This window comes from Vicia villosa, linkage group LG4 (genome assembly GCF_029867415.1).
Source record: "Vicia villosa cultivar HV-30 ecotype Madison, WI linkage group LG4, Vvil1.0, whole genome shotgun sequence".
NCBI lineage: Eukaryota > Viridiplantae > Streptophyta > Magnoliopsida > Fabales > Fabaceae > Vicia > Vicia villosa.
In genome coordinates this window covers 44,501,714-44,573,802 of record NC_081183.1, presented here as the reverse complement: position 1 = coordinate 44,573,802, position 72,089 = coordinate 44,501,714, and the positions used below count along the sequence as shown (strand labels likewise).

The 72,089-nt window shown below is 38.3% G+C and overlaps 6 protein-coding genes across 7 annotated transcripts; 3 read left to right on the top strand and 3 right to left on the bottom strand.

Moving 5' to 3' along the window:
- Positions 1 to 22,228: 22,228 nt before the first annotated feature.
- LOC131597145 (uncharacterized) lies at positions 22,229 to 23,538 on the bottom strand. Its single transcript, XM_058869856.1, has 3 exons — positions 23,006 to 23,538; positions 22,605 to 22,838; positions 22,229 to 22,493 (listed from the first exon to the last, which is right to left on the bottom strand). Exons 1-3 carry the CDS (start codon positions 23,536 to 23,538, stop codon positions 22,229 to 22,231), a joined length of 1,032 nt encoding a protein of 343 aa, XP_058725839.1.
- Positions 23,539 to 30,208: 6,670 nt separating this feature from the next.
- On the top strand, positions 30,209 to 34,628 carry LOC131594763 (GDP-L-galactose phosphorylase 1-like). Of its 2 annotated transcripts, none has more exons than XR_009281507.1 (4): positions 30,209 to 30,455; positions 31,185 to 31,621; positions 32,231 to 33,031; positions 33,202 to 33,337. XR_009281507.1 is itself a non-coding variant. In XM_058866966.1 (4 exons), exons 1-4 carry the CDS (start codon positions 32,176 to 32,178, stop codon positions 33,993 to 33,995), a joined length of 594 nt encoding a protein of 197 aa, XP_058722949.1. In that variant the 5' UTR covers positions 31,641 to 32,175; the 3' UTR covers positions 33,996 to 34,628. The 2 variants fall into 2 exon arrangements, 1 of the variants encoding a protein (XP_058722949.1); XM_058866966.1 differs by lacking the exons at positions 30,209 to 30,455; positions 31,185 to 31,621 and adding exons at positions 33,616 to 33,766; positions 33,949 to 34,628 and having other exon boundaries at positions 31,641 to 32,328; positions 33,202 to 33,444.
- On the top strand, positions 34,058 to 48,533 carry LOC131594762 (uncharacterized). The gene is made up of 2 exons (XM_058866965.1): positions 34,058 to 34,194; positions 42,510 to 48,533. The coding sequence occupies exon 2, from the start codon at positions 42,662 to 42,664 to the stop codon at positions 48,530 to 48,532; it is 5,871 nt and encodes a 1,956-aa protein (XP_058722948.1). The 5' UTR covers positions 34,058 to 34,194; positions 42,510 to 42,661; the 3' UTR covers position 48,533.
- Positions 37,474 to 38,415, bottom strand: LOC131597144 (GDP-L-galactose phosphorylase 1-like). The gene is made up of 4 exons (XM_058869855.1): positions 38,404 to 38,415; positions 38,115 to 38,357; positions 37,833 to 38,018; positions 37,474 to 37,678 (listed from the first exon to the last, which is right to left on the bottom strand). The coding sequence occupies exons 1-4, from the start codon at positions 38,413 to 38,415 to the stop codon at positions 37,616 to 37,618; spliced, it is 504 nt and encodes a 167-aa protein (XP_058725838.1). The 3' UTR covers positions 37,474 to 37,615.
- LOC131597143 (glycogen synthase kinase-3 homolog MsK-3-like) lies at positions 38,418 to 39,368 on the bottom strand. The gene is made up of 3 exons (XM_058869854.1): positions 39,233 to 39,368; positions 38,694 to 38,753; positions 38,418 to 38,588 (listed from the first exon to the last, which is right to left on the bottom strand). The coding sequence occupies exons 1-3, from the start codon at positions 39,323 to 39,325 to the stop codon at positions 38,418 to 38,420; spliced, it is 324 nt and encodes a 107-aa protein (XP_058725837.1). The 5' UTR covers positions 39,326 to 39,368.
- Positions 48,534 to 59,823: 11,290 nt separating the features above from the next.
- LOC131597142 (uncharacterized) lies at positions 59,824 to 61,132 on the top strand. Its single transcript, XM_058869853.1, has 3 exons — positions 59,824 to 60,356; positions 60,524 to 60,757; positions 60,868 to 61,132. Exons 1-3 carry the CDS (start codon positions 59,824 to 59,826, stop codon positions 61,130 to 61,132), a joined length of 1,032 nt encoding a protein of 343 aa, XP_058725836.1.
- The last annotated feature ends 10,957 nt before the right edge of the window (positions 61,133 to 72,089 follow it).

Here is a 72,089-nt window from a genome sequence, read left to right as displayed (position 1 = left end):
TATCAAGCGTTGAACTTTGACTTCCCAGATGAAGATATTAGGCTAGTTACTGACTACGAACAACCAGGACCGGAGGAAGGACCCGAGCCAGGATCCCGGTGGACTATGGTTTTTGATGGAGCTTCTAATGCACTTGGACATGGCATCGGAGTTGTGATCATTTCTCCTGCAGGAGGTTATACACCATTCACTGCCAGATTATGCTTCAACTTCACTAACAATATAACCGAGTATGAAGCATGTATTCTGGGTCTCAAAGTTGCAATCGATCTAAGAATCAAGTTCCTGGAGGTCTACGGAGACTCGGCCCTTGTAATTTATCAAGTCAAATAGGAATGGGACACAAAGCACCCGAATCTAATTCCATACAAAGAATATGTGATGAGTTTGATTCCTTATTTTGAAGAAATCACTTTTGAACATATCCCGCGCGAAGAAAATTAACTGGCTGACGCCTTAGCTACCATGTCGTCTATGTTCAAAGTCAGGTGGGAAAATGAGGCGCCAATGATCACCATTTATAGACAGGATGAACCAGCCTATTGCAATGAGATTAACACCGAAGGAATGGAAGAAAAACCATGGTTCCATGAAGTAAAAAGAAATCTTGAAGCTCAGGAGTATCCTGAAAGGGCATTCATTAACGATAGAAAGTTTCTAAGATGATTTGCTGCCAAATTCTTTCTAAGTAATGGAATCTTGTACAAACGTAACCGAGACTTGACTTTGCTTCGTTGTGTAAACATGAAGGAAGCAGAACAGATTATGGAAGACATACACGATGGTGCCTTTGGTACTCATTCAAGTGGACATACAATGGCTAAAAAGATCTTAAGAGCAGGTTATTACTGGTCTACCATGGAGACAGACTGCCATCGTCACTCCAGAACATGTCACAAATTCCAGATATATGCCGACAAAGTACATGTACCTCCAGTCCAATTAAACGTCCTGACGGCTCCTTGGCCTTTTGCAATGTGGGGTATTGATATGATTGGAGAAATCAAGCCTACTGCCTCTAACGGACATCGTTTTATCCTAGTCGCTATTGATTACTTCACAAAGTGGGTAGAAAGCCTCGTTTGCTTCTGTCACCAAGAATGTTGTGGCCCGGTTTATCAAGCACAATCTCATTTGTCGGTATGGCATCCCTGAAAGGATCATCACAGACAATGGCACAAATTTAAACAACAGAATGATTACTGAACTCTGCACACAGTTCAAGATCAAACATCATAATTCCTCTTCATATCGACCAAAGATGAATGGCGCCGTGGAAGCTGCCAACAAGAACATCAAGAAAATCATACAAAAGATGACAGTAACCTACAAAGACTGGCATGAGATGTTACCTTTTGCTCTTCATGGTTATCCAACATCAGCGCGTATTTCAACAGGGGCAACTCCATTCTCCTTAGTCTATGGTATGGAGGCCGTTCTTCCAATTGAAATTCACATTCCTTCCCTAAGGATTATGAAAGAAGCCGATCTAGATGAAGACGATTGGATTCAGACTCGGTTGGACCAGATAAACTTGATTGATGAGAAGAGGCTCGCAGCTATTTGTCATGGTCAGTTGTACCAGAAACGTATGATCAAAGCCTTCAACAAGAAAGTCAAAAGTCAGGCATATCAAACCGGTGATTTGGTTGTAAAACGCATCATCTTACCACAAGGTGACCCCAGGGGCAAGTGGACTCCCACTTATGAGGGACCGTTTGTAATCAAGAAAGTATTCTCCGGTGGAACCATGCTGCTTACCACTATGGATGGCGAGGATTTCCCACACCCTGTAAATGCGGACATAGTCAAAAAGTATTTTGCTTAAAGAAAAACTCGCTAAGTTGAAAACCTGAATGGGCGACTTAGGCAAAAATGAGCATCTCGGTGGATTGAAAACCTGAAAGGGCGATCCAGGCAAAAGTTAGAGACTAAAAAATAAATATTATCCCGGTAGGCTGAAAACCTGAAAAGGCAGCCTAGGCAAAAGTTAGGGAATAAAGCGTACGACTATGCCCCGTTTGGCTGCCTACTCACCTTCAAGGTTCAACACATCAAAGGCACCAATCAGTCCAATTACTTTCTTCCAACAAGTGAGGGATGAGATGCTCGAAGACAGATTGGCAATAGCAGAATTGAAACTTAACTAGATTGTTTCCACATAGCTATTTCTCTTTATAAGTACTTTTCAAAGTTTTATGACAATTTCCTACTACTAGGATTTTTGTCTCCTTGTACTAATCAGCCTATTATGGCTCTCTTTCAAAATCAATACAGCTCATGCTCAAAATCAATGTTTTCACTTTTTCTGTTTTGAATACATAAACGTCCCAATGATAATTTTGAATGAACATATGCATTTGAATATGACTGATGTTTATAAGAAAAACAGGAATAGCATTCAGGTAATGTCCCAATCATTTGGACATCATCCCGAAACCAGCATCTGAATAAAAGTTCCCCAACAGAGACGCATTTCTCAGCAATTTCCTCAATGAGATTTTTTTTCTCTAACAAAGTGAATCGAGAAATCTTATTCCCCAGCAGGGCTACTCAAGGTCACTATCCCCAGAAGGTGTGATCCTCCACACCAAGGCTTGGTCAAATAGTTCATCGGAGGGTTACGCATCATTCTTATTCCCATTCAAAGGGCATCAAAATCAGAACTTTCAAATTACCTTCATCCCAAGCTGTAGTCAAATATCCCTCAACAGAACACCCTGGTTCGTAAGGAAATTCCCCAGCTGAGTGTACTCGAACAAGATGGAAAAGATCATCAACAATCATAATGCCTTCGTTTCCAAATAGCAAGCAGGGATTTATTTTCCCAACCAGAAGTTTGATACGCTCTAAATTGCATAAGTCATACATCATACGCATATTCATACACAGCATATAATGTTTCATGACAAACGCATACATAACATGCACATTTCTCATTTAGTTTGAGAATCTCAACATATACATTACATGCATCATAACATTGCATGTCACTAACTTGATTTTTTCAGGTGGACGAATATTCTCAGAAAAGTTGTTCTCAATCACACACTGTGTTCCCCTAGATTCTATTCAGACGAACATTCCTCTCAGACATAATCAAACCAAAGATTCATTCTGAAGGGATCTCTCTTTTCAAATCACCTATCAACTCAAAAACAAGCAACACAGATCTAATTCAATACCTCGGACGGTTCCTAGATGATCTACCTTCAGATCTAAGTCGATACCTTGGACGGTTCCTTAAGACGATCAATCTTCAGATCTAAGTCGATACCTTGAACGGTTCCGTAAGACGGTCAATCTTCAAAGATCTAAGTTGATACCTCAGACGGTTCCTTAAGACGATCAAACTTCAAAGATCCAAAGCGGATACCTCAGACGATTCCTTAAATGATCTACCTTCAGATCTAAGTCGATACCTTGGACGGTTCCACAACGATCAATCTTCAAGATCCAAAACTGATACCTCAGACGGTTCCTCATAGATCAACTTTCAAAATCTAAAGCGGAAAAACTTTGGACAATTCCGTAACGATCAGCCTCCCAGACTTAAAGCGATAACCTCGGACGGTTCCGAAACGGTCAACATAGAGGTTTTCAAATCCTTCATCAAGATATAATCAATGGTTTCGTTCTGATGAACAAACCATCAACATATTTGCCAGATGGCATCTGAAAGCCCATCTCAGGTAATGTTTCGATCTGCCAACAACATTTCTCAGACAACACTCAAATGCAATTTCCAACATCACTTCTGGTGGAGGTAGGTGCAAATTTTTTCAAAGTTATTATCGGTAATTTCGTTCGCGTACAGTATATTTTATTTATTTATTATGTTTGTGTTTTTCTAACAACTCATGTAAATAAATTTTCACCATTAACACAACAAAAACAAAAAGAAAAAATTAACTTTAACTGTTGAATTTTCACTTTAACTGTTACGTTAATGTCCGGACAGTCAGTTGATAGTCAAACCTGTAACAGCCCGAGCCTTCGGCGTTCCCGGCACTGTCACCTCACGATCTTCTCTACCCCCCTCACTAGTAGAGTTTTTGCCTTTCGTGGGAATTGAACCCTGTACCGTGGGGTTCAAGTACATGTTCATTCTATTCCCACTACCAATTGAGCTAGTAGCTCAATTGGTAGTGGGAATGGAATGAACATGTACTTGAACCCCAGGGTACAGGGTTCGATTCCCACGAAAGGCAAAAACTCTACTAGTGAGGGGGGTAGAGAAGATCGTGAGGTGATCAATTGGTAGTGGGAATGGATTGAACATGTACTTGAACCCCAGGGTACCGGGTTCGATTCCCACGAAAGGAAAAAACTCTACTAGTGAGGGGGTAGAGAAGATCGTGAGGTGACAGTGCCGGGAACGCCGAAGGCTCGGGCTGTTACATAAAAAAGTAGCTCAATTGGTAGTGGGAATGGAATGAACATGTACTTAAACCCCAGGGTACAGGGTTCGATTCCCACGAAAGGCAAAAACTCTACTAGTGAGGGGGGTAGAGAAGATCGTGAGGTGACAGTGCCGGGAACGCCGAAGGCTCGGGCTGTTACATAAAAAGGCGCCTTTTTAATGTAACACCCCGATATCCGCTGCACGCATCAACCGTGTCGGCCAACCGAGCATGTTACCCGGCTTAATCAATAATCCCCCCTAGGTCCGCTTATCGGCTGCCCAGAAAATATTGTTTTTGCCTTCCGCAGGAATCGAACCATGTACCTAGGGGTTAAGTACATATTCATAGCAATTCCTGCTACCACTTGACCATATGGTCAATTGGTAGCAGGAATTGCTATGAATATGTACTTAACCCCTAGGTACATGGTTCGATTCCTGCGGAAGGCAAAAATAATATTTCCTGGGCAACCGATAAGCGGACCTAGGGGGATTATTGATTAAGCCAGTAACATGCTCGGTTGGCCGACACGGTTGATGCGTGCAGCGGATATCGGGGTGTTACAAAACCCGCTGACAGCACGATTCTCCGTGTTTTGTACCATCAATCAAATCAATCTTTTACATTTCAAAATTTCAAGATTTTTGTTCTAGAAGTCTTCTGATAATCACACGATCAGCAGAGACTCAGCACTGCACAAAAATCAGGTACGCTTAACTGTCTCCTACACAAACAGTCCCTAACTAGGGTTTTTGTTTTTTTTTCAGGAGAACAAGTTTTTTGAGACCTCAAATGGATTTCATGGACCTCCATATATCTCAAAGTACCACCATACAAATTTTCAAACTTCAATTCGCTCAGACGCACAGTCAGCAGCTCAAACAGTCAACAGACGACCAGTTTGACCGAAAAGTCAACAGACAGTCAAAAATGAAATTTTTTGTCAACATCCATATTTTGTCAAAAGATTCATCATTTGATCAATGGTTGATCATAATTCATCAAGAAAAGATCAAAAATCAACAAAACCCTAAGTTTCAAAATTAGGGTTTTCTCCTAAAAAGTCAACTGAACTTTGACCGGCCATAACTGTCTCCTCGTTCATTCAAAAAATTCCAACCAAAGCTTGTTTTAAAGGAAATTCAATTATATTTCAAATGCAATTGATCCCATGGTCATTGGATTCACCATTTGAAAAATATGAGCTCAGACATTACAGGTCATTTTCAAAGTCAACAAAAAGTGGTTTTTTGTCAAAGGCCATAACATCAAGATAACTTCTCCAAATGAAAAAAAGTTTCCAAAGTAGCTTGTAGAGGACATCTTGAGGTTTCTAAAAAGTACCAAAACTCCTTCATATGATCAAAATTGAGGGATTTATGCCTTGTTGAAGTTGGCTATTTTTTGGGAAAATGCATGAAACCAACATTGATCAAAACATGATTCAAACATGATTCTAATGATGCTAAGGGCCTCCCACAACCATCCTAAGGCCCATAACATTTTTATTTATTTTTGGTTTAATTTTATTACATTTCAAGTTAAATTGAAAAAGAAATGGTGAAGGATAATGATACATAGCTTTGATCTTAATAAATTTCCAAAACAACTTCAAAAAATCCAAAAAAATTAGTTTTATTTTTAAATTAATTAATAAGAAATATGAACATATTTTAGACTTAATTTTTAGGTTTAATTTTTATTTCTACCTTTTTCTCATTTAATTAAATTAATTGTGCATTAATTCTAATTAAAATCAACCATCTAAAAAATCCAAAAATATTTCCTTTTATCTTATTGCAATTTAAATTCCTAGATAAAGTGTATAGGTTGTCAAAATCATGTAAATAGCGTAGTTTACATTTCCCGCATAATTGATGTAATAGCGTAGATTTACTTTCCGCATTTTACATTCCCGCACTTTAAATTTCTATACATATAAAACTGCATGTATGTCAAGGATAAAAACTGAAGCGTTAGGTCACTAACTTCAAAGATAAAAATATCTGAATCAGAACACGATCACACATACATCTCTTAGGGTAATCCCTTTGTTACTCTTTTCAAAAATCAAATTCTACTATTTCAAATACAAAATCCAAACTTTTGTTTACATCCGGTCAAAGGAGAATTTTCTAAAAGAAATAGGAAGGGACCTTATAAACTTAGGGTAGATCTCCTAAATTGCTTGCTCAAATCAAAACAACAAATGTCTCACATATTCATTGTTTTTTTCAAAACAAAACTTTCAAAAAAGACAACACTTGGTATATATCCAAACAAGGATCATTACGAAGTTAAAGTTTTTTTTAAAACATCTTTCGAAAGATTAAATACTTTGTATACATCCGCACAAGGATCATTACAAAGCCAATTTACAAAGGTATTTTAAAACCACATACAAGCATTTCAAGGCAAGACAAATGATTCAAAACAAGTGAGCTAAGCAATTAAGAGCCCATGGATAACCATGGATACAAAGGGGTGCTAATACCTTCCCTTTGTATAACCTACCCCTGAACCCAAAATCTCTTAAAGGTCTTTTTCTGTTTCTTTTATAAACCTTTCCTTAATTGGATAAAATAAAAGTCGGTGGTGACTCTCTGATTTTCAAAACTCACAAACAAAAGAAGAGTCAGTTCGTATCTCACGAGAGATAAGAAACCGAAGGCGGCACCATGATTGTGTAGAAATTGAATAGAGATTGTTAGGAATTATATTATACTCCTAGGAAATTGTGAATTTAAGTATGATTGATGATGTTATGATGTTAGAAGACCCATAATAGGTGTTATAATTGTGTCTATAACATGTATTCTATTGTTATTCGTGATGCTTGGTGTTTTCCAACTTGATTGAGTTGAGTTTAGGGGTTTTGGGATGGGTTTCTGTTAGGTGCCAAATTGTGTTAATATTTAGTTTAATTAGTGGCACCTTTCGACCGATTTTATCGAGTATGCTTTTAATTGTGTGAAGTTTTAGATAATTATTTATAGTTTATAACTTTTAACTTTCATTTTATGTTAATATGTGTTTTAGTTATGATTGTGTAGGTTTTAGCCAATTTTGGGAAGTTTGGAGCTTGTTTTGGCCCTGATTGAAGAGTGATGGGCAGAAGTTTGCGCGCGTCGCGCGCTGATGTGGGCGCGTCGCGCCCTGGGCAAGATATTTTGTGAAGCTTCAAGCAGAGATTTGCGCGCGTCGTGCGTCTGGGTGTAACACCCTTCTAAACCCCGCGGAAATTTAAATAAATAATCGGAGTAAAAACATATACACAAGGGTGCCACAATTATTTAAAAACAAATAAACCAATTATGGTTGAAGTCATGCTTCATTAGGAAACAATTTACCAAAACATAATCATATTTATCACAGCGGAATACAAAACATCATCAATACAACAATGAAGATGCAATTCAACATCAAATGAAATAGAGTAATCTCTTAAAACTCTAAAACTATCGTTCCCCAGTGTTACAAGATCAGAGCACGACCGACACGACTCAATATAAACGGATAAACTCTACGAGTCATCCTCGCCAAGCACTAATGCCGCTACTTCTCAAATCTGAAAAATGTCAACAAGTAAGGGTGAGTCTCATTCTCAATTAATCAATATTATGCATTCATAAGCAACAAAACATCATAATATATCATTCACCCAATTTGTCATATATTCAGATATTCAATTATCATTCATCAATCACAACAAATACCACAATCATAACAAATACAACACCAAACATAACACTGAAATTCATTCAATCATGTTATGACAAAGATGCATATGACCAACTGACACTATGCATGTGGTACCAATAAACCGTGGAATCAATCCACCTAACCGATTGATCGGAAAAATAGCAAGTGTACTATTTTTACCGATGTAGTAATAATGGGTTTTACCCCAAGTATCAATCACGAGGATTGCGTAGGAAATACAAGTGATTGGACTCAGTAAATTAAACAAAAGTTCATAAGAGTGTTGTTTCAAATAAGTAACAAAAGAGATTAAACTACTAAGAAATAAAGGAAATTAAAACTGAACTTTTGAATATGAGAAAATAATGCTAAGGTAGGGTGTGTGATTTTCTCTCTAATTCCTCTGGATGAAGATCTCGTTAACCCGTTCATATGGTTCAATTATTCATTCTCAAGTATGATTATCCTAAGTCCTTAGTGACAATCTTATTTAATTTAAACTCCGATTACTTAAGTCCTTAGAGAAATCAGACAAAACCAAATCATTAATTTATCAAGAATTTCCGAATAACCATATTATATCCCTAGTCCTAGGTGATGATCATAAGGTTCAATTGTATACAAACCCTAACAATTGTAGTCCTACGAATTGTTAACCACAGAACAATCCTTATTGGTCCGATAAAGAAAGCATTATAAACATTATACAATTGAATTGAACAACACAAACTTTAAATTAACGAAATACCAAATCCAGAGTTATTACAGATCGAATCAGGGACACCCCCTAGCATTGGGGGGTTTAGCCTATCATAGTATTCAAAAAGCACAAATGAAAAAGTTTAGACATTACAATCAATTGGGAGAACTAGGATCTTCAATGGTGTCCACCGTTGAATCTCTTCGCCTTCCAAAGTCTCGCTTCCGTCTCTTTTCTTCTCTGCAATTCTCTATTACGATCTATCCAAAAGTGTCCTTCTCTTTGCCCTAAGGTTGTTCTTATAACTCACTTCCATTCAGGTTGAAACTGAAGTATCAAAAATACCCTTACTGGTCCCCTTCAGGTGAGAAAAATAATGAAAATAAAATCAGCACGCCTCAACAACACGGGCCGTGTTGCTGCACACGGGCGCCCGTGTTGTTTCTCTGCTCCTGGGCCAAAAACACACGTTCTCTGCATCTTTTCACACGGACCGTGTGCCTGCACACGGGTGCCCGTGTGAAACCTCTGTCTTTGCTTCAAACTTGCTTTTCTAGCCACTTTTGGACACGGACCGTGTGCATGCACACGGGTGCCCGTGTTAGCCTCAGACTTGGCTTTTTCGGCTTCTTTTTCGGCTCGTGCGCGCCATAAGTTCCTATCTCTCCCGTGCATCAACCTGGCCAAAAACAAACTAATAACCAGCGCATAAAACGACACTTTTGTAATACTCAAAACGCATTAAAATGCAACAAAGGCACACAACCAAAAAACACGAAACTTACTTTAAAAACATATGCCAATGCCACTTAGTATTACCAAGATTACGAATTTTGGTCGGAAAAAGGTGCGGAAACTTACTAGAAATGGTGACCGGTCACCGATCTACGCCTCATCGAGATACGGCCCACCGACACAATTTTCGCACAATGGGAAATATGTCCACCAACGATCCAAACATCATCGGGATCCATCATCAAATGCATATGAATGAATGTACACATATACCATACTTAAAACATCACCGATCCGATGCACCGCATCGTCTCATCATAACTCACCATTTTCATCACCGAATAAGTATGTACACGCTGCACAATCATTCAATTATTCACATATATTTACATCAAATATATCATTCAATCATCACCGTCATATTATCACAACAATCATGATAATAGTCCCAACAAATCTATCACCGCATCAACACATTGTCACATTCAAAATATATGCACACAATGTTACACTCAATCATACATGTCCACATATAACATATAATCATCACATTAATAATAATAACGGTTCATTCACCATCACACTAAAACGTTGTCATGTTTACACAATTCCACATGCGCACAATGTATATCACCAAAGCAATTAAATAATCTTTTAAAAATAATTCGGGGTCACCGCCCATCTCACAAATTCTTCATATAAAATATTTAATTTGCTTCACAATGCCCCAAACGGCACTAAGAAAGGATACACGGATCAAAATATACACTATTTCTAAGTTTGGAAAATGTTCTGCCCAGCAAGGTCCGCTCAGCGGAGCACCAGCGGGACTAGGCATAAACGAACTATGTTGGGACCTCCGCTCAGCGGACCTGCGATTTCAGCAATTCTCAGATTTGCGACAGACATGCGATTTCGCATTCCTTTCACCCAAAATACATTCTGAACATCATATAAAGGTATAAAAACACAGTAGACATCATCACACATCATCAAACATCATTAAAACACATTTTCCAATCATAATTTCATGCAATATCATCAATCTCCCCAAACCCAACAATCCAAATCCCAATATACTCAATCGAATCGAATCACATATCAATATATTCTATTACCTACAATCACATAATAGAAATTAACCAGAAGAGTCCCCCCTTACCTTAATTCACGATTGGATTCTATTTCTCTTCGCGTTCTCTCTACGTATTCCTCCATGTTCTTCGTGCCCTAGCTCTCTCTTTCTTCCTCTTCTCAAAACTTTGATCGTACAGAATGAATCCTCTCTTTTCTTCTTTCTCTTTTTACCCCTAGGACCCCTAATATGGTCTTCCCATATTGCCCTCACTTACTCTTCACAAATGACCACTCTTACCCTTAATATCTCTAACACTGATATTAATTTATTTTACTAATTAAAATAATTCTACTTACTATTCTAATTATTCTAAAATACACCAAAATTCATCAATACACCTAAGCATCACGCAATTCATCACGACATCAGATGAATCACCAAGACATCACATAAGTCATCATAATCTCAAACATCACAGATCATCAAAAATCATAATAAGGACTCAACATATCATCACATTTTCAATACTTCACAATGACTCATAGATTCACGCTAAAATAATTAAATAAATAATTAGTCTAGAATTTGGGAGATTGAAGTAGAAAAAAATAGGGAGATTGAAGTAGGGAGATTGAATAATTAAATAATGTTGAGGAAGAAATTAGTAGAGGGAGATTGAAGTATAATTAGTAGAGGAAGAAATTGTAGAAGTTGAAAAAGATAGGGAGATTGAAGTAGAAAAAAATGTTGAGGGTGATTTAGTTGAAAATGAGAAAGAGAAAGAATTAGTGGAAAAAGAAACTCTTGAGAAAGTAGTAGAAAAAGAGAGAAAAAATTGAGTGTGAGCGAAAAGGGGAAGATGAAAGAGAACTCAATTCATGTGAAGAAACTACTTTACCCTCCCGGTCCGTCAAAGAAAGAAGATGCAAAGCACTATACTCGGTTTTTGGACATATTTAGCAAGTTGCAAATCAATGTTCCTTTTTCCGAGGCATTAGAGCAAATGCCGATGTACTCTAAACTTATCACAGACATCATCACTAAGAAGAGAATATTCTTGGATCCGGAGGTAGTAACGGTGAGCTCTTGTTGTAATGCGTTAATTCAACGCACTACTCCGATAAAATCAAATGATCCTGGATGGGTAACCTTGCCGGTGTCTATTGGAAATGTTCACATAGGCAAAGGTTTGGTGGATACCGGTTCTAGCATTAATTTGATCCCATTGTCTATGGTGAGAAGATTAGGAATCAATGACTTGAAGCCGACTAGAATGACGTTATCATTAGCGGATAAATCCACAGCTCATCCTCATGGAGTTGCAGAAGACTTGCTTGTCAAGGTTGACAAATTTTGGTTTCCTGTTGATTTTGTCGTCATAGACATGGAAGAAGATCCTGATATACCATTGATCTTAGGAAGGCCTTTTATGAAGACGGCCCGAATGATGATAGATATTGATGATGGCTTAATGAAATTAAGGTACCAAGATGAAGAATTATGTCTTGACCTCTTTGAAGCCATCAAGCATCTGAGTGATGATGACGATTGCTTTAGAATCGATGCTACAGAAAAAGCTATAATTAAAGTGGAGAATCAAATACACTTGTCGAATCCTCTTGAGAAAACTTTAATGGAAGCTCTTGAAGTGCTCACCAAAGATCAAGAGAAAGAAATTGAAGATTGCTTGAGAAATCTAGAGGCTTGTGATGAGATAAATCCATTTGAAACTCAAATTGAAGAATTGATAGATGAGCCTAAAGTTGAAGAGCAAAAGGTGGAGTTGAATGTGTTACCGTCTCACTTGAAATATGTGTTTCTTGGTGACAATTCTACTAAGCCGGTTATCATTAATAACGGTTTGTCTAGCAAGGAAGAGCATCGATTGAAGGAAGTATTGATAAAGAATCAAGAAGCAATAGGATGGGTTTTATCCGACTTCAAGGGTAATAGTCCGGCCTATTGTATGCATAAGATTATGTTAGAAGATGATTTTCGGCCTGTGGCACAACCTCAAAGGCGATTGAATCCAACCATGAAAGAAGTTGTTAGAAAAGAGGTTGTGAAGTTATTAGAGGCGGGGATGATTTATCCCATCTCTGATAGCGAATGGGTGAGTCCGGTGCATGTAGTTCCTAAGAAGGGTGGATTGACGGTTGTGAGAAATGAAAAGAATGAGTTGATTCCTTCGAGAGCGGTTACCGGGTGGCGTATGTGTATTGATTATAGGAGGTTGAACCAAGCAACAAGAAAAGACCACTTTCCATTACCTTTTATGGATCAAATGTTAGAGAGGTTAGCCGGAAGAAATTTTTATTGTTTCTTGGATGGTTATTCGGGATACAATCAAATATCAGTGAATCCGGCGGACCACGAGAAAACTGCTTTTACATGTCCCTTTGGTGTTTTTGCTTACCGAAGAATGCCATTTGGGCTATGTAATGCTCCTGCAATGGTTCAAAGGTGCATGCAAGATATCTTCTCAGCTTTGATCGAGAAAAGCATCGAGGTATTCATGGATGACTTTTCTGTGTACGGGTCGTCGTTTGACTTGTGCTTGAAAAACCTTGATGTGGTGATGGAAAGATGTATTGAAACAAATTTGGTTCTCAACTGGGATAAGTGCACTTTCATGGTAACGGATGGGATTGTTCTTGGCCACAAGGTATCTTCAAAAGGGCTTGAGGTCGATCCAGCAAAAATAGAAGTTATTAAAATGCTTCCCCCTCCGGTGAATGTGAAAGGCATAAGGAGCTTCTTGGGACATGCTGGGTTCTATAGAAGATTCATCAAGGATTTCTCGAAAGTAGCAAAGCCTTTGAGTAATTTGCTCAACAAAGGTATGGAATTTCTCTTTGATGAATCATGTTTAAAAGCTTTCCTAGAACTCAAAGAAAAATTGACCACCACACCCATAATTGTCGCTCCTAATTGGTCGCTTGAGTTTGAACTCATGTGTGATGCTAGTGACTATGCGGTTGGTGCGGTCTTAGGCCAAAGGAAGAACAAAAATTTCCATGCTATACATTATGCGAGCAAAGTTTTAAATGAGACACAGGTTAACTATGCCACTACTGAAAAAGAGTTGCTTGCAATTGTATTTGCATTGGAAAAGTTTCGTTCTTACCTCATTGGTTCTAAAGTGGTGTGTTATACTGATCATGCTGCAATCAAATATCTTCTCACCAAGCCTGATTCAAAACAGAGGCTTATTCGGTGGATTCTTTTGCTTCAAGAATTTGATCTTGAAGTGAGAGATAAGAAAGGTACAGAATATGTGATTGCGGATCATTTATCTCAGTTAGTGAATACCGAGGTGACTAACAATGAAAAAGAAGTGAGGGAAGAATTCCCGGATGAGAAACTGTACATGGTACAAGAGGTTAGACCCTGGTTCGCGGATATGGCTAACCACAAAGCATCCGGCTGGATACCGGAGGATCTAACTTGGAATCAAAGAAAAAAGTTTTTAAATGATGCTAATTTTTATGTCTGGGATGAGCCTCACTTGTTTAAGTTGAGTAGTGACAATCTTTTGAGAAGATGTGTCGCGGATGAGGAAACAAAAAGCATTTTGTGGCATTGCCATAATTCGCCGTATGGTGGTCATTTTAATGGTTTGCGTACGGCCACAAAAGTCCTTCAATCGGGAAAAGTTGCTTACCACCATGTTGCCTCATGCGACAGTTGTCAAAGAACTGTGGAATAGGGAAAAGAGAGGAAATGCCCCTCCAAAGTATTTTAGAAGTAGAAGTATTTGATTGTTGAGGCATTGACTTTGTTGGACCATTCCCTTCCTCAATGTCAAATGAATACATCTTGGTAGCTGTGGATTACGTGTCTAAGTGGGTTGAAGCGATTGCTTCACCCAAAGCGGATGGTAAGACCGTGATCAAATTTTTGAAGAAAATATATTTTTGCGGTTTGGCACGCCAAGAGTGTTAATTAGTGATGGCGGATCTCATTTTTGTAATGCCCCGCTTGAGAAAGTGTTGGAGCAATATGGAGTAAAGCACAAGGTGGCTACTCCATGTCATCCACAAACTAATGGGCAAGTTGAGAGGACCAATAGAGAGATAAAGAGAATTCTTGAAAAAACTGTGTCTAGCTCTAGGAAGGATTGGTCGATGAAACTGGATGAAACCTTGTGGGCGTATCGGACTGCTTTCAAAGCACCGATCGGTCTTACGCCATTCCAAATGGTGTATGGTAAAAGTTGTCACCTCCCCGTAGAATTAGAACTTAAGGCATATTGGGCCTTGAAACTTTTAAATTTTGACCATAAGTTGTGTGGTGACCAAAGAAAAATCCAACTTCATAAGTTGGAAGAGATGAGATTGCATGCCTACAAGTCTAACTCTATCTACAAAGAAAATACCAAATTCTATCATGATAGTAAGATTAGAATGAAATACTTTAAGGTAGGTCAATTGGTGTTACTCTTCAATTCTCGGTTAAGACTTTTTCCGAGAAAGTTGAAGTCAAAATGGTCTGGACCGTTTTTGGTCAAAGAGGTTAGAAGCCATGGGGCTATTGTGATAGAGGACCAAAAATCTAAGCAAGAGTGGGTTGTTAACGGTCAGAGGTTGAAGGTTTATCGAGGAAGCAATTTTAATCGTGAAACAAGTGTTTTATCGTTTGGTGATCCTTGATTGCCTTTGACCGTCGAGCTGACCGACGTTAAACAAAGCGCTCTTGGGAGGCAACCCAAGTTGTATATATTCACTTGTATTTGTGTTATTTTTGCATGAGGGATTTTTGAGTTGTCGTCGAGCCAGAAACGATCTACCGGTATTTTTGGATGTGCTGAGCAAATGCAGTTTTTCTACTGTTTCTGGTGTAGCGCGCGCCGCACCCATATGCGTGCGTCGCGCGCTAGGTGATTTCAAACACCCCTTCCTGGCAGAGATAAGGGCGCGTCGCGCCGGTTCTGCGCGCGTGGCGCGTTGTGCGTATTTTTGAAAAAAAATAATTTTGTTTGGGCCCACCCATGCTGGGCCCGACCCGGTTGTGCATTCTGAAGAGAGATTTAGGGTTTTGGAGGACTTTGCCTCCATTCCACCCTTTTTCCTCTTTGTGCCAAGAAACCAAACACACACACTCTCCAAAAAATTTCAATTCTTGCATTTATCCTCACTATTCTTGTCTCTCCACTATCATCAATCATCTAAGGTATGTTCTTCTTCTCCTTTCTTTCTGTTAATTTAGTTTTAGAAGTTTAGGTTTTTAGATTTAGGATTTTTTGATAAATTTTGAAAAACTAGGGTAGAAAACATGTTATTGATGTATATATTGCGTGCTGGAACCTTTAGAAGGGAGGAGAAGCTTGTCTCCTCTTCTGTTTTGTTGTTTTTGAAGAAAATTACTGGGTTTCGCAGAGCGCGCGCCGCGCCCTGTTCAGCGCGCGTCGCGCCCTGGGTTAATTTTTGAAATTTTTTTATGCATTCTGAGCAGTTGTATATAGTCTGTTTTGTGATTGATGATGAATGTGGTTTGATATGTGATGTTAATTGAGAAGATATGCTAACTTTGTTTCAATTTTTATGTGTTTCGTTTGATTTTAATTGTGCAGGAATGGCACCGTTTTTGAAAAGAAAGAAAGCCGGTTCTGGTGAGGGTTCTTCCTCACAGCCTGTTAGGTTTGATAGGACACGATTTCAAGGACCGGAGCAAGAGGCTAGGTACCATGAGCTAGAAAGACGAATTGTGTGGAGCGAACGCACGGTGGTTCCTATTGACCACGGTAACTTCCAAAGGGCGTGGAACGCTTTGAGTGATACTTGTTGGGACAAGTTGTTCACTCCAGGACAATTCTATCAGGTAGAGATTGTCAAAGAGTTCTATGCGAATGCCTTGCCTCCTAGCAATTGGACAGGCACTGAAGCTTACCCGTTTAAAACATGGGTGAGAGGTAAGGCCATTGACTTTAGCAAAGATGCAATTTTTGATTTTCTTGACAATCCACTTGCTTTAGTGGAAGAATGTGAGTACCATCCCAGGTTGAATAGAGGAAATTGGGATGCGGAGAATATTAAGGAAAAATTTGTCGTGCTGGTTTCACATACACTTTGACTAGGGCTGGGCTTCCAAAGACCTTCATTCGTAGTCAGTTGACAGAGGATGCTCAATTGGTGACTTTGGTGGTCCTTTACAACATAAGGCCACGAAGCCACACTTCCTCCATCACCATTGATACTGTAGGCCTGGTCCAGTGTATTTTGAATGGTAATGATGTGGATGTATCTCGGATCGTGGCAAATGAGCTGAAAAGAGTTGCCCTGAATGGGACTCTTCATGGAGATGGGGTAAAATGTAGATTAATTTTTCCTGGTTTGATAATGGGTTTATGCAGGAAGGCTGGTGTCCGGTTTCCACCTGGGGGTATGATTCCTATGGATGGTGTTATCGATGATGTTTTTGCTAACAGGTAGTGTTTGCCTGGAGGCCGCCCTTTTGGTGTTGCTACTCATGCACCTGACCTTCCCGATGCTGCTCAAGCAGTTCCTGTTGCTGCTGCACCGCCTGCTGGTTCTCAGTATGGGGATGCAAGTGACTGGAACTATCAGATGAATATGGCGCATCAGAGAGCATTTATGTTTTTGCAGGATTCTATCTGGCAGCTATCTCTGCAGCAGCCTGTTGGTTCCAGGGATGATTTGTCTGCTTATGCTTCATGGCCTGAGGGCAGGCCAAATCCTGAGGAAGGGATGGAGCAGGATGATGAGGAGACTTCCGATGCGGAGTAGTTGTTATGCTTTATTGCTTTATGTTTATTGTTTTTAAGTTTTATGTTAGAACAATTTTTACTTTGTTTTTAATTTTGTTCCATCCTGTTGGATGAGGTATTTTGAAAGGCTAAGTTTACGCCTTTGGATAGTTAACACCGTTTGGTGTGGTTTTTATGTTATATAAGTTCAGTTTATTTTATTTTTGCATTTATTTATTTTTAAGAAGTTTTATTTTAGTTTGGTGTTTATATTTTAGAAATAATGATTTTGATAAGTTGTCCTGATGATTAATTAGCTGGAACACGACTTTTTGTTGTCACGATGAATTTGGGTGATGCAACACAATTTGAGTGGTGATAATATAAGTTGAAAACTATACGCGCAAGGTACATCATTTATCGTTTTATTTATCAAGTACCTTTGATTTTGATGCTTTTAATTGTACAAATTAGTTGTCATTAATTTCGGTTGATAAAATTAGTTCAATTGGGAATCACTTTAGCCTAGCTGTAGTTGTGAGGAGACTTTCCACTGTCTAGATATATAATAATTGTGCTGGATACCAGCAATGTGTGTTTTAACTCGTTTTTCTTATGATTAATCTTGCATTGTTATTAAATTGTGTTAAGCATGAAAGTGATCAAGGCATTTTGTTCCGCACTATGAGAAAAACTTCCTATCCATATGTAACCTACCCGGTGAGTGTGTGAGTATTTGCTAACCACTTTGAGCCGTTTGCCAAGATTCTTATCGGTTAAGCTTATGTTGTATATAGATCTCTATACCGATTTTTGATAGAATCTTGATGACTTTCTTTTTACCTTGAACTGTTGCTATTAGATATGGTAAGGATTGATTCCTTTTTGCCTTAGAATAGGGAGCATTCTTATTGATGTCTTGGTGATATACAAGTTGGGGAGAATGACATTAAGGTGTGCATTGATGGGGATAAATCAAAAGATATTGCTCAAGGGGTATATATATATATATATATATATATATATATATATTTATGTATATATATATATATATATATATATATATATATATATATATATATATTTATGTATATAAAAAAAAAAAAAAGAAAAAAAAAAGAGAATTTTTTTTATTTGTAACCCTTGAGCAAGTAATGAATAATGTGGTGAACTTGGTTGTTTAGGTTGTGATACTTGAATTTGAATGCTCTCTTAGGTTTTGACACTTTCGTTTCAATGGCCGTGAGATATGCCACTTCCTTGTTAACCAAGCCATGCTACAACCTGAATGTCCTTAGTGATTCATGCTTATACACTTTTTTATATAACTTATGTTTAGATGAGTTCATAATTAATTCTGGATGTTAGCGTCATTGTCTGGTGAGTGTTAGGATCCTCCATTTTCGTTCTCTCAGTAGAGAAGTGCGTAGGTGTGATTCATTCTTGAACTTCTTTTTCTTGTGGAATTTCTGACATAGAATTTGTATATAGGATTAGCATTGTTATCAAAGTACTTTAATGGAAATTGGTAAGGATTGATCTTTGTGTACTTTTGGAATTTGAACCACTCAATTGTTCTTGTTTCTCCCTGGTTGTTTCTTTTGTGATATTTTGTGTTCCCGGTAATTTATCATTGTTTTGTTTGAGGACAAACAAGAGTTTAAGTTGGGGAGAGTTGTTAGGTGCCAAATTGTGTTAATATTTAGTTTAATTAGTGGCACCTTTCGACCGATTTTATCGAGTATGCTTTTAATTGTGTGAAGTTTTAGATAATTATTTATAGTTTATAACTTTTAACTTTCATTTTATGTTAATATGTGTTTTAGTTATGATTGTGTAGGTTTTAGCCAATTTTGGGAAGTTTGGAGCTTGTTTTGGCCCTGATTGAAGAGTGACGGGCAGAAGTTTGCGCGCGTCGCGCGCTGATGTGGGCGCGTCGCGCCCTGGGCAAGATATTTTGTGAAGCTTCAAGCAGAGATTTGTGCGCGTCGCGCGTCTGGGCGGTTTAACTTTTAAGTGTAATGGCGCGTAGCGCGCTGGAGGGCGCGACGCGCCCTGGGCAGAATTCAAAATTACTATAAAAGGAGCATTCAGATATTTTCATCCTACTTCTTGACATTCTTAAGAGCTAAAGGAGCACAAAACACTGTAGCAAAATAAGAGTTGAAGATTCGAAGCCTTGATCGCCGATTAATCGCCGTAGATGCTTGTTGATCTTCATCCTTTCCTTTTTGAGCAAGCTACCATTCTCATGGATAGCTAAATCTCCTTTGTATCAAGATAAGATGTAACCTTTCTAGCCTTTTGTATGTATTTCTTGTGAATATATTGTGTATGAACAAGTGATGATTAATATAGATGGTTTAGTTTGTTTATTAAAGCTTTTCTATGATATAAATGTTTGAGACATCAATGTTTGTATCTAGACCTAAATTATCATCTATCAAACTATAAGTTGCAGACATGGATTTAGCATTTGATGTTTACTTAGTATCGGTTTTAAAACGTTATTTGTATTGTTTAAACGGTGGAGATATCGTCGGTTAAATAATACGGTAAATCTAGCTACATCGTTGCGGACACGGACGATATAGACGTCGATACGTAATTATATTGGCAGAGACTCAGGAAAAATTTGGTTCACTCAGTTCGCGCCGCGAACCCTGTTTTGCCGAACTTTTCTAAATTTTGAAATGATGTAACTTTTGAACCGTAACTCCTTTTTAAATGCCGTTTGAACCTGTGTGAAACTATAATTGAGACCTTTCTAATGAATATGATTTAAGAATGTTTATAAACCTTTTTGAATCTTTCTTTAAATGAATTTGTTTGATGATATGAGTTGTGTGGCGAAGTGGTGTGTTGTTGTATCATGATGCAACGTAGCGATGTGATTGGGAAGTGGTGAATTACTATAAAAATAATGATGTTTAGTCGGTATTTGTGATGTATTGTGAATGTCGTGTTTGTATGGATGTTGCATTTATTGAGTCACATCCATTGCATAAAGAGACGGCGACCTTAATGGTAAAAAGCGACGGTGGCCTTAATTGCAATTAGCAACGGTGTGCCCAATGGCAAATTTTGAGACGTGGGAGTTTTACTCCAAATGGCACCACATGCATTTGCATAAGTCGAGTCACATGTGAATTGCATTTGAGCCTTATTATTTTAAATAGTGATAAAGGAATATTACATTTTTATTATTATTAATATAATTATTATTATTTATATAAAATTTATTTACATTTATTTATATAATTGTTTTAATGATTAATATATATTAAAATTGTATTGAGATTTTTTAATTTTATAATATACCTTAATAGATAAATTTTAATTGATTATATTATTAAATTGATTTTTTAAGTTGATTATATTATTAGTTACTAATGTAGTATCAATTTAAAAATAAAAATTAAATTAAATTGATGTTATAGTAGCTATGTAGATGACATGTAACTTGAGAGAGTTGGTCCAGCGGAAGGGAGCTCGGGTCCCAAAGGTTTGCTTCCCTTGGGGTCTCGAGTTTGAAGGAGCAACGGACCAAAACCTAACCCTCAAGGACTACGTGTAATGAGAGCCCTCTATGTGAATTAGTCAATCTGACTTGTTGAATACCACATATATCAACCAAAAAAGAAGTCATGTATTTAGGGTTGATATTAGATGTGTCTAGGGTTGTCATCATGAAAACCTTAGATTTATATTAAGTAGATATTATTTTTTGGAGAATAAGCATTACTTTATTACCAAAAAACAATAAGTACAACCGACCCAAGGGTCCCGGTATCACCAGCCTAAATCAACTTACATACTAACATGTATACTTAATTTCCTATACATATTACATCTAGTTGTAATATTATAGGTAATTATGTCAACTAGCCTCATATCAGAATTTTTACCATTGAAAATTCTAATATTTCTCTCATGCCAAATCTCGTAAACAGTCTCCGCAAATGCTAATTTCAGGATCAATCTATGTGCACCTTTAGGTTTTGATTCTTTAGAAATCCACTCCACCTCTGAGTTCCATTCAAGTGGTCCATGTTGTATTTTCAAATTATTCAAGATCTGCTACCAAATATCTTTGGTATACTTACAGCCAAAGAACAAGTGTTGTATATCCTCTTCCTCGTCGCAAAAGCAACACTTTAAGTTTACCGCAATGCTAAATCGTACTAACCGTTTCTTTATGGGTAACCGTTTCAAGAGAGCCACCCACAAAGTGAAACACGCCTGAGGTCTAGCATGGTTTTCAATCAAGATATTCTTCCAACTTACATGTTCCATATCATCACATAACTCCTTATACACAGCACCAATCTTGTAATGGCCAGTATTTATCGCCTCAATCCAGTGTTTTGTCGTGCTCACGTCAATCTCATGTTTCACAATTTTCTTTATGATCCACGAACTATTAGGTGTGGACTGCCACACTAAAACATCTTCACCTTTGAAATAGAAAGTGTCTAGCCATCGAATCCAAAGCCGATCTGATTTCATGTAAATGTTCCCAAGCAGTTTACCCAATGTTGCCTTGTTCGAAGTTTGTAAGTTTGTAATGTGCATTCCCCCTGCAGATATGGGATTGCAGATACTCTCCCACAACATTGGACTTTTCCTGCTGAGGCCCTCTTTCCCATTCCATAGATAACTTCTGCACAAAGCTTCTACATGCTGAATAATCTTTTGGGGCAAAGGCAGAACTTACATCCAAAATGCAGAGATAGCAAATAAGACACTTTTGATAAGCTAGCATCTCCCAACATAGCTCAGAAATCTCGCTAACCAGTGAATAATTCAAGCTGTAATCTTCTCAATTAACGGATAGCATTGTAGGATTGTGAGTTTTCTACTAGATAGAGGCACACCCAAGTATCTAAACAAAATGTCACCTACTCGGAAACCGGTAGCCCGCGGGATTTCATCTTTAACCATATGGTGCACACCCCAAAGTATATCTTGCATATTGCAGGATGCGCTCGCAGACTCGTGGCTCGAGAGAAATCATCAAAAACTGCCATCATAGTGTTAACTGACATTCTATCTCCACGAGTGAACACAATAAGATCGTCATCGAAGCTTATATTTGTAATATGAAGCTTCTTACATCTAGGATGAAATTTAAAGTCCGGGTTTTGATGAAGTTTAGCCAAACTCCTATGGAGATATTCCATCACTAAGACAAATAGCAGAGAGGAGATTGAGTCGCCTTGTCTCAGACCTCATTTTGCCTTAAGCAGATCGGATACCGCGCCATTTATTGAGTACCTATATGGTACAGTATAAACACACACCATAATCCAGCCAATAAATCTTCCAGGAAAGTTAAGCTCTCTCATAATTGTGGCTAGCGCAGGCCATTCAACCGTGTCGTATGCTTTTTGGATGTCCATTTGAATGGCACATCGAGGGGAAATGTGTTTACGGATATAACCTCTCAACAGTTCATACGCCATGAGGATGTTATCATGAATAACTCTCCTAGGAAGAAATGTTGATTGGCTGACAAAACCACTTCATTTATTACCTTACTCAGTCTATTTGTCAAAATTTTGGATATGATTTTGTAGACTGTACTACAACAAGCGATGGGGCAAAGATCCTTCATATTTTTCGCATCAGTGGTTTTAGGGATTAAGGTCACCACGACACAATTTACAGCATGATACATATGATTATGTTCAAAGAAATCATATATAGTTGCCAGTACATCTCCTTTCACGATGTTCCAGGCTTGTTTAAAAAATTTGGCATTGTATCCATCAAGTCCTGGAGTTTTTGTGCTACCTATACTTCTGAGAGCTTTCCAAACCTCCTGTTCAGTAATTGGTGGAATCAGATCTCTCTTGCTTGTATCTTTTAATTGAGTTCCTTGTCTAAGCACCTTAATGTCCACATGAAGAAGATTAGTAGCAACAGTCCCTACTAAATCCTTATAAAATCTTAACACATCATCTTCCATATCTTTTGGCTCGGTGAGATTGCTCCCATTTTGATCAACAAGAATATGGATTCCATTTTGTTTTTGCCTTCCTCTCACAATTGCGTGGAAGTATGCATTATTAGCATCCCCTAATTTGATCCAATCAGCTTTTGCCCTTTGTTGAAGGATTTTCTCTTCCTCTTCAATGGCAGCAATAATCTTGTCAGTCCAATCTTTTGATTCCTGAATCAGCATAGTATTAAAAGGATCATTCTCCATGCTAAGCTGAGTCTGATGCAATTTCAGCCTATACTCCTGAATTTTCCTGACTTCAGATGTTACACTTCTATTTAAACCCCTAAGAAGGGGTTGTAATCTCTTTGGTTTTTGCCATAGAACATACATGGGGCTACCCTGCACAATATGACTCCAACTCGTGTTAACAACTTGAAGAAATTCTGGCTTTTCCACAATGTTATTGATAAAACAAAATCTGTCTTGATTATGATGTGTATTCCTTTGGTACCCCTGCATCCGGATTCTGATAGGACTATGATCTGATATGTGAGCTTACAGAATCTCAACTTCACAATCCGGATATTTCACAAACCATTCCCTGTTACATATAGCTCTTTCTATTCTGGAATAGATAAGCCCGTGAGTATGTTTATTACACCACTTAAAGTGATTACCTCTAGTGTCATGTTCGAATAGTTATGCCTCTGAGATCATGGTTGTAAGGTCCTCAAATTCTGCTTTCTGCACTTGGTTTCCCCCAATTCTGTCTGCACTAGTTAATACATTTTTGAAATCTCCAACCACTATCCATTGCTCCAGGATGTCTCCAGCTAAACCTTTGATGTTTAACCATAGATTTCTCCTTGCCCCAATTTGGTTGTGTGCGTAGACAAAAGTAACCCAACAGATCTTGTGGCCACTCAAATCCTGCATATCACAATGTATAAATTGTTCACCACAAGTATGGACATGTATCTGTACCTCCTTATGCTTCCACATTATCAAAATTCTTCCATTTGTGTGTTTCTCATAATTATCAGACCAACTCCACTCTTGACCAAAAAGCTGCCTTATTTTAGGTGCATTATTTTGTTTGACTTTAGTTTCCAAAAGGGCAATACAAGGCACATTTATCTTCTTAAGATGGGCCCTAATCTCAAGATGCCTTGCCCTCTTATTCAGGCCCCTCACATTCCATGTGAGAATCATGTAATATCAACCTCTTGGCCATCCTCATCCCCAAGGATGCCAAAGCCATTGCTACATCCTACCAATTCTGCTTGATTCACGACATTGTCCTCCACCATGATAGCTTTACCCCTTGATTTAGCTTTTCTAGTGGGTCTGGTACTTGATACCATCTTCCAATCATCCCCATTCTCAGTGTTTTCCTCTCCCTTATCCGTGTCTGTCTGTATAGTTGTCACTACTGAGTCATTAGATGGTGGCTTTATGTTCGGAGGTTTCTTCTCTATCCATTTATGTGCAGGTCTAGCAGTTCATTTCTTTTTCTCACAGTTATGTCCACCTTTACCATATTTTTGACAAAAGGGCGGTTTCCATTCATACTCCACCATTTGCATCCATTTGTTGCCTTTAGGATCTCTGATACTAATAGAATCTTTCAGCTCAACAATAATGTATACATCAATGAAGATTCTAGCATAAGATATTCTTAATTTCTTTGATGTGCATTCCTCAGTCATAATTGGCTTATCAATGGCACTCGCAATTTTTCCCATGCACGTTTCACCCCAATAACCTAGAGGGAGTTGTGGAAGTGTAACCCAGATAGGCATCACCCGCACCGCATCCTTGTCAAGAGTAAACTCTGGCCTCCATTCCAGTAAGAACATAGGTTTTCTAAAGATAGTGTAGGGTCCTTTACGCAGCACAACCTCCTTGTCTTCCTTCGATATCATTCAGATGATGAAGTACCCTTCGTCTCTGTAGTAGAGGTCTGGAAGCGAGGCAAAGTTCCACGTTTTTACCATGAAATTTTTCACTGCCGTCATAGTGAGCTCACCTCCAATTACGAACATTATAAGAGCATTTTCCTAGAACTTAATCTCTGACGCCATATCTTGTTCCTCAATTTTCACTTCAATTTCCCCATCCACAATTTGTGGTGCTATGTATTCTATATTCATGCCATTTGTTGAAGTACGATTATCTTTGATAATGTCCACCCAAGGTTTCATCTACTTTGGATTAGGATCTTCGTGTTGTTTCACTTCCTCCGGAATCGTTTCTAGGATGTCATTTCTACTAGCCTTAGTGAATAATGTTGAAGCTTTGATTTCTCCCTGAGATGATGAGCCCGACGAGAACACTCTCACACTCGCCGGCGACGTTTGCACCGCCTGTTTCCGCGGCCGCCCGCGCGACCTCCCCACTCACCCCCAAAATTGCCGCTTAGGGTTTCATTAAGTGCATTCCTTATTAAGTAGATATTATTAATATCATTATTGTTATTTATATAAAATTTATTTATATTTATTTTTAAAATTTATAAATTGGTAAAAAAAATTCATTGACACTATACAACTAAATAATTTCAATTTTTCTGGAAAAAATCATGAATTCTCGTGTGTGTGTGTATGTGTCTATATATATATATATATATATATATATATATATATATATATATATATATATATATATATATATATATATATATATATATATATATATATATCCTTGCAAGAACATGTATTTAATTTGATAAAAATTAAAATTAGAATCATATTTTTAAAATTTTAATAATTATTTTATTTTAAATATTCTAATTTTTTTATTTTATTAAATTAATTATTAATATTTTAATTTAATATCAAATTAATTTTTATTTATATTTTGTCATGTTTATTTTTTTTTAAATTATATTTTATAGAGGTAAATTAGAAAATCATTTTCTTATCATATCCTGCCGGATTCTAACATAGCTCATATTTAGGATAACAATTTGAACTAGTGAGGCTGGATATGATAAGTTTCATGATTAAGTTATCTTATTGTGTTGTGTCAGCAAACACTAGATTGAGATAGGATATGATACAGATATCATATCTTATCTTTTATCCTGCGCACCGGACTCTAATAAATAAATTTTAATTGATTATATTATTAAATTGTTTTTTTAAGTTGATTATATTATTAGTTACTAATGTAGAATCAATTTAAAAATTAAATTGATGTTATAGTAGCTATGTAGATGTCATGTAACCCGAGAGGGTTGGTCCAGTGGAAGGGAGCTCGAATCTCAAGGATTTGCTCTTCTTGGGGTCTCGATATCGAAGGAGCACGGGAACAAAAACCTAACCCTCAAGGGTTACGTGGAATGAAAGTTCTTTATGTAAATTAGTCGATCTGACTGGTTGAATACCACATATATCAACAAAAAAAATTATGTGTGTTAGGGTTGGTATTAGATTAATTATGCAGATGACATGTGTCTAGGGTTGTCATCATGACAACCTTAGATTTATATTAAGTAGATATTGGCCTGTATTGCACTTGTTTTTTTATACTAATATAATTTGGATGACTTATGTATGATTAGTTTTAATATATATTAAATAATATGTAAATAAAACTTTAAATAAGTTGAATTACAAATATTACTTTTTTTTTAATTTTATTATATAGCATCAAAAATTAATATTTAGATGAAAAAAGTGAACAATTTTTAAAGTAACGTATTAGACCATAGTTTTATTATAAGATCTTTATTAAAATTCATCATTTAAATATCTGGTTTTTTATTCTCTTTTGTTGAACAATTTTGATTGGAAGAACTCTTTGTCGATTGAATCTTATGATGTGTTTAGAAGTATTAAGATTGTTAGAGATAAAGGTTGAAACAAATTGTGGGTTGAATCTGACTCAAATACTCATATGTCAGAGCTAATGAAAAAATTATTAAAATAAAAAGAAAATTAAAGTGTGAATAGAGTGAAGATAATCTTAAATATATTTTAAAATATATATTCTATTTAAATAATATTTATAGTGCACTCAATAATCTTTAATATTAATAAAATGAAAAATGTATAAAAAAAGAGGGGCATAGGAATTCTTGAAGGAAAAAAATGTTTCTTGCATATATATAAGAAATAATAATTTCTTAAATGTAATTAAAAATATGTATTCTATACTTATAGTACACTCAAATAATAAGGTATAAATAATAATAATAATAATAATAATAATAATAATAATAATAATAATAATAATGTAAATTTATTAATAAATGTTAATGACACTTTTTTAGAAACTTTAAATTAAAAAATAAAACTACGTATCCTAAATTTAAATCAAAATGAAATAATAAAAAATATACTCATATGTAAGTGCTAATGAAAAAATTATTAAAATAAAAAGAAAATTAAAGTGTGAATAGAATGAAGATAATCTTAAATATTTTTTAATATATATATTCTATTTAATATTACTAAAATGAGAACGTATAAAATAAGGGGTATAGGAATTCTTGAATGAAAAAAATGTTTCTTCCAAATAAGAAATAAAAAATATCATATATATAATTAAAAATATGTAGTCTATTTATATTATATTTATAGCACAATCAAATAATAGGGGTACAAATAATAATAAAGATAACATAAATTTAAGACTGAAATATAAATGTTAATGTAATTTTTTAAAAAATTCAGATTAAAAATTAAAGTTATGTATCCAAAATTTGTAAATTTAAAACACAAAAATAAAAAATACCCATATGTTAGAGCTAATGAAAATATTATTAAAATAAAAAATTATTAGATCATCAATGTTAATGTAATTTAAGATTATTATTTGGATGGAAACAAATATTATATATAATAATAATAAATAGAAAAAAATCACAATTTAATATATTTTTTGAAATTTTTTTATTAAAGGATAAAATTATGTATTTAAAATTCTTAAATTCAAATTCAAATCAAATAATAATTAAAGATTACTTTTTTTTTTTTTGGTAATCAAGTTATATTGAATGGGAACAAAAGTTCAACAACTCAATTACAAAGGAGGGGCTAAAATCGAGTCCAACGACAATAAATTGATCACTAAATAGAACCTATCTCAAATATAGCAAATGGTTTTTGCTAAACTCGTAACAAATTACTCATATGCTTTAGCTAATAGTGAAACGTTTTATTAAAATAAAAAAATTGAAATGCGAATAGATTGAAGAAAAAATAATAAAGTTGGTAAAACAATTTATTAAATTGCACATAAATAGTTTTTTCTGTATACAAATTGTAAAAATTTAATAATAAAAATAGTTTTTGTTAAAAGAAATAAGAGGGATGAATAAAATTAAGAATTAAGAAGTAAGAATATATTTCTTTTATGTCTTTTAGATTGGTTTATTCAATCAAAAGTACATGGATGTTAAGAAATTAAAATTTTACATTTAAATTAAATTTAGAACATTCATCTAAAATTCAGTTGAAATAAACAAATGTAAAAAGAAAAATAAATTAAAATTATGAACATATATATAATTAAAATAGCTTACAGGGTTTAACATGAATGAACATGGAAGATATCTGGAAAGTAATTAATAATTTTATAATGAGTTTGTAGAGATTAAAGAAGAACTGTCACATTAATTTATTTGCAAATGGTAGATATTGATGAGGGGAAAAAAGATAAATGAGGAGATTGACACATAAGTATTTTATTCACTACGAAAAATACATATTACTTGTGGAAAATATTCAGCAGGTTTACCTGCGGATTTTCCTGGGACATTCTTAAATAAAATAAATGTTCCTGTGGATCAAGAATTGGCAGAAAATTCCGCAGAAATACCTGCAAATTTTGCTGCGGCTTATATATTTCAAACATAAAAACGAAACTATAATGCAAAATCCGCAGGTAAATCCGCAGTAAACTTTCCTGCGGATTTTGCTGCAGATTTAGTTATTTTCTTATAATAAATAATTTTTGTCTATTTTTTTAAATTAATCATTATATTTAATGGTTAATTATTTAATATTATTATATTAATTAATGTTTTAATGTGAATTGTGTTATTTTAAATTTTCATCTTAATTTTTAATGAAATAAAAAGTATAAAAAAATTGAAAAATAAAATTAATAAAAAATTTGAGAATGGATATTGAAGATTTTTTTATAATAATCAATTTTTTTAAAGTTTGGCCATGTTACCTCAATATCATGTTTGGCCATTCTATACTGTGCCTACTATTTTTTCTTTTTAAAAATAGGATGGTGCACTGGCACCCTTTTAAAAAAATTTCGTGAGTATCAATTAAAATATTAAATATATTTTGGTTAAAAATTCTAATATATATATATATATATATATATATATATATATATATATATATATATATATATATATATGAGAAAATGGACGGTGCACTGACACTGTCAATTATTTTTGCACTGTCAACCAATAACAACTATGGCAACTATGGATCCTATCAACTATATATATTAACGTAAATTAATATATATATATATATATATATATATATATATATATATATATATATATATATATATATATATATATATATATATATATATATATATATATATATATATATATATATATATATATATATATATATATATATATATATATATATATATATATATATATATATTAACGTGAATTAATAGTATATTAAAATATTATATTATTTAATATATTTTTAGTAATATATTTCGGTTTAAATAATAAATTAATTTTATAAATTAAAATAATTATATTAAATATGGTTGAATAATACTCATTTAAATTTATTTCGGAAATAAATTATAAATTATAGTTATTAATAATACTATTAACCATTAAGCTAATGGTGATTATGTGTCAAAAATTAAAAGTTTATAGTGATTCAACTTAAACAAAATTAAAAATAATTTCTCAAATACTTCAAATTGAAACGATACAACAAAAAACCCTACATACTTCAACTCAACCTTATCATTACAAACGAAACGTCTGGAGTTCGCTGAAAGAAAACCTTCGTAACCGAGAAATCTCGGAATCGCTATGTTCACGTTTGGAGTTGACAAAGCTATTACTCATTCCACCACGACCAGTCTTCTTCACAACGATCTGAACTCTTGCAATCGCAACAACTGATTGAAAATTTGAACCCTAGCTTGTACTTGTTCCCCTTTCAATTTAGGTAAATTCATCTTTTGATTTTCTTATTTTCAGTTTGATCTTTTTGTTTTATTTTTGTGAACAAGGTGTTTGTTGAAATTCCACAATGAGTTTACTTATGTTGATTTTGAGTATAACTCGTTTATAATTCTCGTAACATGTTTGCCAATAGATATTGTTTGTTGAGAATGTCTGGTTTGTTGAGAATGTCTATTTGCAAAGCTGAAATGTAGGTGACAGGGAAGCGGATTAATGAAATATTTGGAAAGGCTGGTTAGAAAGTCATTAAGATTTTTGAGAGAGTTACCTATTATGCTGTTGTTTAGTGACTGCAGTTAGAGATGGATTGATCTAATACCTTATGTTCTTTCTTTGTATGTATTTTCAGTGCTTACTTATAGTTATAGGTAAGCAGGTGACTAATTTTTTTCACCTGCAGTGTTGCTTTGTTTCCAAATTCTTGTTCTTGAGATCATTTATTAAGAGTTTCATGCATAAAGTTGTTTAGGGTTTTTTCGTTTTTCTTCATTTTTCATTTCGAAGATGCGTTTACCGTTGGATTTTGTGGTATTTACATGGAATTGGTTGATTTTTGATTGCGAAATGGTTGTTTAGTTATTATTGGCTGAGATTGGTTTTTGTATTTTTTTATTGTTTTTAATTCATGTTGGTTTGTTTTGTTGCTGATATGGTTTTGATTTTTCTAATAAAGAAACATTTTTGAGTGTGATGGAATTGTTCATTCTGGCAGGTAGTTGATTGGTATTTGAGTGGTTACAACCGAAAGGGTTTCAGTGGAGATGGCGTCGGTTGGCGTGGCACCAACTTCGGGTTTTAGGGAAGCCAGTGGTAATGGTGAAATTGGTGTTGATATATTGCAAGAGGAAATGAATGATATGAAAATTAGGGATGATAGGGTATGGCGCTCATTCTGTTCGTTTCTTCACACTTAGTTTTGTTTTGTGTGTGTTGGTTTGATGTTAAATTAGGGATGATAGGGTATGGCGCTCATTCTGTTAGGTCTCTTCCGCCTCTTGCGAAGAAATATGTCTTGCAGCTACTGCATATTGATCAACCTGTGTCAGCTAGATTATTTGCAGAATGGGTTCTTCCAGATGGACTTTCAAAGCACAAAGTTGCCATTGATAGATTGGTTCAATTGAGAGTTTTTGTTGAAGCTCTTGATAGGTACTTGAGATTATTCTCGACAATTTTAATTTTCTATATCTTCTATGAAAATGAAAAGTTGACATTTGTGTTTCTGAAATAGTTCAAATGGATTCGTTTTGTTTCAAATGACAACTAGATAAATGCTAACCTATACTATGTAGTTTACATGTTCTACACCTTGTAATGTGTTGAAGGGTCTTTTTGTGATAAAGACTTGCTTTATTTTTCACATACTCACGTGCTGTTGCTCAATGGAAGTTATTTGTTTTTCTCTATATGTGCCAAATCTCTTAACATAATTGCGGGTGGCCTTTTTTTTGCTTTTCATTTGTTTCATTTATGACACTTATCTGTGTTACTTTGTACTTTGTAGAGTTATCAATCACCAGTATAGCTTGACATGTTTAATATCGATTGCGCCGTCTGTTATTGACTTTTCTTAAAATTTTAGAGGAACAGGGTTTGATGTCACAATTTGGTTCCTTTTTTATAAAAAATCTTGACTATGTATATTATTCTCCACAGTTCTTCGTGTCTTTGTTTCAATCTTTTAGATTACTGAAACATCGTCAATGTCACTTTGGACCCTTATTTATTTGGTCATAATCATCGCAATTCTGATTTTAGAGGAAATGGAAGCTACCGCTGTTGACAGCGGCAATGGAACCGAGACTAGACATATCATTGTGACTACTATTGGTGGTAAAAATGGTCAGCCAAAGCAGGTATACCCCCTTAATTTGGAAGCTATCAATGGTTTGTGCAGTTCGAAATCATTCAAATCTTGCACCATCTCATAAGCTTTATGTTATTGTTTGTATGCAAATGTCTCCCCAAAGTAGTAGTTGTGGTTTTGAATTAGGAATAGCTGCATTTCTCCTTGAAGTTAAGTATTGAAAAAACGAAACAAATCTTAAACATTTTGGTATTATGCCTGTTCAACTTCCTGCTGATTAGAATCTATTTACAGTGACTAGCATATGACCGGTTTCGCGGTTTCTCTTGTCCAACATGTTTTTTTTCTTATGTTTAGTGATTGGCAAGTATCTTACTAATTGTTAATAAGTGATGATGAGATACTATTGAACAGGGTGACAATTTCATATGGTGTGGTTTTATCCTTTTATCCTTATTTGTCGATATTCTTTCTCAATTTTGTTGAATTTTTACATTGAATAGTTTTGTATATTTCTTAATGTTTCAGACTATAAGCTATATGGCAGAGCGTGTTGTAGGACATGTATCATTTGGAGTTGTCTTCCATGTATCAACATGGATCCTGTTGATTCAATCATGACATGTGTTACTTTTGTCACTTCAACATAGTAGCATTTCATGGCTTTAGTTCTGATATCATGTATAGTTGTAGGATAAGTGCTTGGAAACTGGTGAAACTGTGGCTATTAAAAAGGTTCTTCAAGACAAGAGGTATAAGAACCAGGAATTGCATCAATATACTTTGATTCTTTGTTCTGTGTTGTGCTTTTTGGAGATGCATGAATATACTTGGATTCTTTGTTCTGTGTTGTGCTTTTTGAGGATGAAAAAGTTGGTATATGAGCTTAGTTTTGATGTGTTTTGTGGTGAATTTGGTATAGGTGATTCCAGGTCAGTGTGGTTTCATTGCTCAACTCAACGAGGGTCGTCACCTCAAGAAGAGACCAACCGAGTTCAGAGTTGATAAGGTTCTTCAGCCTTTTGACGGAAACAAGTTCAACTTCACTAAAGTTGGACAAGAGGAGGTTCTGTTTCAATTTGAAGCCAGTGAAGACGATGAAGTCCAGTTCCATCCAAATGCTCCGGTTGATGTTGAGAATTCTCCAAGTTTCGTTGCCATCAACGTAAGATTCTTTGCCTTTGTTCATATTTTATCCTTGTATGTGATTCATTAAAGCTAAAGTAGATGTTTCTTCAACGTAAGATTCTTTGCCTTTGTTCATATTTTATCCTTGTATGTGATTCATTAAAGCTAAAGTAGATGTTTTATACGATGTTTGTTTTTATGATAACAGGTTAGTCCTATTGAGTATGGGCATGTTTTGCTGATTCCCCGCATTTTCGAGTGTTTGCCTCAAAGGATTGATCACGAGAGCTTACTGCTTGCGCTTCCCATGGCAGCTGAAGTCGCTGATCCATATTTTCGTTTGGGTTACAACAGCCTCGGTGCGTTTGCAACTATTAACCATCTTCACTACTGGACACTATAGCTTATCCTATCGCGTTTCTGTCTTGAATATCCCAAGATAACTACTACCTTAATGCTCTTTGTTGGTAATTTCATTGCTTATCATTGTTCTGTGTCAATAATCCAATTGGAATTCGGTGTTTTTGTTCGACATATGCAGGCTTATTATTTGGCTATGCCCTTTCCTATCGAGAAAGCTCCCACTAAGAAAATTGCAACTTTGAACGGCGGAGTGAAGATGTCTGAATTGTTGAAATATCCGGTTCCAGGTCTTGTCTTCGAGGGTGGCGACACACTTGAAGATTTATCGAAAGTTGTTTCAGATGCTTGTATCTCCCTACAAAACAACATACCTTACAATGTTCTGATTTCTGACTGCGGAACACAAGTGTTTCTCTTACCACAGGTAAAGAAAATCTCAAACTAAGTTCTTACATGTGAGCACTTATCATATAAGTGCTTATTTCTAAACACTATTTCTAACAAATAGTTGTGAAACCTATTTGATTATGCTTGAACACAACACACACTTTCATATCAGTTCATATAAAAACATCCAAACCTACTTATATAAGAAATTTCCAACCTAGAATAGTTAAATACAATACATTTTAACTATAAATAGAGGTCTAGTAATAATAATAATAAAAAGTAAATAGTCATATAATATTTAAAAACAAGCCATAGGAAAACAAATTAACTTTCATGGTTTGTTCCTGCCAAAAAAGCCTTTAGCAATTGGAATTTACTCTCTGATTGTGAATGATCTCTGATTGTGAACGAGCAGCTCCTTTGAAAGCTACAAATGTAAGGATGTTCTGATATTCCGTACTCCATCCAGCAAGCTAAACAATAAAAATAAATTAGTTTGGAAGGTAGCAATAATATAAGTAGTAAAATGAAATTTATAAGAAAGATGATATACACTAAAAATATTTTCCCCTCCTCCCACAGACCAGACTCCATAGGGCTTTGTTGTGACAAAGCCAAATTCCTTAGTCAGTCCATCCATTAAGGACCGGTTTCCAGAAAATGGGCTGACTGAATCCAAATCACTGCAAAGGAAATAGTAATAAATTTGTTTAGTCAAAAGCACTGAATATTAAATTTATTAATGTTGGAGAAAAAATATTCCCTGTAAACCAGGACCCTAAGGCCTGATTTTGCAATGGTTGCTAGGTTACATAGTGTTGTATTCTCAGAGCTGTAATCATGACTGTAACAGAAAAAGGGTAAGAGGCAGATGAACAGCAGAGTGAAAAGTTGGGATTTCGCCATAGCCGATGGTGGTGGTAGAAAAACGAGAGGGAATGAGATATGAAAGGCTGGAAGAAACGGTGATCTGAATAACTGGGTAATGCCTCTTATTTATAGGGACCGTTCCACCCTATATTCACTTCACTTTGAATTTCTAACATCAAGACATCAATTACCATAAGTAAAATTTAAAAAACGAGTTTAAAAAAAAAGTGAAAAGTAAAGAAGAGAGAAAATGGGCTGTTCAGATTGATCGAAACGTGACACACAACTTTCTATCTACACTACTTTTAACTCCACGTGTTACTTTCTACTCTTCATAACAGGCTCATGTTCTTATACTTCTTGTCTGCCACTTATTTTTGTCTTTATCAAACCAAGCTTTCCACGATAATTTTTTATTTATTATAAGTTATATTGATATTTGCAAATACATGTCTTAAAAAATTATAATTATTATTGCATAAAAATTATAAACAAATTGATATATTAAAAATGTAATTATTCTTGCCTAAAAAACATAGTAGATACTCTCATTTGTTTTTGAGTGTAGATATAATTGCTACTCTCTAATTGATCAATTGCATTGATAATAAAGTTTTTTTATAATCTCACAAAATTTAGTGGTAAATTTAGGACCATAAACTTAACATTTCATTATGTAAATTTTTTTTCTTATTATTTTAATTTATTATAGTGCATATATTATATTACCCACACATCTTAATCTTACGTTACTTGAAGAGATAAACTACATCTCCTTTCCTTTCAAAAGCTAACACTTAATGAAAATTTTGAAAAGCTTAAAAAAAATTTTAACATTTAATTATTTAAAATGGTAATGAATATTTATTTATTATCATTTTAAATAATAAAAATAATATGTTAGATTTTTCTGTACATTTATAATAATTCTCGAACATGAAAAATTTAAAAACGTGCATTTTTTGGAAATTAAATTTTTTATAAATTATTATGTGGCAAACCGGCATGTCCGTCCCGTTTAAACTCTTCTCACAAAAGTAAGAAAACGGGACGGAACAGTCATTGTTAAGGGAGCGGACCTAAAACATTGACCCTTCGGACAAAAAGTAAGGACAGGACGGATTAAGCTCGCGGACACTGCATTTTTTAAACCTAAAAATACAAAATTTATCTATTACATAAAAGACTATAGTAGTATTATTTTACATGACAGTTGACGCCATATAAGACGTCAATATTCTTTATTATTCATATTGCTTTTATTATGCTTCCTTTCTTTTTCTTGTTTGACAAAACCTATCCATACCAACCTTACCTAGTCTTTGGTAGTGGCCAGTGAGAAAAAATTATTAGTCATTTTCAATAAAACGTATCAATACCCACTACACTAAAGTTGTTTGCTTCTAATGATAGATCAGACCTGCCTCCAAACTTTGGTGCACGTTAAGATCCTACTAGTTTCATCCATGAAAATACGACTAAAAAGAATAGATAATGCATATTCTCTTTAGAATAATAAACTAATATTGATACCCGAATAAAAGTCCGCACGAGTAAATTATCCCTTGTTGAAAATAGCTCATTGTGTAATATCCCCACAAGCAAAGGAATTTTCGCATACAAAGAGAACAAAGAGGTAGTATCACTACTAAAAAAATTAGTTTTTAGGTAAGAATATCTACTATGTTTTTTAGGTAAGAATAATTACATTTTTAATATATCAATTTGTTTATAATTTTTATGCAATAATAATTATAATTTTTTAAGACATGTATTTGCAAATATCAATATAACTTATAATAAATAAAAAATTATTGTGGTAAGCTTGGTTTGATAAAGACAAAAATCAGTGGCAGACAAGAAGTATAAGAACATGAGCATGTTATGAAGAGTAGAAAGTAACACGTGGAGTTAAAAGTAGTGTAGATAGAGAGTTATGTGCCACGTTTCAATCAATCTGAACAGCCCATTTTCTTTTTTCTTTACTTTTCACTTTTTTTTTTAACTCGTTTTTTAAATTTTACTTATGGTAATTGATGTCTTGATGTTAGAAATCCAAAGTGAAGTGAATATAGGGTGGAACGGTCCCTATAAATAAGAGGCATTACCCAGTTACTCAGATCACAGTTTCTTCCAGTCATTCATATCTCATTCCCTCTCGTTTTTCTACCACCACCATCGGCTATGGCGAAATCCCAACTTTTCACTCTGCTGTTCATCTGTCTCTTACCCTTTTTCTGTTACAGTCATGATTGTCACAACTCTGAGAATACAACACTATGTAACCTAGCAACCATTGCAAAATCAGGCCTTAGGGTCCTGGTTTACAGGTAATATTTTTTCTCAAATTAAGCAAATTTATTACTATTTCCTTTGCAGTGATTTGGATTCAGTCACCCCATTTTCTGGAAACCTGTCCTTAATGGATGGACTAGCTAAGGAATTTGGCTTTGTCACAACAAAGCCCTATGGAGTCTGGTCTGTGGGAGGAGGGGAAAATATTTTTAGTGTATATCATCTTTCTTATAAATTTCATTTTACTACTTATATTATTGCTACCTTCCAAACTAATTTATTTTTATTGTTTAGCTTGCAATTTTCTTAGTGGGAGCTTTCTCGATAAGAAAGGGCATAGCCAAATAATAAGCCTGCATATGTCGAACAAAAACACCGAATTCCAATTGGATTATTGACACAGAACAATGATAAGCAATGAAATTACCAACAAAGAGCATTAAGGTAGTAGTTATCTTGGGATATTCAAGACAGAAACGCGATAGGATAAGCTATAGTGTCCAGTACCTGGAAGTGAAGATGGTTAATAGTTGCAAACGCACCGAGGCTGTTGTAACCCAAACAAAAATATGGATTAGTGACTTCAGCTGCCATGTGAAGCGCAAGCAGTAAGCTCTCGTGATCAATCCTTTGAGGCAAACACTCGAAAATGCGGGGAATCAGCAAAACATGCCCATACTCAATAGGACTAACCTGTTATCATAAAAACAAACATCGTATAAAACATCTACTTTAGCTTTAATGAATCACATACAAGGATAAAATATGAACAAAGGTAAAGAATCTTACGTTGATGGCAACGAAACTTGGAGAATTCTCAACATCAACCGCAGCATTTGGATGGAACTGGACTTCATCGTCTTCACTAGCTTCAAATTGAACCAGAACCTCCTCTTGTCCAACTTTAGTGAAGTTGAACTTATTTCCGTCAAAAGGCTGAAGAACCTTATCGACTCTGAACTCGGTTGGTCTCTTCTTGAGGTGACGACCCTCGTTGAGTTTAGCAATGAAACCACACTCACCCGGAATCACCTATACCAAATTCACCACAAAACACATCAAAACTAAGCTCATATACCAACTTTTTCATCCTCAAAAAGCACAACACAAAGAACAAAGAATCCAAGTATATTCATGCATCTCCAAAAAACACAACACAGAACAAAGAATCAAAGTATATTGATGCAATTCCTGGTTCTTATACCTCTTGTCTTGAAGAACCTTTTTAATAGCCACAGTTTCACCAGTTTCCAAGCACTTATCCTACAATTATACACGATATCAGAACTAAGGCCATGAAATGCTACTATGTTGAAGTCACAAAAGTAACACATGTCATGATTGAATCAACAGGATCCATGTTGATACCTGGAAGACAACTCCAAATGATACATGTCCTATAAGACGCTCTGCCATATAGCTTATAGTCTGAAACATTAAGAAATATACAAAACTATTCAATGTAAAAATTCAAAAAAATTGAGAAAGAATATCGACAAATAAGGATAAAAGGATAAAACCACACCATATGAAATTGTCAACCTATTCAATAGTATCTCATCATCACGTATTAACAATTAGTAAGATACTTGCCAATCACTAAACATAAGAAAAAAAACATGTTGGACAAGAGAAACCGCCAAACCGGTCATATGCTAGTCACTGTAAATAGATTCTAATCAGCAGGAAGTTGAACAGGCATAATACCAAAATGTTTAAGATTTGTTTCGTTTTTTCAATACTTAACTTCAAGGAGAAATGCAGCTATTCCTAATTCAAAACCACAACTACTACTTTGGGGAGACATTTGCATACAAACAATAACATAAAGCTTATGCGATGGTGCAAGATTTGAATGATTTCGAACTGCACAAACCATTGATAGCTTCCAAATTAAGCGGGTATACCTGCTTTGGCTGACCATTTTTACCACCAATAGTAGTCACAATGATATGTCCAGTCTCGGTTCCATTGCCGCTGTCAACAGCGGTAGCTTCCATTTCCTCTAAAATCAGAATTGAGATGATTATGACCAAATAAATAAGGGTCCAAAGTGACATTGACGATGTTTCAGTAATCTAAATACTTGAAACAAAGACACGGAGAACTGTGGAGAATAATATACATAGTCAAGATTTTTTATAAAAAAGGAACCAAATTGTGACATCAAACCCTGTTCCTCTAAAATTTTAAGAAAAGTCAATAACAGACGACGCAATCGTTATTAAACATGTCAAGCTATACTGGTGATTGATAACTCTACAAAGTAACACAGATAAGTGTCATAAATGAAACAAATGAAAAGCAAAAAAAAGGTCACCCGCAATTATGTTAAGAAATTTGGCACATATAGAGAAAAACAAATAACTTCCATTGAGCAACAGCACGTGAGTATGTGAAAAATAAAGCAAGTCTTTATCACAAAAAGACCCTTCAACACATTACAAGGTGTAGAACATGTAAACTACATAGTATAGGTTAGCATTTATCCAGTTGTCATTTGAAACAAATCGAATCCATTTGAACTATTTCAGAAACACAAATGTCAACTTTTCATTTTCATAGAAGATATAGAAAATTAAAATTGTCGAGAATAATCTCAAGTACCTATCAAGAGCTTCAACAAAAACTCTCAATTGAACCAATCTATCAATGGCAACTTTGTGCTTTGAAAGTCCATCTGGAAGCACCCACTCTGCAAATAATCTAGCTGACACAGGTTGATCAATATGCAGTAGCTGCAAGACATATTTCTTCGCAAGAGGCGGAAGAGACCTAACAGAATGAGCGCCATACCCTATCATCCCTAATTTAACATCAAACCAACAAACACAAAACAAAACTAAGTGTGAAGAAACAAACAGAATGAGTGCCATACCCTATCATCCCTAATTTTCATATCATTCATTTCCTCTTGCAATATATCAACACCAATTTCACCATTACCACTGGCTTCTCTAAAACCCGAAGTTGGTGCCACGCCAACCGATGCCATCTCCACTGAAACCCTTTCGGTTGTAACCACTCAAATACCAATCAACTACCTGCCAGAATGAACAATTCCATCACACTCAAAAATGTTTCTTTATTAGAAAAATCAAAACCATATCAGCAACAAAACAAACCAACATGAATTAAAAACAATAAAAAAATACAAAAACCAATCTCAGCCAATAATAACTAAACAACCATTTCGCAATAAAAAATCAACCAATTCCATGTAAATACCACAAAATCCAACGGTAAACGCATCTTCGAAATGAAAAATGAAGAAAAACGAAAAAACCCTAAACAACTTTATGCATGAAACTCTTAATAAATGATCTCAAGAACAAGAATTTGGAAACAAAGCAACACTGCAGGTGAAAAAAATTAGTCACCTGCTTACCTATAACTATAAGTAAGCACTGAAAATACATACAAAGAAAGAACATAAGGTATTAGATCAATCCATCTCTAACTGCAGTCACTAAACAACAGCATAATAGGTAACTCTCTCACAAAAATCTTAATGACTTTCTAATGGGAATAACGAGTTCATAACCAGCCTTTCCAAATATTTCATTAATCCGCTTCCCTGTCAACTACATTTCAGCTTTGCAAACAGACATTCTCAACAAACCAGACATTCTCAACAAACAATATCTATTTGCAAACATGTTACGAGAATTATAAACGAGTTATACTCAAAATCAACATAAGTAAACTCATTGTGGAATTTCAACAAACACCTTGTTCACAAAAAGAAAACAAAAAGATCAAACTGAAAATAAGAAAATCAAAAGATGAATTTACCTAAATTGAAAGGGGAACAAGTACAAGCTAGGGTTCAAATTTTCAATCAGTTGTTGCGATTGCAAGAGTTCAGATCGTTGTGAAGAAGACTGGTCGTGGTGGAACGAGTAATAGCTTTGTCAACTCCAAACGTGAACATAGCGATTCCGAGATTTCTCGGTTACGAAGGTTTTCTTTCAGCGAACTCCAGACGTTTCGTTTGTAATGATAAGGTTGAGTTGAAGTATGTAGGGTTTTTTGTTGTATCGTTTCAATTTGAAGCATTTGAGAAATTATTTTTAATTTTGTTTAAGGGTATGTTTGGATATCACAAAATGAACGGAGCGGAATGGAATGGAGCGGAATGGAATGGAACGGAGTGGAACGGAGCGGAACGAATGTACCATTCCATTGTTTGGAAATTTTAGAACGAAATAAGACAAATTATTCATTCCGCCCAAATCGGAGGGGAAGGAATATGGTGGTAAGTGATGGAATGGAATGGAATCCATACCACTCCTTTCCGCTCCGCTCCATCCGTTTTTAAATTATCCAAACAACGGAATATCATTTTATTCCATTCCATTCCGCTCCGCTCCATCCGATTCCATCAATCCAAACAATAAGCTAATGGTTAATGGTTAATATTAATAACTATAAGCTTTTAATTTTTGACACATAATCACCATTAGCTTAATGGTTAATAGTATTATTAATAACTATAATTTATAATTTATTTCCTAAATAAATTTAAATGAGTATTATTCAACCATATTTAATATAATTATTTTAATTTATAAAATTAATTTATTATTTAAACCGAAATATATTACTATATATTAAATTATATAATATTTTAATATACTATTAATTCACGTTAATGTGTATATATATATATATATATATATATATATATATATATATATATTGTTCTGGACTGGGCCAAGGCTAGGCCCAACACCGCTTTCGGCCCAATAAGCCTCAGAGGCCCATGTATAGTTCATGGCCTTCCGACACGCCTTGCTCGGCACCAACACCGCGCTCGGCGTTCATTCTCCCCCGGACATCATCCTTGCCGAGGACCCTGCTCCGCGCAGGGCTCCTTCATATCCAATCCTCCGAATAACTCGGATCCCACGTGGCTCCTAAAAGACCGCGTCTTCCCTTGGACTTCGGAGCGGTTAACCAGGACAGAGGGCATACACGCACCTCCGATATTTCCGCTCAGGAAACCTGGCAGTCTCCTAGTTGGGCTTGGGAATCCAACCCAATAGCGAGATCATGGCCCAGCGCTGGGGGCTATATATACCCTCTTCAACTAGAGGGTCAGGTATTCAATTCTTACTCACTTTAGCTAGTACTTGCGCTCCTCTGCTCGTCAACTTACTTTGGCATTGGAGTACCTTGCAGGTACACCCCCCCTCCTCCTCCTTCCTAGAAGATCCAGTCCGAGCAGCCTACGACGATTCTTCTGATCAGGTACGATCAGTGGCGCCGTCTGTGGGAAACTTGCTTCCCCATCTTTAAAGAACAAAGATCAAAGCTAACCATCACCAATCGTCATGGCTGACAACAACAACATCCCAAGCTCTGACCCTTTCCTCCTTCAAGAACTGATCGAGGAATCCTCCCGCGAGCTAGCTAATCATCGTCGGGGGAGTCGTCGGCGACAAAGGTCCGGGCATGAAACCCAGGACTCCCAGCTGCTGCAGGTCCTACAACAGGTCCAGAATGTTGACCATGTTCCTCCAGAAGGGCACGTTCAGAACGGCGAACCGATCCGAACGACCAACGTGCCGGAACATGCCCAGAATGTGAATGAAACCGACCCTCGCGACGGGCAACATGCTTCCTCATTCACCCACACCTCCGAGAGGCAGAGAGCCCGTCATGGAGAAGAAGAGGAGCCGCTCAACATTCCCGAAGGCACTGACCCCATTACCGTCCGCTTGCTCAAGGAAATACGACTGACCAACAGCCTCCTCAGAATTCAGGATGACCGAATTCACGAGCTGGAAAGACAGCGGCGACGTCGCCCTTCCCCACGGAGGCGCTACAGGTCACGCTCCTATTCCTCCTCGCGCTCACCGCCGAGAAGATACCGTCGGCGTTCCCCGTCCTCTTCAAGGTCTCCCCCGAGAAGACATCGCCGCCGGAGGACTCGTTCCCGTTCTCCACACAGAAAGAACAGGAAGAACCAGAAACCTGAAACCGCTGAACAAAGAAGCCCCTCCCCCGAACAGGGCCGTCGGGGTCCCTCCAAAGCAACGACGGGTAACAACCAAGAAGATCCCCGACGAAACAGGCACTACGATTCACCAGGGCCGAGCGACGAGGAGGACTTCCGCAGCCCCTTGTCCGCTAGTATACGGAGAGCCCGCCTCCCTCGGGGGATGGAAAAACCGCCAGCATTGGACCAATACGACGGAACCACTGACCCCGACGACCATATCCGGAGTATCGAAGCGGTCATGGACTATCACGTCGTCAGAGGCTCGATCAAGTGCCGCATTTTCCCGACCACCCTCAGGAAGGGAGCGATGAATTGGTACAGGAACCTCCCTTCGAACTCCATCCATTCTTGGACCGAGCTCAAAGAACTCTTCTTGAGCCACTTCACAGCCTCCCGACGGCAACCGAAATCGGAAGCCAATCTCGAGGCCGTAGTCCAAGGACCCAACGAGCCTCTCCGAGATTACCTTGAAAGATTCAACAAGGAGGCCGTCCAAGTGCAGACAAAAGACTACATGAAGAGGTACATCTTGGAACGAGGACTTCTCCCCGGCAGTGACTTCAAGAAAGCTATTAAGATCGAGAAGGTAAACTCGATGAATGACCTCCTCAGCAAAGCAAAGGTATTCATCGATTTTGAGGAAGGCGAGGCAGCCGCAATCAGAGCCCCGAGGGGCAGTGGCGCCGCTCGCAGCTCAAACCTCGAAGACTCGGGGTCGCGCCGAGGACAAGACAAAAGAAGGGACGACCGGGCCCGAGATGTCAAAGAACGGCGAGGACCAGCAGGGCGTTTCAACGACTACACTCCTTTGAACACCTCCCGGGAGAAAATCCTGTCCGACTGCCAGAACGCCGAGTTCAAGAAATCCAACATCAGGCCCCCGAAGTCAAATCCTACAAGACCGGGGACGGACAAGTCCAAATACTGCAAGTACCACAAGAGTCACGGGCATATGACCGACGAATGCGTACATCTCAAAGATGCCATAGAGACCCTGATCAAAGAGGGCCACCTGGCAAAATACACCAAGAAGGGAGAACCCTCCAGAAGAGACATCCCTCGAAACTCTGACGAGGGGAACTCACCAGACAGCAGACCGCTCCAAGTCGCGCTGTCCGTAACCCGACCGGAAGACTTCATCCCTTCAGTCGGCGTGACGACCGCCCTCAGCACCTGGGAACATTTCCCCACCGCAATGGTCATCTCCAACGGCGGCGACCCCGGCTCTCTCACCGTCAGTTCGGTCAAGAGAAAGTTCGACGAGCTACTCAGCGCCAATGCAGATCTCGGCCCTACTCTTCGGAAATTCCGAGGAAAGTCAGAGCCAATCACTTTCTATCTCGAAGAACTGCCCGGCGGAGCTCCAAATGCCACCATTCCCCTTCTCGTCCGAGCCAGAATGGCAAACTTCGATGTGCGACGGGTCCTGGTAGATGAAGGCAGTTCAGTCGACATTATGTACTCCCACCTCTTCCAAACACTGCAGCTGGACGACTCGCACCTCACTCCCTATGTGGGTTCCGACCTCCAAGGTTTTAACGGAGCCACCACCAAACCATGGGGCTACGTCGAGCTGATTGTCACCTTCGGGGAAGGGGAAGCGTCCAGACAAGTCAAAACCAGGTTTCTGGTAATCGACTGCAAAACATTGTACAACTGCATCATCGGACGCCCAACACTGGCCGAGCTAACTGCCGTGCCCTCCACAGTCCATCTGAAGATGAAGTTCTACACGAGGACAGGGAAAGTGGCCACCATCAACGCCGACATTGAAGCTGCGAGAAGGATCTTCGATGCATCCGTCAAAGGACTAGAGCTGATCGCTCCTCCGACCAGCTCCAACAAGAAACCAAGAGCCGAAGATAAGCGTCCTCGGGAAGATCAGGTTCCAACGGCCAACGTCAGCTCAGTCGACCTCGATGCAAGGTTCACACAAGAAGAACTGAAGACCGGGGAGGGAACACAATCGAATCCCGTCCGACCTGTTCCCGACGGAGACTTCGAGCTGATCCCCCTGGGAGACAACCCCAACAGAGCAGTGAAGATCGGCAAGGGTATCCCTGACCTGCCGAGGAAGCAACTCATAGCCTGCCTTCGAGCCAATGCCGACCTGTTCGCCTGGAGCGCCGCAGAGATGCCCGGACTCGACCCTGAGGTCGCCTGTCACCACCTCTCCATCAATCCAACCGCCAAGGCCGTAGTACAACGTAGGCGTCGGCAGTCTCCCGAGAAAGCAGAGGCTGCCGAGAAAGCTGTAAAAGACCTCCTAGAGGCAAGTTTTATTTCCGAGGCCAAGTACTCAACTTGGCTCTCAAATGTTGTACTTGTTAAAAAATCTAATGGAAAATGGAGAATGTGTGTTGATTATACTGATGTTAACCGGGCATGTCCAAAAGACGCCTACCCTTTACCTAATATTGATAGACTGGTCGACAACTCGGCCGGCTATAAACTGTTGTCCTTCATGGACGCTTATTCTGGTTACAACCAGATTCCCATGGCGAAATGCGACAAGCAATGCACGGCTTTCATGACCGAATCGGGCAATTATTACTACAACGTAATGCCCTTCGGACTCAAAAACGCCGGGGCAACCTACCAGCGGATGATGAACAAGGTCTTCCGAGGGGAAATCGGCGACACACTCGAGGTGTATATGGACGACATGATCGTCAAATCTCGAGAAGACTCCGACCACACACTACATCTCGAGCGGGTCTTCAAGCAGGCCAGGTCCTGCAGGATGCGCTTCAATCCGGAGAAGTGTACCTTCGGAGTACGGGCAGGCAAATTCCTCGGTTTCTACTTAACAGAACGAGGAATAGAAGCCAACCCTGATAAGTGCCGAGCATTCTCAGACCTCCCTACCCCCACCAATAAAAAATCCATCCAAGTACTAAACGGAATGCTCACAGCATTGTCCCGCTTCGTCGCGAAATCCGCCCAGCATGCACTTCCATTCTTTAAGCTTCTTCGGAAAGAAGCAGCTTTCGAGTGGTCCGAGGAATGCGAACAAGCATTATCCCACCTCAAACAAGTGCTCTCCAAACCCCCGGTGCTATCCCGACCAGACAGCAACGAGGTTCTCTATCTCTACTTGGCCGTCTCTGGCGAGGCAGCCAGCGCGGCCCTGATCCGAGAAACGGAAGACGGGCAGAAGCCAGTGTACTTCACTAGCAAAGCCTTACAAGGACCCGAGGTCCGCTATCAACAGATAGAAAAAATCGCGCTGGCCCTAATAACGGCCGCCAGAAGACTGAGGTACTACTTCCTTGCCCACACTATCGTCGTCCGGACAGACCAACCGATCAAACAGCTTCTCAGCCGACCAGACATGGCCGGAAGGATGCTGAAATGGTCCCTCGAACTGTCCGAGTTCGACATACAATACGAGGGCAGGAAAGCGCTAAAAGCCCAAGCACTCGCCGATTTCGTGGCCGAGATGACGACGATCTCCAACTCCCTAACACCCACCGTGAATAAGTGGACCATCTACGTAGACGGTGCCTCAAGCCACGCGGGCAGCGGAGCTGGGATCATCTTGGAGAACGACGAGGGACTCGTCATCGAAGTATCCTTAGTCCTCTCCTTCGCCACATCGAACAACCAGGCCGAGTACGAAGCCCTCCTAGCGGGCCTACGCCTTGCAGAGGACGTAGGCGCTCGGGAAGTCATGATTTATACCGATTCACAACTGGTCGCGTCGCAAGTTAGCGGCGATTACCAGGCCAAAAACGACACACTAGCCGAGTATCTGTCGCTCGTCAAAGAAAAGATGAAAGGGTTCGCGAAGGCAGACGTCGCACACATCCCTCGGGAACACAACTCGAGGGCCGACCTCTTATCCAAGCTCGCAAGCACGAGAAAGAAGGGAGGGAACAAGTCGGTGATACAGGAAGTCTTGTCCGATCCAAGCGTAGCCAAAAACGCGCCGGCCATACAAGTGTTTGCCATCGGAGACGACCATTGCTGGATGACTCCGGTATACAAATACCTCATGAACGACGAACTCCCCGATGATCCGAAGGAAGCTTCAGCTATTAAAAGGAGAGCCTGCTCGTACACAGTCATTGAAAATAAACTCTATCGGCGCGGCTTCTCCATTCCCCTTCTCAAATGCATCGACGACTCGCAGGCAATGGAAGTACTGCAGGAGATCCACGAAGGGATTAACGGCCAGCATCTCGGCGGCCGGTCGCTGGCAAGGAAAGCCCTCAGAGCCGGCTACTATTGGCCGACCATGCAGCAGGACGCCAAAGAGCACGTTCAAAAATGCGACAAATGTCAGCGGCATGCCGACATGCACCTAGCTCCCCCCACCGAGCTCAAATCCCTCTCCTCTCCTTGGCCTTTTTCCACCTGGGGAATGGACCTCCTCGGCCCTTTCCCGGTCGGCTCGTACCAGAATAAATATCTCGTGGTCGCCGTCGATTACTTCACGAAATGGATAGAAGCCGAGGCGCTTGCCAAGATCACATCTCAAAACGTGCTCCGTTTCTACAAACGAAACATACTTGCCCGGTTCGGGGTCCCTCAGGCCATAATCACCGACAATGGCACCCAGTTCACTGACAAAAAATTCCAAGAGTTTGTGGCCAAGCTTGGCACGAAGCAACACTTCACCTCAGTCGAGCACCCTCAGACGAACGGGCAGGCCGAGGCGGCCAACCGAGTCATCCTCCGAGGATTAAAGAGAAGACTCGGCGAAGCCAAAAAAGCCTGGGTCGAGGAACTACATAGTGTACTCTGGGCGTACAGGACGACGCCTCATTCGAGCACAGGCGAAACTCCTTTCCGACTAACTTACGGCACCGAAGCCGTAATTCCCGTAGAAATCCGAGAGCCTTCTCGGCGCACCGAATTCCCCCTCGAGGAAGAACTTAACGACGAGGCCATGAGGGAAGAACTCGATATGGTAGAAGAGATTCGAGCAGGGTCAGCCCTCCGAGAAGCTAAACTAAAACAGCAAATAGCTCTTCGCCATAACGCCAAAGTTATAAAGCGCGAATTTGAAATCGGCGCCCTAGTACTTCGCAGAAACATGAAAGACTCGCGCGAAGGCAAGCTAGCCCCAAACTGGGAAGGCCCGTACCGAGTTTATGACAAAACCGAGAACGGCGCCTACTACCTCGAGAATCTTCTCGGTGAAAAACTTGCTCGACCCTGGAATGCTGAAAAACTCAGACGTTATTACAGTTAAACATAAGCTAAAACGCCCGGCCCCCGACCAAACTCAGGTAACGGACGGGCACGGAGCCACGTCGTCGGTACGGACGTGAGTGTTCCACGACAGCAACGATCGGTTCCTCTCGTCGGATAGACGGACCGACCCCTCGGCGGATTCTACACCTAGACCCCCCGTGGAAGTACCTGCATGGCAGAACCCCAGCTCGCGATGGGATCGTTCACGCCGCGAACGCTTGGCCGCAACCGCGGTCTCGCGCTCGCTAAAAGCGCATACCTGCTCTGCGCACCCGGCCCGTACTCAACACGCCCGGGCAATCAATCTAGGTCGAGCATAGCCCACAAAACCAATAATATCACAAGTATACTGGTGACTCTCCGGCACGTCCGAGCATAAGTCATCGGTCACCTAGAACAACCGCAAAATACTTTAAGTTCAGAGGAAATACCTCGTCATACAAGCACGGCAGGAATGTTATCGAAAAGAACAAACATACAGTGATAACGCCGAAAGTAAAAATAAACAGATATAAGCAAGAAGAATTGTAAGACATTAAAATTGCCGACCAACTTGGCCGGCGATGTCAAAGGTTACAATCATTACCGGGCACGCAGGCCCCAAAAATTATCCGGGCATAGCCCAACAAAAAGAATGGCACGCAGGCCGAGAAAAACGGACACGCAGGCCCGGAACTACACTTTCTACTCTTCACTCCCCGGGGACTCGGGCACCAACACGCCATCTACGATCCTCGAAGAGAGCCCGACATTATCCTCCTTCAAACCAGGGTTCAGAAGCCTCAGCTGGTTAAGAGCACGCTCGAAACCGACGTCGGCCATGTCGGCCAGGCTTATCTTCAGGCTTTCTATCTTCTCCGCAAACTCAGCCCTGGACTTCAGAGCTGCCACATCCGGCGACTCGTCAGCCGAGGGAGCCCATTCGAGTCGAAGGTCAGCCAGCTTCTTCTTCTCAGCCGCGACCTCCGCATCTTTCTGCTTCAGGGCCGCATCGACCTTCTTCCTCAACTCCTTGCGCTCGACCTCCATGGTCTTCACCTTGTCCTCGGCCACCTTCTTAGCCGCCTCGGCCTCCTTCAGGGCCTCGGTCGAGCCCGAACCTCCACTAGCCAACACTTGGGCCATCTCCAAGACCCTCACCACGGCGGCACTGTCGCACGCCAACTGTTTCTGAAGAGACGGGGGATCCATATCACTGATCCGACGAGCTTCATCCGGTGAGGTAGCCAAGGGGAACTTCTCAAAATAGCCTCCATCCTTGTAGCAAGAAGGCAACACGAAGGCGCGCCCGGGACCCAGGTTCGACTGATCCGGACGTCCCCCCTCGGAAGCACGAGGTCTCTTGGGTAACCTCTCGTCGACATGAATCTTGTGAGGGGAGCCTGCCGAGCCTGAGTTCTCTCCAGCTCCGGTACCCTGGTTCCTCTTCTTCTGATTCTTCCTCGCATCCAATGCTTGTTTCAGGATATTATCCTCCTTCTCCGGCATAGCCTCTGCAAAGAAAAAATAAACGAGTTAGCAAAATACCGGACAGAGATCACAAAGCAAGGGGAATAGACACAACCTAACAACGCCCAGGTCTCCTCGGGAGTCCGACAAGCTAGCAAAGCCTTGGTATTAATAGGCCGCTGCTCCGTGATCGGCACCCCGTCCTCGTTCAGTATGGGATCTCCATTCCTCGTCACCCAACGAGACAGGGTAAAGCTATCTACATATTTGCAGAGGACCGAGTACGACTCCCGGTCTTGCTCATCCAAGTCATCGTCCTCCCAAGCGTAGTATTTCGGAGGAGACGCAAAATGACCCTTCCACCAGAAAAACGGAAACGTCGTGCAGAACTCCTTTACTTCCTGCCCATGTTCATCCCTTACTATCTCCCCCTCGGCATCCCGCTCGGCCACCATATCCGACACCGAAGAATAGGCCGTTGGACTTAGGGGGCGGACAACGAAGTATCGATCCTTAAAACCCTTCACGGAGTCAGTATACATTCCGAAGAGTTTACGCTCGGCGTTCCTGAACGAAACCCAGCTATACCGCCCGTTTGACGCCTGCCGTTGAACACGAAAACACCTTCCGAACAACGCAGACGTCGCACCTATACCCAAATAATCACAAACAATCTCGAATGCCCGCATAAAGGCAAAGGCATTCGGATGAATTTGGGACGGTGCCAGAGATAGAAACGCCATGACCGAAACCTGAAAATCAGAGAAGGGTAACCGGAAGCCGAGCTCCCTAAACACGTAATCGTACATCGCAAATCCGTCCCCGGCAAACCGAGAACATATGCGTTCCTCTGGAGACGGGCAACCTATTTGATAATTGGGCGGATCACCTTCCCCCAGGACCTCAATTTCTGTAAACGCCCCATCCAGAGACGCGGTATACCGAGAAACAACAGACAGAGCCTCCTCGGCTATCCAATCGGGCGCAACGGTATGTTCATAACTGAATAACGGCATAGGGGAAACCCCTCCCTCGGCATTCGAACCAGGGGATCCCGTGTGAACGCCTTCGGCCGAGGGAGTGCCCTCTTCCTCAATAATTTCGACGTCGGAACTAGTTGCCGTCGAGCTGTCGGAATCACTGGTCGTCGAGTCGGTGTCCGAGCCAGTTCTTGAGGAAGCGCTCGAATCTGATTCACCTGCACGCAGAAGGGAGAAGTGAATTCGATAGTCTATCAAATCCACCCTTCCACCGCAAGACAAGCGAAAGGGTAGAGCAGGAGCAGCGGAGCCCCCGGCCAAACCCCATCGAGGAACAACGCTCGTCAGCCGAGGACTCACAGATGACACGACAATCGGAAAGCTTATCTTAACGCCAACGTACTACGGCCTGCCAACCCACACCGACCCCGGGCATCGCTTGGATAACCCGGGGAGGATGACGATGGCGAAGACCTCGAAAGCGAAACACAAGTTCTATGAAAAATAGTAAAGCAACGACAGGCTAAACGAACTTACTTGCAGACATGATGTAGATGGCCGGGGAGAATCCTTCGCTAAGCAACGATCTTGATATGACGAAAGAGCTGAGAAATTATGCCTCCCGAGGAACCCTTGATCGAAGCCGAGCAGATAAATAGAGAAAGGAAAATTCCCTTATGAGAGAATTCGCCCCCTTTTATAGGGAAAAAGGCTCGGAAGGCGAAGCGTCACCTCTCCTGACAGGCGCTGCCTCCTAGACCCTAGGCCATCAATGCCTATGCCACGTCAGCGCGTGGTTCCCACGCGCGACGTTTCGCCCACCACTGGACTCTCCTCCGAGCGCGTATATGTAACGAGGACCGATCCACCGAGCAACCACGAGAAATGAGGGTCCGAGCGTAGAAGCAAAGTCACAGTTTCTTAACCGGAAAACTCCGACTTGGGGGGCTCCTGTTCTGGACTGGGCCAAGGCTAGGCCCAACACCGCTTTCGGCCCAATAAGCCTCAGAGGCCCATGTATAGTTCATGGCCTTCCGACACGCCTTGCTCGGCACCAACACCGCGCTCGGCGTTCATTCTCCCCCGGACATCATCCTTGCCGAGGACCCTGCTCCGCGCAGGGCTCCTTCATATCCAATCCTCCGAATAACTCGGATCCCACGTGGCTCCTAAAAGACCGCGTCTTCCCTTGGACTTCGGAGCGGTTAACCAGGACAGAGGGCATACACGCACCTCCGATATTTCCGCTCAGGAAACCTGGCAGTCTCCTAGTTGGGCTTGGGAATCCAACCCAATAGCGAGATCATGGCCCAGCGCTGGGGGCTATATATACCCTCTTCAACTAGAGGGTCAGGTATTCAATTCTTACTCACTTTAGCTAGTACTTGCGCTCCTCTGCTCGTCAACTTACTTTGGCATTGGAGTACCTTGCAGGTACACCCCCCCTCCTCCTCCTTCCTAGAAGATCCAGTCCGAGCAGCCTACGACGATTCTTCTGATCAGGTACGATCATATATATATATATATATATATATATATATATATATATATATATATATATATATTAATTTACGTTAATATATATAGTTGATAGGATCCATAATTGCCTATTGGTTGACAGTGCAAAAATAATTGACAGTGTCAGTGCATCATCCATTTTCTCATATATATATATATATATATATATATATATATATATATATATATATATATATATATATATATATATATATATATATATATATATATATATATATATATATATATATATATATATATTAACGTGAATTAAAATCTTCCTCTTCGTTCTGGCTCACCCAATAGTCATGAAACCATGTTGAAGATTTCACAAGCTCCCACAATTGAGGTGAAAAATCCTCCACTTGACGAAATGCAGCAGGTACGAAAAGAGGAGCATTTGGATTCAGAGCCGAACTTCTTTTAGATACCAATGCCATTAGAAAGTGTCACACAAATACAATAACTTCACAGCACAGCCCTACATAGTATGCATAAAGTATATCAGTTTGCATTTACATGAGAATGCAATAGTATTGTCCATCGCGAATCACAGAATCATGTCAAATACTGAAGTAAATCACATGTATTTTATATAGCAAGAAGAACCAGTTGCTGCAAGCCTATAACAGATAGACAAAGAAAAAAGACAAACACACACACCAATCTTTAGTACACCCCTTAAACACTGATTTCAAATATAAGCATGATAATTACTTAGAACCTTCGAAGCACGTCCGCCTCCTTTACAAGTAGACGTGTCACAGTCGGTCACTAAAATAGTCATTTCAAATATAAGCATGTTAGTTATTAAGAACCTATGAAACACGTCATCTACAAGTAGGCGTGTCGCAGTGTCCGACACACATCGGTGTCACATACTTGTATAACACTCACAACATGAGTCAGTTGCAACATACATCGGTGTCCCATTATAACACTCACAACATGAGTCAGTTGCGACACGCATCGGTGTCCCATTATAATACTCACAACATGAGTCAGAAAAGAATCAGTCAAAAAAATCACACAAGTGTAAAGCTTGATATAGTTTTATTTTTTTTGCTACAACACTTACGCATTTTAAATCGATGTCCGACACCCCTGACACCAGTATGACTCATAAAACTTATTCCAGATCTAAAGAAAAACACTTGCTTGACTTCAATATCCCCGCAATCAAGATCAAAGCTTTGATCTAAAACCCAACCCCTCCCAGAACCACTTCATCTTTTGTTAGATTCTTATTCAAAGCAATAACAAAACAAAAACCTTGCAAATCCATCATGAACCTAACAAAACCATGATCCATCCAAGGTTTACTATATACAAACAACAGTACAACCCTTATGATCTAAAACACACACATAAAATTCTATTACTGTACCAATTTCATTGTGCAAATTGATGTCATAATACTATTGACCAAACTGAAAGTGATCCATGTTATCAGTATTTATAAAATTATACGATATTGACCATTCAAATTGCAGTTTAAAATGAACTTTCCAATATACTTAAAGTTTGTTATGGGATTAACAAATCAATTAAGCAAAATTCAATACACTATTACAAGAATGAGAAGCATATTGAAGTAAGTTGAAATGAACATTTCATAATGATGAGTTACTTGCTTTTATAAGTTTATATCCATATACTAGTACTAATTTAAATGCTTTTTTCATGAAATTAATCTAAAATAGCGTTTAGATAAACAACTTAATGATACATTTAACATACAAGTATTATCTAAAAATTATTACTACATTTTCAAGAAAAGAAGTAAGTGTAATCTTTGCATAAGTTCTATACGAGGTGTTTCATAATTTATTAAAATAAGTTCAGAATAGCTTATGGACAGATCATAAACTATAAGCAAAATTACTCTAGAAGTTTCTTAACTTAATTTAAAAGTTTCATAGTAGTATCTTCATATTTTCCCTTTAACTATTCGAAACAATTACAAAAGTGCTTGTGTCATAAGTTCCGGTAAGCTATGAATAAGTTCTATTAAAAGCTGTTTATACACAAACAATCAGAAGAATTGAAACATGAAAACAGAACCGTGCGGACCTGACATGTACCTTGAAGAACAGAAACAAGAATACAAAGACAAACTCGCCATTAACACTCGTCTTGTTGGGGACACAAAAGTCTTTTTCAACATAGCATCAGAATCCTGAGTTTGATCTTCTGTCCTATAAACACACATCAACAACAACAGTTACATTTACAACACCCCCAAACACTATATAACAAATCGATTATGCAATAAGAGATTAATTAGAGATGATTATTAGTAGAGTCCTTGAGTCAATGCTAGATCACCGTGAACATTTGACTCAACGGATGTCGTTTTCAGTTTAAAACCACAGTCCATAATCTCAAATTAGACAACAATCATTCAAATAATTTAAGTGCAAAATCAATATAAAACCAACACAAATTTAAGTCAGCAAAATAAACATAAGCCCCTAATTTGATCCTAAGATTTTCATAACAGCTACTGAGAAGAAATTGATGTCATTCAAAACAAACAACCAAATAAACAAACCAATTAAGTAAACCAAGCAATTTATTTTATACTAATACATGCTAAGACTAAGAGCTTGGTTGAAACTTTTCATCAAACACCTTGTGTGTAAGATGAAAAACTCTTCACTTTGAAAGCTTTCAATAGCAAGAACTGAGCAACAATGATCAATGATAACACAACTACGATTAAGCAACCAAGAGTTGAACAGAAGAGAAGAAAGGAATTCAAAAACGCGTGAATACTTGCCTCACTGGATTTGTTACGGAAACGCGAGAACAACCTTGGAACTCCACCGCGCACCTCCACGGTTACCTCAAAGCTCCGCTGCACCTCTCAATCTCGATTTCCCCGCCTCCACAAACCGAACGTGCCGCCGGAAACGTTCCCTGTCGGAATCCCGTCACCTCGTCATAATATTTTTCGCGGGTAATTCCTTCTCCTTCTTTAAGAGTGAATCAATTGGTTGATTATTTGTTAGCATTGTTTCATGATGAAGGAGAGTAGAGAGAATGGCTTTTGAAAATAAGTGTTTTTTTAGAATGAAAAAGCACTTCTCATAAGTGCTTATGGGAAGAAGGCATTTTCACGTTACATGAAAGCTACGATACTCTATGTAGTTTTCTTCTTTCCTTTTTCTTTGTTGATTATTTTGTTTTATTTTTAATGTAAACTAAGACTGCCAACATCATTGCTTTTTGGTTATGTTCTAACTATAGAAATAATCAAGTGCATTTTTTTTTGTTTTTTTGGTTATGTTCTAATTATAGAATAATCAAGTGCATTTTTTTTAATAAATTATAGAATTTAATTATCAGAAATGCTAAGCGTAGACACCTACACCGTATATTCTTACAATACAACATACTCTTCTCTTTTTTTTTTGTATGTATTGAAATTTGTGCCAGCTCAAAATTATGCTTTAAGATTTACGGTATGTATATACATGGTGTCATGATTTGAGTGTCAATATAGCACTCCTCTTTAATTATATGTCAATGAATTAACAATTCTTATAATAAATCACTATACTACAAATTACATAAAGTATTATATTTATAACATCTATTGGTATAGTCTCTTAAAAAAAACATCTATTATATAGTCTACTTGTTTATTATAATATTATTATTTATAAATTATAGGCTTAATTACAACTTTGGTCCCCCTATTTTGTCTTTTTCTCGATTTTAGTCCCCCATTTTTAAAACCACGATTTTGGTCCCCTTTTTGAGTTTTCTAATGAAAACGAGAAGGGAATATGGACTAATTTTGCAGAAAAAAACAAAATAGAGGGACGAAAATTGCACAGAAAACTTAAAAAAGGACTAAAATAGTGATTTTTAAAATAGAGGGATCAAAATCAAGAAAAAGACAAAATAGGAGGATTAAAGTTGCAATTAAGCCTAAATTATACTATTATTTATAAAATCAATTAATTAATAATGAACAATATTCTATAATGCTAATAATACTAAAGTGAATTAAAAGCAAAAATTAAATTGTTGAGTTAAAATAGTCATATTAATACTTTCTCAAACATGAAGATTCATCATAAACTTCAATCCAACTTTAATCCATTTTTCGATGTTTGCGAAAATAGAATTCAGTCAATAGTGGATCTACACCTTTTTTTTCTCTACAAATTACAAAAGAAATAGTGTGGTTTATTATATTTAAAAAATATAATGAAAAATATATAATATCTATTAAACTCAAATAATTAATAAAATAGAAAAAGTAATGATTAATTTTTTTTAATACTCCCTCCGTTCCTTTTTAAGTGTCGTTTTAGAAAAAAAAATTGTTCCTATTTAAGTGTCGTTTTATAATTTAATGTTATAATTTGTCATTTATACCCTTATTTTCTCAATAACTCCACCTCAAATTTTTCAATTAGTTATTGGAAAAAGAGAGTGTATGATTGAATTTATTTGGAAAGAGAAAAATAAATAAGGGTATAATAGAAAATGTAACTCTAATAATCCACTATCTTGGTTGAAGAGCTTTTTGCTAAAACGACACTTAAAAAGGAACGGAGGGAGTAAATTTTAACAAAAAATACTATTATTTTAAGAAAACATTTAAATATATTACATTTGCAGCAAAATCCGTAGGAAACTTTCCTGCGGAATTACCTGCGGATTTTGTTTTATATTACTAAAAATATATATCCGCAGCAAAATCCACAGAAAACTTTCCTGCGAAGTTACTTGCGGATTTTATATTTTAGTTAGTTATTTTGTTTGAAATATATTTTCCGCAGCAAAATCCGCAGGTATTGCTGCGGAATTTTCTACAAATTCTGTATCCGCAAGAAAAATTATTTTACTTAATAAAGTCCCAGGAAAATCCACAGGAACTTCCGCAGGTAAATCGAGTATTTCTAATAGTGTCATTTTAGTAATATTAAAGATTATTGAGTGTACTATAAATAATTTAAATAGAATATATATATTAAAAAATATTTAAGATTATCTTCATTCTATTCACACTTTAATTTTCTTTTTATTTTAATAATTTTTTTTATTAGCACTTACATATGAGTATATTTTTTATTATTTCATTTTGATTTAAATTTAGGATACGTAGTTTTATTTTTTATTAGCACTTACAATATTTTTTTAATAAGGAATGCACTTAATGAAACTCTAAGCGGCGATTTTGGGGGTGAGTGGGGAGGGCGCGCGGGCGGCCGCGGAAACAGGCGGTGCAAACGTCGCCGGCGAGTGTGAGAGTGTTCTCGTCGGGCTCATCATCTCAGGGAGAAATCAAAGCTTCAACATTATTCACTAAGGCTAGTAGAAATGACATCCTAGAAACGATTCCGGAGGAAGTGAAAGAACACGAAGATCCTAATCCAAAGCAGATGAAACCCTGGGTGGACATTATCAAAGATAATCGTACTTCAACAAATGGCATGAATATAGAATACACAGCACCACAAATTGTGGATTGGGAAATTGAAGTGAAAATTGAGGAACAAGATATGGCGTCAGAGATTAAGTTCTAGGAAAATGCTCTTATAATGTTCGTAATTGGAGGTGAGCTCACTATGACGGCAGTGAAAAATTTCATGGTAAAAACGTGGAACTTTGCCTCGCTTCCAGACCTCTACTACAGAGACGAAGGGTACTTCATCATCCGAATGAAATCAAAAGAAGATAATGAGGTTGTGCTGCGTAAAGGACCCTACACTATCTTTAGAAAACCTATGTTCTTACTGGAATGGAGGCCAGAGTTTACTCTTGACAAGGATGCGGTGCGGGTGATGCCTATCTGGGTTACACTTCCACAACTCCCTCTAGGTTATTGGGGTGAAAGGTGCATAGGAAAAATTGCGAGTGCCATTGATAAGCCAATTATGATTGACGAATGCACATCAAAGAAATTAAGAATATCTTATGCTAGAATCTTGATTGAAGTAGACATTATTGTTGAGCTGAAAGATTCTATTAGTATCAGAGATCCTAAAGGCAACAAATGGATGCAAATGGTGGAGTATGAATGGAAACCGCCCTTCTATCAAAAATATGGTAAAGGTGGACATAACTGTGAGAAAAAGAAATGAACTGCTAGACCTGCACAGAAATGGATAGAGAAGAAACCTCCCAACATAAAGCCACCATCTAATGACTCAGTAGTGACAACTACACAGGAAGACACAGATAAGGGAGAGGAAAACACTGAGAATGGGGATGATTGGAAGATGGTATCAAGTACCAGAACCACTGGAAAAGCTAAATCAAGGGGTAAAGCTATCATGGTGGAGGACAGTATCGTGAATCAAGCAGAATTGGTAGGATGTAGCAATGGCTTTGGCATCCTTGGGGATGAGGATGGCCAAGAGGTTGATATTACATGATTCTCACATGGAATGTGAGGGGCCTGAATAAGAGGGCAGGGCATCTTGAGATTAGGGCCCATCTTAAGAAGATAAATGGGCCTTGTATTGCCCTTTTGGAAACTAAAGTCAAACAAAATAATGCACCTAGAATAAGGCAGCTTTTTGGTCAAGAGTGGAGTTGGTCTGATAATTATGAGAAACACACAAATAGAAGAAGTTTGATAATGTGGAAGCATAAGGAGGTACAAATACATGTCCATACTTGTGGTGAACAATTTATACATTGTGATATGCAGGATTTGAGTGGCCACAAGATCTGTTGGGTTACTTTTGTCTACGCACACAACCAAATTGGGGCAAGGAGAAATCTATGGTTAGACATCAAAGGTTTAGCTGGAAGCATCCTGGAGCAATGGATAGTGGTTGGAGATTTCAAAAATGTATTAACTAGTGCAGACAGAATTAGGGGCAACCAAGTGCAGAGAGCAGAATTTGAGGACCTTACAACCATGATCTCAGAGGCATAACTATTCGAACATGACACTAGAGGTAATCACTTTAAGTGGTGTAATAAACATACTCACGGGCTTATCTATTCCAGAATAGACAGAGCTATATGTAACAGGGAATGGTTTGTGAAATATCCGGATTGTGAAGTTGAGATTCTGCAAGCTCATATATCAGATCATAGTCCTATCAGAATCCGGATGCAGGGGTACCAAAGGAATACACATCATAATCAAGACAGGTTTTGTTTTATCAATAACATTGTGGAAAAGCCAGAATTTCTTCAAGATGTTAACACGAGTTGGAGTCATACTGTGCAGGGTAGCCCCATGTATGTTCTATGGCAAAAACTAAAGAGATTACAACCCCTTCTTAGGGGTTTAAATAGAAGTGTAACATCTGAAGTCAGGAAAATTCAGGAGTATAGGCTGAAACTGCATCAGACTCAGCTTAGCATGGAGAATGATCCTTTTAATACTATGCTGATTCAGGAATCAAAAGATTGGACTGACAAGATTATTGCTGCCATTGAAGAGGAAGAGAAAATCCTTCAACAAAGGGCAAAAGCTGATTGGATCAAATTAGGGGATGCTAATAATGCATACTTCCACGCAATTGTGAGAGGAAGGCAAAAACAGAATGGAATCCATATTCTTGTTGATCAAAATGGGAGCAATCTCACTGAGCCAAAAGATATGGAAGATGAGGTGTTAAGATTTTATAAGGATTTAGTTGGGACTGCTGCTACTAATCTTCTTCATGTGGACATTGAGGTGCTTAGACAAGGAACTCAATTAAAAGATACAAGCAAGAGAGATCTGATTCCACCAATTACTGAACAGGAGGTTTGGAAAGCTCTCAGAAGTATCGGTAACACAAAAACTCCAGGACTTGATGGATACAATGCCAAATTTTTTAAACAAGCCTGGAACATCGTGAAAGGAGATGTACTGGCAACTATATATGATTTCTTTGAACATAATCATATGTATCATGCTATAAATTGTGTCGTGGTGACCTTAATCCCTAAAACCACTGATGCGAAAAATATGAAGGATCTTTGCCCCATCGCTTGTTGTAGTACAATCTACAAAATCATATCCAAAATTTTGACAAATAGACTGAGCAAGGTAATAAATGAAGTGGTTTTGTCAGCCAATCAACATTTCTTCTTGGGAGAGTTATTCATGATAACATCCTCATGGCGTATGAACTGTTGAGAGGTTATAGCCGTAAACACATTTCCCCTCGATGTGCCATTCAAATGGACATCCAAAAAGCATACGACACGGTTGAATGGCCTGCACTAGCCACAATTCTGAGAGAGCTTAACTTTCCTGGAAGATTTATTGACTGGATTATGGTGTGTGTTTATACTGTATCATACAGGTACTCAATAAATGGCGCGGTATCCGATTGCTTAAGGCGAAATGAGGTCTGAGACAAGGCGACTCAATCTCCTCTCTGCTATTTGTCTTAGTGATGGAATATATCCATAGGAGTTTGGCTAAACTTCATCAAAACCCGGATTTTAAATTTCATCCTAGATGTAAGAAGCTTCATATTACAAATATAAGCTTCGCTGACGATCTTATTGTGTTCACTCGTGGAGATAGAATGTCAGTTAACACTATGATGGCAGTTTTTGATGATTTCTCTCGAGCCACGAGTCTGCGAGCGCATCTTGCAAAATGCAAGATATACTTTGGGGTGTGCACCATATGGTTAAAGATGAAATCCCGCGGGCTACCGGTTTCCGAGTAGGTGACATTTTGTTTAGATACTTGGGTGTGCCTCTATCTAGTAGATAACTCATAATCCAACAATGTTATCCGTTAATTGAGAAGATTACAGCTCGAATTATTCACTGGTTAGCGAGACTTCTGAGCTATGCTGGGAGATGCTAGCTTATCAAAAGTGTCTTATTTGCTATCTCTGCATTTTGGATGCAAGTTCTGCCTTTGCCCCAAAAGATTATTCAGCATACAGAAGCTCTGTGCAGAAGTTATCTATGGAATGGGAAGGAGGGCCTCAGCAGGAAAAGTCCAATGTTATGGGAGAGTATCTGCAATCCCAAATCTGCAGGGGGAATGCACATTACAGACTTACAAACTTCGAACAAGGCAACATTGGGTAAACTGCTTGGGAACATTCACATGAAATCAGATCGGCTTTGGATTCGATGGCTAGACACTTTCTATTTCAAAGGTGAAGATGTTTTAGTGTGGCAGTCCACACCTAATAGTTCGTGGATCATAAAGAAAATTGTGAAACATAAGATTGACGTGAGCACGACAAAACACTGGATTGAGGCGATAAATACTGGCCATTACAAGATTGGTGTCGTGTATAAGGAGTTATGTGGTGATATGGAACATGTAAGTTGGAAGAATATCTTGATTGACAACCATGCTATACCTCGAGCGTGTTTCACTTTGTGGGTGGCTCTCTTGAAACGGTTACCCACAAAGAAACGGTTAGTACGATTTAGCATTGCGGTAAACTTAAAGTGTTGCTTTTGCAACGAGGAAGAGGATATACAACACTTGTTCTTTGGTTGTAAGTATACCAAAGATATTTGGTAGCAGATCTTGAATAATTTGAAAATACAACATGGACCACTTGAATGGAACTCAGAGGTGGAGTGGATTTCTAAAGAATCAAAACCTAAAGGTGCACATAAATTGATCCTGAAATTAGCGTTTGCGGAGACTGTTTACGAGATTTGGCATGAGAGAAATATTAGAATTTTCAATGGTAAAAATTATGATATGAGGCTAGTTGACAGAATTACCTATAATATTACAACTAGATGCAGTATGTATAGGAAATTAAGTATACATGTTAGTATGTAAGTTGATCTAGGCTGGTGATACCGGGACCCTTGGGTCGGTTGTACTTATTATTTTTTGGTAATAAAGTAATGCTTATTCTCCAAAAAATAATATCTACTTAATATAAATCTAAAGTTGTCATGATGACAACCCTAGACACATCTAATATCAACCCTAAATACATGACTTCTTTTTTGGTTGATATATGTGGTATTCAACAAGTCAGATTGACTAATTCACATAGAGGGCTTTCATTACACGTAGTCCTTAAGGGTTAGGTTTTGGTCCATTGCTCCTTCAAACTCGAGACCCCAAGGGAAGCAAACCTTTGGGACCCGAGCTCCCTTCCGCTCAACTCTCTTAAGTTACATGTCATCTATATAGCTACTATAACATCAATTTAATTTAATTTTTATTTTTAAATTGATACTACATTAGTAACTAATAATATAATCAACTTAAAAAATCAATTTAATAATATAATCAATTAAAATTTATCTATTAAGGTATATTATAAAATTAAAAAATCTCAATACAATTTTAATATATATTAATCATTAAAACAATTATATAAATAAATGTAAATAAATTTTATATAAATAATAATAATAATATTAATAATAATAATGTAATATTCCGTTATCACTATTTAAAATAATAATAATAATAATAATAATAATAATAATAATAATAATAATAATAATCAACTAACACTATTAAAAAAAATTATAATATAATATTCAGGTAATAATAATAATAATAAATAATAATTATATAAATAATAATAATAATAAATTTTAACGTAATATTCAACTAACACGATTAAAAATATTTTTTTTTATAAAATTTATTATTATTTATCTATTAAGATATATTATAAAATAAAAAAATCTAAATACAATTTTAATATATATTAATCATTAAAATAGTATATAAATAAACATAAATAAATTTTATATAAATTTTAAAGAGTATGTTTTTTATCATTTCAAAAGTTTTTTCAAGGAGGAAGTGGAGTGTAGACCGGAGCCAATTGGGATTAGCTTAAATTCGTTGTCGACAGAAGATTATACGGAGATGGAGAGGCCTTTCATGGAGGAGGAAGTGAAGGATGAAATTTGGTCGTGCGATGGGAACAAAAGCCCGGGATCAGACAGATTCTCTTTAGAATTCTTTAAAAGGTTTTGGCCTTTGCTAAAAGGTGACGTCTTGCTTCTTTGCAACGATTTTCAAACAAAAGGTACATTAGTAAAATCAATCACTACTTCTTCTTTCTTAACTCTAATCCCAAAGAACAAAAATCCACAAGATTTATCGGAGTACCGTCCCATTTGTTTGGTGGGAAGCATTTACAAAATTATCTCAAAGCTCTTAACCGCTAGAATCAAAGTTGTCATTGGTAAATTGGTGTCTCCTAACCAAACCGCTATTGTCCCGGGGAGGAACATGATGGATGGAGCCTTGATGGTGAATAAAATACTTGATTGGGAAAAGAGAAAAAAAGAAGTTCTCTTTTGCTAAAAGTAGACTTTGAAAAGGCACACGACTCCGTCTCTTGGAACTTTCTTAGGTTCGTTATGAAAAGAATGGGATTTGGTAATAGGTGGATGAAATGGATGGAAACTTATGTTTTTACTAGTCATATGTCCGTTTTGGTCAATGGAAGTGCTACGAAATATTTTTCAGCCCGAAGAGGTTTGCGCCAAGGTGACCCGTTGTCTCCCTTCCTTTTTGTCCGAGTCATGGAAGGTTTAACCGCTTTGGTTAAAAAGTCGGTAGAGGTGGGAGATTTCAAACCCTTCAAGTTAAGAGAAGAGGATCATGTGGACATTCTTCAATTTGCGGACGACACCGTTATTCTTGGTGAGCCTTCTTGTGATAACCTTTGGAACATGAAAGTGCTAATGAGAGGCTTTGAGCTTGTTTCAGGTTTGAAAATTAACTTCTCGAAAAGTAACATCTTGGGAGTGCATGTGGGGGATTGTCTCATGAATACGGAAACTTCTTTTCTCTCCTGCAAAAAGGGACGATCCCTTTTGTAACACCCCAAATCTACCCCTCAATTAATAAGAGCAAACAGGGTATAAAGCATCGAAACAAGCAACTAATTTGAGGCATCACATATTCGACTTAAACAAAACTACAATTCATGCTCAAAGTACATGGATACATAACACTTATATCGGAGGAAACTCATAATTCATCGAACATTTAAATCCAAACAACTTCATCATATTGCAGCGGAATTCAAATAACAACACAATATCCAAATCTTATATTCTTGTCAACATGGCACAATAGGTCCAAAATGTCTCCACAAGACATATCATCAAAGTTCAAGAAAAGATAATCAACATAAAACAAGACACAAGCAAGTATCGCAAACACCCCCCTGAGTGCTATGTATCAGAGCATTGACACACCAACTCGAGCTATAAGGTATACGGCTACTCCACGTCGTTACCTGCACGTTACCAACAGAGGGTAACATTCAAACATAAGGGGTGAGATATCATTCATTATAAAGAAACGTATGATAATATTCAAAGCAAGAGAAGAGATCATACATTGGTCACCACTTCTCATCACAATACTCAATACAACGATTTCACATAACATAATCAACTTAAGAAAACGGCAACTATGTCATCAATTCAACTATGACAATGTATACAATTCATAAGTAAGATTCCAACACAATCACAACAAACATCTCATCATCAAGTCGCCACGTCTTAACAATCATATCATCATCAAATCACAATATCATAATCAAATAAGACTCAAATGCAATTCACATGTGACTCGGCTTATGCAAATGCATGTGGTACCATTTGGAGTAAAACTCCCACGTCTCAAGATTTGTCATTGGGCACACCGTCGCTAATTGCCATTAAGGCCACCGTTGCTTTTAACCATTAAGGCCACCGTCTCTTTATGCAATGGATGTGACTCAATAAATGCAACATCCATACAAACACGACATTCACAATACATCACAAATACCGACTAAACATCATTACTTTTATAGTAATTCACCACTTCCCAATCACATCGCTACGTTGCATCATCATACAACAACACACCACTTCGACACACAACTCATATCATCAAACAAATTCATTTAAAGAAAGATTCAAAAAGGTTTATAAGCATTCTTAAATCATATTCATTAGAAAGGTCTCAATTATAGTTTCACACAGGTTCAAACGGCATTTAAAAAGGAGTTACGGTTCAAAAGTTACATCATTTCAAAGTTTAGAAAAGTTCTGCAAAATAGGGTTCGCGGCGCCAACAAGGTTCGCGGCGCGAACTGAGTGAACCAAATTTTTCCTGAGTCTCTGCCAAGCAGTTCGCGGCGCCAACAAGGGTTCGCGGCGCGAATTGAGCAAATCCAATTTTCTCAAGTTTGTGCCAAGAGGTTCGCGGTGCCAACAAGGGTTCGCGGCGCGAACTGGCGATTTTCAGAAAACCCCAAACACAGAAAACAGCATACGAAACCCATCCCAAAACCCCTAAACTTAACCCAATCAAGTTGGAAAACACCAAGCATCACGAATAACAATAGAATACATGTTATAGAAACAATTATAACACCTATTATGGGTCTTCTAACATCATAACATCATCAATCATACTTAAATTCACAATTTCATAGGAGTATAATATAATTCCTAACAATCTCTATTCAATTTCTACACAATCATGGATAACAACATACAATCAAAACCCCACCCAAAACATCATCATACATCCCTTTAGCATGAAAGAATCCCACCCTTACCTTAGGTTTGGATTGAAGCCAACTCTATCTTCAACCTTGAGATTCTCCTCTTCTCTCCTCTCTTCTCTTCTTTCACCAAAAACCCCAAATGAACTTCTAATTTATATTTCCTCTAAAACCCTTGTTTTAGTTAAACCCTTACTATCTTAAATTACTAATGAGCTCTAACTAGCACCCCTCACTTACTAATACCAACTTAGGCCCAATAACCAACAACACTTACTATCTTATATTATTTACTAATAATTCCCAAATAAAACAACATAAAATCAATTAAGCATATAATTAACACATAGTTCACAATTAATTCACATAACTCACATAAATAAATAATTAAAGAAAAACGGTCGTTACAACTCTCCCCCACTTAGAATATATTCGTCCTCGAAAATTACCTCAATCGAATAACTCGGGATACGACTCGCGCATCTTGATCTCCAATTCCCACGTCATACTTTCACCGGTAGTTCCCGACCAAACCACCTTCACCAAAGCAATCTCTTTTCCTCTAAGTGCCTTCGTTTCGTGATCCTCAATTCTTATCGGCATAGTCTCCACCGTGAGATTATCCCGCACTTGTACATCATCCATATAAATTACATGCGAAGGATCGGAAATATACTTTCGAAGTTGCGACACGTGAAACACATCATGCAAATTCGAAAGATTAGGCGGTAAAGCCACTCTATACGCCACATTACCAACCTTCTCTGAAATCTGATATGGTCCAATAAAACGAGGAGTGAGCTTCTTCGACTTCAAGGCTCTCCCCACTCCGGTAACCGGCGTAACTCTTAAAAATACATGATCACCAGCTTGGAATTCTAAATCTTTCCTCCTCTTGTCATGGTAAATCTTCTGCCTACTTTGTGAAGTCTTCATCTTCTCACGGATCAACCTAACCTTCTCGGTAGTTTCTCGAACAATCTCAGATCCAAGTACTACACTCTCACTCGATTCATGCCAACACAATAGAGTCCTACACCTCCGACCATACAACGCTTCAAACGGTGCCATACCGATACTCGAATGGTAACTATTGTTGTATGTGAACTCTATCAATGGAAGATAAGTATCCCACGTACCTCTGTAACACCCCGATATCCGCTGCACGCATCAACCGTGTCGGCCAACCGAGCATATTACCGGCTTAATCAATAATCCCCCTAGGTCCGCTTATCGGCTGCCCAGGAAATATTGTTTTTGCCTCCCGCAGGAATCGAGCCATGTACCTAGGGGTTAAGTACATATTCATAGCAATTCCTGCTACCACTTGAGCTATGTAACACCCTAGGCCAAAGAAGGCGAGGGGTTGTTGCACCGCATGGAACACCTGAGGCCAATGGGGGCGAGGGTGGTCGCCACATCGGAATAAGAGGAATCGCGAGGCTGTGCAGGTATGGGACTGCATGGTTGAAGGAAAGCTTATAAGGATTGATGGGTACTACCTATACCAACAAGATGCATCTTCTTTTCGGTAGTTCATTCCATAAGAACTCCACAGTTAAGCGTGCTTGACTTGGAGTAGTATTGGGATGGGTGACCTTTTGGGAAGTTTCTTGGAAATCATGCGAGTGAGGTCAAAGCATGCTGAAAAGACCCGTGTTGGTTTGTGGGGTTAGTCGATCATCCCGAAAGCAGTCTGAGGCGTTACAAATGGTATCAGAGCCAGACCTCTCCCAGTACGATGTGGTTCGAGGACGAACCATGCAGAAGCTGGTGGGCATGTAACACCCGAGGCCAAAGAAGGCGAGGGGTGGTTGCACCGCATGGAACACCTGAGGCCAATGGGGGCTAGGGTGGTCGCCACATCGGAATAAGAGGAATCCCGAGGCTGTGCAGGTATGGGACTGCATGGTTGAAAGAAAGCTTATAAGGATTGATGGGTACTACCTATACCAACAAGATGCATCTTCTTTTCGGTAGCTCGTTCCATAAGAACTCCACAGTTAAGCGTGCTTGGCTTGGAGCAATTCTTGGATGGGTGACCTTCTGGGAAGTTTTCCAGAAAGCGTGCGAGTGAGGTCAAAGCATGCTGAAAAGACCCGTGTTGGTTTGTGGGGGTAGTCGATCATCCCGAAAGCAGTCTGGGGCGTTACAACCTCCCTGTTAAAAAACACAAGATCTCAAAAAATCCTCCAAAGATTGAATCGTTCTTTCCGTTTGACCATCTGTCTGAGGATGATACGCCGAACTCAACCTCAACTTAGAACCCAACGCCTCTTGCAAAATCTTCTAAAAATCTGAAGTGAACCTCAAATCTCTATCCGAAACAATACACAAAGGAACACCATGCAACTTCACAATCACACGGACATAAATTTCCGCCAACTTCGAAACCGGATAAGTGATGTTAATAGGTATGAAATGAGCCGACTTCGTAAGCCTATCAACGATCACCCAAATCGAATCATGTCCTCTCATGGTATTCGGCAAACTTGTCACAAAATCCATGGAAATACTATCCCATTTCCATTCAGGAACTTCTAACGGTTGCATTAAACCAACAGGCTTCTGATGTTCAACCTTCGACTTTTGACAAGTCAAACATGCATACACAAACTGAGCTATGTCACGCTTCATTCCAGGCCACCAAAACAAATTCTTCAAATCTTGGTACATCTTCGTAGCTCTGGGATGAATACTCAGATTACTCCTATGACCTTCTTCAAGAATAGATCTTTTCAAATCCACATCATCAGGAATACAAATCTGATCACGGAACCTCAACACACTGTGCGCATCTAACTTGAAATCACCATTCTCAGCTTGATCGACTCCAATCATTGAATCAACCAATTTCACGTCCAACTTCTGGGCTTCTCTGACTATCCAAAAAATCATTGTTAATCTTCAACATACCCAATCGAACACTCTTAGGGGTCACTTCACATACCAAACTCATATCTCGAAATTGCTCAATCAATTCTAACTCCTTAACCATCATTGCCGACATATGCAAAGTCTTGCGACTCAAGGCATCGGCAACAACATTAGCTTTTCCTGGATGATAATTCAAACCAAAGTCATAGTCCTTCAATAACTCTAACCACCTTCGTTGCCTCATATTCAATTCCTTCTGATCAAACAGATACTTCAAAGTCTTATGGTCGCCAAAGACTTCAAATCTAGAACCATAAAGGTAATGCCTCCAAATCTTCAACACGAACACTACAGCAACAAGTTCCAAATCATGCGTAGGATAGTTCTTCTCATGAACTCTCAACTGTCTCAATGCATAAGCAACAACTTTACTATTTTGCATGAGCACACCTTCTAAACCCATCTTAGAAGCATCACAATAGACCACAAACGATTCTTCCGGATTAGGCAATATCAAAATCGGTGTCGACATCAACCTTTTCTTCAACTTGGTAAAACTATCTTCACAAGAAACATCCCACACGAAAGCCTTACCCTTACAAGTCAACTTAGTCAACGGAAGGGCTAACTTAGAGAAACCTTCAATGAACCTTCTATAATAACCAGCTAGTCCCAAAAAGCTTCGAAACTCGGTAGCCGACTTAGGAGTTTCCCATCTCAACACGGCATCAACTTTAGACGGATCCACGGCAATGCCATCACCAGAAATGACATGCCACAGAAAACTAACTTCCTTCAGCCAGAACTCACATTTGGATAACTTAGCATACAACTTCTTCTCTTTCAAGACTTGCAATATCAACTTCAAATGCTCAGCATGATCTGATTCTGATTTAGAGTAAATTAAAATGTCATCAATGAACACCACCACAAAACGATCCAGATACTCATGAAAAATACGATTCATGTACTCCATAAATACTCCAGGTGCATTCGTAACACCAAAGGGCATCACGGAATACTCATAATGTCCATAACGGGTTCTGAAAGCCGTCTTCTGCATATCCTCATCTTTCACTTTAATCTGATGGTAATCCGAACTCAGATCGATCTTGCTAAACACACGAGCACCAACCAATTGATCCATCAAGTCATCAATTCTTGGAAGTGGATACTTGTTCTTGATTGTCACCTTATTCAACTGACGATAATCAATACAAAGTCTCATACTTCCATCTTTATTCTTAACCAACAACACTGGAGCTCCCCACGGCGACACACTAGGTCTCACAAACCTCTTCTCAAGCAATTCTTCCAACTGCTTCTTCAATTCAGACAATTCAGATGCAGATATCCTGTATGGTGCCATAGACACAGGTCTAGTACCAGGTACCAATCCAATAGAGAACTCAACTTCTCTCTCAGGCGGTACATCAGGAATTTCATCAGGGAAAACTTTAGGAAAATCGCACACCACCTTCAATTCTTCTATGATTGTTTGGTTCTCAACAGACATTGATGCAACCAAAGCAAACACTTGAACATCCTCTTTCACCAACAAACGCAACTGACTAGCAGACAAGAACTCAACACCTTCCTCTTCAGGAGAAGAAAACCTCACAGACTTATCATAGCAATTGATGTGAACACGGTTATGCTCTAACCAGTTCATCCCCAAAATCACATCCAAACCTCTCAACGGCAAGCAAACAAAATCAACAAGAAAGTCTCTGTCAAAAATCGACACGGGACACTTCAAACACACAAGAGAAGTGGTCACCGAGCCCTTAGCCGGAGTATCGACAACCATCTCTCCGTTCATAGCAGACAACACAAGACCCAATCGTTTAACACAATCAGCAAATATAAAGCAATGAGAAGCACTGGTATCAATAATAGTAATTAAAGGAATGCTATTAATGAAACAAGTACCTCTGATGAGTGAATCCTCACTAGTGGTCTGAGTTCCCGACAAGGCAAACACCTTTCCACTAGATTGCTCCTTCTTTGGCTTTTGACACTTGCTTTCAATATGTCCTTCTTCACCACAGTTGAAACACACCATCTGCTTATGTTTGCAAGCAGGTGACGTATGTCCAATCTCTCCACAACGATAACACCTCATGGCATCAGCAGTACACACAGTGCTCTTATGGCCAACCTTGCCATACTTGAAGCATGTAACATTAGCAGGTGCATCTCCCCCACTAGTTCTCTTGCCCTTAGTAACTTTCTGCTTACCCTTTCCACTCGGAGCGTCATAAGGCTTACCACGACCTTGATAACCCTTTCCCCTCTTCTCACTTATCACACGATAATGAGCATTGTTATCCTCTTCATAGATCCGACAACAATCAACCAAATCAGCAAAGATACGAATCTTCTGGTAACTAATTGCTTTCTTAATCTCCGGACGTAACCCATTCTCAAACTTAATGCACTTGGAAAACTCACCATTCGGCCCATCATAGTGTTGGTAAAACTTTGCCAACTCACCAAACTTAGCAGCATACTCCACCACAGATTTGTTCCCTTGACTTAGCTCAAGGAATTCAATTTCCTTCTTGCCACGGACATCTTCAAGAAAGTACTTCCTTAAGAACTCCATGCGAAACATAATCCAAGAGATCTCCTCACCACTCACTTCCAATCTCCTACCAGTCTCTAGCCACCAATCATCCGCCTCAACTGCTAGCATATGAGTCCCATACCGAAACTTCTGTTCAGGAGTACAATCCATGACACGGAAAATCCTCTCAATCTCCTTAAGCCATGTCATTGTGCCATCAGGATCATAAGTTCCCTTAAACACAGGAGGGTTCTCTCTTTGGAAGGTAGCCAAACTCTGAGAAGCAGCACTCTCTCCGCCATTCGGTTGGTTCTCCAAAGCTTGAGCCATTGCTTCCAAAGCAGCGGCTATTGCAACATCATTCCTCCCAGCCATCACAAGTCTTCACTACAACACAAAAGCAATCGGCACAAACAACAACATAAGCTTGTTAGACTACACTACGACACGTCACATGGTCGGACAAGACCGACCTGCTCTGATACCACTAATGTAACACCCCAAATCTACCCCTCAATTAATAAGAGCAAACATAGTATAAATGATCGAAACAAGCAACTAATTTGAGGCATCACATATTCGACTTAAAAAAAACTACAATTCATGCTCAAAGTACATTGATACATAACACTTATATATGAGAAAACTCATAATGCATCGAACATTTAAATCCAAACAACTTCATCATATTGCAGCGGAATTCAAATAACA

What these genes read in the sequence shown, in the direction of transcription:
- LOC131597142 (XM_058869853.1), top strand. Translation starts at nt 59,824, where the DNA reads ATGGAGAATGATCCTTTTAATACTATGCTGATTCAGGAATCAAAAGAT. An exon ending in TTCTTTGAACATAATCATAT is followed by an intron (nt 60,357 to 60,523) that starts GTATCATGCTAT and finishes TGGTTTTGTCAG; the next exon opens with CCAATCAACATTTCTTCTTG. An exon ending in GTTTATACTGTATCATACAG is followed by an intron (nt 60,758 to 60,867) that starts GTACTCAATAAA and finishes ATATATCCATAG; the next exon opens with GAGTTTGGCTAAACTTCATC.
- LOC131597144 (XM_058869855.1), bottom strand. An exon ending in CAAGTTTCGTTGCCATCAAC is followed by an intron (nt 38,019 to 38,114) that starts GTAAGATTCTTT and finishes TTATGATAACAG; the next exon opens with GTTAGTCCTATTGAGTATGG. An exon ending in TTAACCATCTTCACTTCCAG is followed by an intron (nt 37,679 to 37,832) that starts GTACTGGACACT and finishes CGACATATGCAG; the next exon opens with GCTTATTATTTGGCTATGCC.
- LOC131597143 (XM_058869854.1), bottom strand. Translation starts at nt 39,325, where the DNA reads ATGGAAGCTACCGCTGTTGACAGCGGCAATGGAACCGAGACTGGACAT. An exon ending in AAAATGGTCAGCCAAAGCAG is followed by an intron (nt 38,754 to 39,232) that starts GTATACCCGCTT and finishes TTAATGTTTCAG; the next exon opens with ACTATAAGCTATATGGCAGA. An exon ending in CATTTGGAGTTGTCTTCCAG is followed by an intron (nt 38,589 to 38,693) that starts GTATCAACATGG and finishes GTATAATTGTAG; the next exon opens with GATAAGTGCTTGGAAACTGG.
- LOC131594762 (XM_058866965.1), top strand. Translation starts at nt 42,662, where the DNA reads ATGGCTGACAACAACAACATCCCAAGCTCTGACCCTTTCCTCCTTCAA.
- LOC131597145 (XM_058869856.1), bottom strand. Translation starts at nt 23,538, where the DNA reads ATGGAGAATGATCCTTTTAATACTATGCTGATTCAGGAATCAAAAGAT. An exon ending in TTCTTTGAACATAATCATAT is followed by an intron (nt 22,839 to 23,005) that starts GTATCATGCTGT and finishes TGGTTTTGTCAG; the next exon opens with CCAATCAACATTTCTTCCTA. An exon ending in GTTTATACTGTACCATATAG is followed by an intron (nt 22,494 to 22,604) that starts GTACTCAATAAA and finishes ATATCTCCATAG; the next exon opens with GAGTTTGGCTAAACTTCATC.
- LOC131594763 (XM_058866966.1), top strand. Translation starts at nt 32,176, where the DNA reads ATGTCACTTTGGACCCTTATTTATTTGGTCATAATCATCGCAATTCTG. An exon ending in AAAATGGTCAGCCAAAGCAG is followed by an intron (nt 32,329 to 33,201) that starts GTATACCCCCTT and finishes AATTTGGTATAG; the next exon opens with GTGATTCCAGGTCAGTGTGG. An exon ending in CAAGTTTCGTTGCCATCAAC is followed by an intron (nt 33,445 to 33,615) that starts GTAAGATTCTTT and finishes TTATGATAACAG; the next exon opens with GTTAGTCCTATTGAGTATGG.